Here is a 53,335-nt window from a genome sequence, read left to right as displayed (position 1 = left end):
ATTAATATTTTGCTTATCACATTTATTCCCAGATAATCCCTTTGTGCAAAATTTTAATTCTAAAGTTTGTTGAGGGCTTAATTGTGAACCATATTTTGGTAACTGTTCTAAAATTGGAGTTTCTATGAAATATATAAAAGGCTTAATTATTTGTGGATAGAAGCTTAATTTTGTGGAAAGATGTTTATTTGCTGAAAGAGGCTTACTTGCTGATAAATACACTGGCTATGTATTGTATTGAATACTTCATGAAGAGACGAAAAATAACGGTTGTAATATTTGCTTTGTACATAGTTCATTATTATATATCATGATTGTTTGTATCTCATTAATTCTGTTGTGTGACTGTCCTGATATTTTCTCATAGATTTAAATTTTATACCAACAAAACCTCACATGATTATTTACTGGGCTGCAATTAGCCAACACAGTTCTGGCTTTAAATTTTGTTTCAGGTTATACTAAAATAATTTCAGAATATATGTTTATGAAAATGACAGTGACATGACAGTCTAGATTTGTCAACACCCTTCATTACTTACAGTAGTTCTCATTTTGTAATTACCTGTGACTCCTCCCTTAACAAGTCCCCTTCGTTGTACAGTTATGGGCCCATTTAGTAGCTGTTTACCTGGGTATAAGTATCAGGTTACAGATAGTCACTAAGTGTTGAGAAATACATTACATTAATTTCAACCTCCTTTAACTTTATGCTCCTTGTTATAACTCTCCACCATCCAGTAACTCGGTGCTGCTGTAAATTCCTGCCCTCCTTTATAACTACAGTAGCTCTTCCCTCCTGTAACAAGATGTATTCACCCTCCAGTAACTATGTGCTCCGTAACTTTCTGCCCTCCAGTAACTAACTCCATGTAACTTTGCCCTCCTGTAACAAGATGTATTCACCCTCCAGTAACTATGTGCTCCGTAACTTTCTGCCCTCCAGTAACTAACTCCATGTAACTCTGCCCTCCTGTAACAAGATGTATTCACCATCCAGTAACTATGTGCTCCGTAACTTTCTGCCCTCCAGTAACTAACTCCATGTAACTCTGCCCTCCTGTAACAAGATGTATTCACCCTCCAGTAACTATGTGCTCCGTAACTTTCTGCCTTCCAGTAACTAACTCCATGTAACTCTGTCCTCCTGTAACAAGATGTATTCACCCTCCAGTAACTATGTGCTCCGTAATTTTCTGCCCTCCAGTAACTAACTCCATGTAGCTCTGCCCTCCTGTAACAAGATGTTTTCACCATCCAGTAACTATGTGCTCCGTAACTTTCTGCCCTCCAATAACTAACTCCATGTAACTCTGCCCTCCTGTTACAAGATGTATTCACCCTCCAGTAACTATGTGTTCCGTAACTTTCTGCCCTCCAGTAACTAACTCCATGTAACTCTGTCCTCCTGTAACAAGATGTATTCACCCTCCAGTAACTATGTGCTCCTGTAATTTTCTGCCCTCCAGTAACTACCTCCATGTAACTTTGCCCTTCTATAGCTACATGTATTCACCTTCAAGTAACTGTCCATCTAGTAACTAGCTGTCACTGTCTTTGCTTCAGTAATTTTCTGACCCCTGCAATTACTACTGCCATCAGTAAGTTGTACATTGTATTAAATACTCACTGTCACCCTGTGATAAATCTGTTTAGTCAAATTTCTACAAACAGCATTATGTTGGATTATTGTAGTGATGTTGCTTATTTTACTATCCTTATTCACATTTTCCCTGATAACTGAACTCATAAAGTAACATTTGACTTTACTGGCACTGTTTGGGACTGTCACTGTGTCGATATGACAATGTTTTGGCAATGACAGCGGAGTATGACAATGTTTCGATAAAGTAAATGTAGGCAATGACAGCGGAGTATGACAATGTTTTGGTAAAGTAAATGTTGGCAATGACAGCGGAGTATGACAATGTTTCGGTAAAGTAAATGTTGGCAATGACAGCGGCGTATGTCAGTAATCTGTTGGACAGGGTCGGATCACAGGATTTTGTTAGTCAGTGTTCAGTAAAGTCAGGTTTCACTTTAACTTAAATTATAACTTATCACAGATTATGATTAGTCTGTGCTGTTATCATTTTCACAATCAAAAATGAGGTGATGAACTGCATATATATGTGGCTTGTTGAAATCCCACTAAATGAGGAGAGAGTTATCATTGCCTAGCCAACTAGTTAAATATTACAATTACCATGGGGTTACAAATGAATGAATTGATAAAGGTTGAAGTTTGTTTACCGGGTCTGCTATAAAGAGCAATTATTACTGTTGTGTCCGAAGTAGTAATTTTCCAACCAGGCATTTAAATACTAATTGGTGGTAAATTCTTGAATGTGTGAGCCTTGAAATAATTTGCTGACAAAATTTCCAATTCTTTTAGTTTACAATTATTTCATAAACTATGTTGAATCTCTACAACTTTATTTTTCAGTATTGAAATTAGGTATTATTGCATTTTTCTATAAAGGCATGTGCCTTGTTAATATATGAAGGAGTGAGTTACTCATCTAAAAATTGATTTAATTTAGACTTTTGAAATACTTTATTCATTTTAATGTACATCTGCAACTTATTTAGATGTTAACAATTATGTTAACACAAGGTTGTATTATAATGCATTTATGTAGTGATTATGGCAAAATCTTTTGTTTCCATTGTCTACCAGATGTATAAAATAATCATGTTTTTTTTTCATTTTAACTCCACAAAGGTTCTTTTAAATGAAAAAAAATAGTTTCATGAATCTAATGTGATTTGGAAACATCCTCTATATTTGTATCTGAAAACTTTCTGAACGTTATATACATTTGTAAGAAAACAGTTCTGGTATTATTATCTTTTTTATTGTGGCAGCTTTTTTCTTAATATGTAACCAAACACTGCCCCTTAATTTCATGTGTGGCATGCTATTTATTTAGTATCAAGTTCTATTCCACTACCATAAAAGGTCCTGGCTCCAGTTTCATATTATTACTTAACTTAAAATTTTCCTAAGAAAGCCATTACAAAATTTAATGAAAATCCTTAATGAGATTGTTTCCTTAAATCCAATAATGCTTTCAAATGTTCTTTGAGTTAAGGAATGTTGATGAAGCTGGGGCAAGGTGGATCAAATGAAGTAATGGTGTTAGTAAGACATACATATTACAGCCAGTTCTATTGATGATTGTGTGATTATCTAGTCCATCTATTACCTGATATGAACACTTATTACCATACAATCTTCCTGGATATGCCATCATGTTTTTTCCAGAGGGACTTGTTGAACACTATTGTGACATTTTTGTGACGAACTTATGTTGTACAGTTGATAAGATGGGATGGGAAGCACCGAATTATTCTATAAATTAAATGTTTAAAGATTGATTTGTCTGTTTGTCCTATTTTGGGGTTCTGGACATCTTGAGTACTGTTAAGTCATTTAATCTCGTGCATATACATATGTACTTTATAGATCCAATGCTTCCTTGAAGAAAGCGCTTACTTTGCTTTGCTTAGCTTTTCAGACCCAGAAGTCAAAGGTCAAAGTCGCTGTTGTTATAAATAGAAGATCAGTTTATTCACAATGTCCTGAATTCTGTTGAACAAATTGCACTCTGACTTTTTTCAGTGCTTACTGGAACAAAGTGCCTGTTCAAAAATTACTATCGGGCACAGAGGTCAAAGGTCACGATCACTGTTACTTTAAATAGAAAATCAGTTGGACAATTTACATGTATATGCTCAGTCTTTATTCAGTGACTTCTTAAAGAAAGTGCTTTCATGGGTGTTGTGGAAACTTTGATGGTCAAGGTCAAGGTATTTATCATTAGGAAATCAATGTATGCACAATATCTTTCTTTTGTAGTATTTATTGCTATGTAACACTCAGGTTAAGCTTGGGCTCAGTGGCATACACATTGTAGGGCCTTTTCTGGTGTGTCAGTAATCTTAGTCTTCTCCAGTTCCAGGGGCCTGATAGCTTGCCATTTGCTTCCATATCATACATCCATGTGTTAATGCTATAAGGACGTACTGTAACTAAACTTTTTGATATTTTTGAAATTATGTTCACACAATTTTCAACTAATTTAAACTTAAAAAGCAATGAAATAAGATCATAACTGCTTAGTTACAGTTGTAAATACGATCATATGGCATTCTGATTCAATATATTGACACAAACACAATATACTTCGAGAAAGAGTCATAAAGTCGTAAATGCACTAACTATGTTTGGTTTTTGATAAAAAGTTATTTTTGAACGATGTAAGGTGTCGTGTGATGAGTTTCCCAGAATGAATCTATCAAGCCTACTGTATAGGGAGGCGCATATTAGAGTCGACGTTACCAGGATAATGTCATAGCACAGAAGGTGCACAGTACAGGAACCCTTAAAGCAAGAGTAAAAATGAAGGCCCCTAAAAGTACACTTGTAGATAGAAATCCTCAGGAAAAGGCAACACCAATGTGAAAGAAAATCATAATTAAGGCAAGAAATATAGCTAATAAGGATAGCTAAAATATCGCATTAAATGCAAAAAACAATTCAGAGGAAAATGTAGAGGCGTGATATTCATTGGACACTAGCACTAAGAAGATTGTCCCCGTATAGCACTGCACAATGTACTGTTCCTGACCGCAGCTGTTCAGAAATATTATCTTAGTTTAATCAGAGACCTTTTTAAAGGACATCGTTTTTCAGATGTATTATATATAATGTTAAAAGCAAAGAAATGGTCCGTGTCCGAGAAATTATCAAGAATTTCTTTATTAAAGTGATCAATAAAAACATCATTCAAGTTTATGTATTTTTATTGAAAACCTCAGGTGTAAGAAAAAAAAACGGGAGTACGAGGGATGATTGATATGTTTTGAGCCTCGTGGTGAAGGAGGTAATCAAGAATGTTCTTTTTAAGTCCTATTATTCTCTGACTATATAGGGTCGTGTACCCAATACTGGTCTCATTTGGTTAGTTTATATCGACGAGGTAAACAAGACGAGCGGCTTTTGCAAAATGGACAAAATCGGTACAAAAGAGCAGTGATCCACTATTTGCATAAAAAAGTTTGAACACATAAGGATACCCATAATGATATGGTAGCAACACTAGGGAAAGATGTCCCTTCATATGCTACAGTGAAAAGGTGGGTGGCGGAATTTAAGCGCGACCAACATAGCCTTGAGGATGACACCCATCCTGGAAGGCCTGTCAATGTTAAAACCCCAGAAATGGTCGATAAAGTTCATGATATTGTTATGACTGACAGACGAGTCACAGAAAGATATATAGCCACTAGAGTTGGCATTTCACAGGAAAGCGTACATTCCATTCTGACCGAGGATCTTGCAATGAGAAAGCTTTCGGCCCAATGGGTACCAAGGCTGACAGTTGATCATAAGCACACCAGGGCGCACATTATCGCGTGCAAATCCTAACCTTTTTAGGAAGATACTGCCAACTTTCTTCAGAGATTTGTCACTATAGATGAAACATGGGGCCAAACAACAATCGAAACAATGGAAGCACCATGGCTCTTCCCCGCCAAAGAAGGCAAAGACTGTTCCTTCAGCTGGGAAGGTTATAGCGTCGGTTTTCTGCGATGCAGATGGTATTCTGCAGATAGATTATCTCAAAAAGGGACAAACAATCAATGGCACATACTATGCTTCTCCTCTGAGGCAATTACGGGGAAATAATTAACTTAAGCGCCACGGAAAGCTCGCTAAAGGTGTGTTATTCCATCAGGACAATACTGCTGTTCACAAGTCTGTCATTTTCATGGCTGCCATTCTTGATCGTGGCTTTAAATTGATTAAGCATCCGCCTTATTCACCTGATCTCGCTCCATCTGACTTTCTCTATTTCCAAAACTGAAAACAGCTATTTCAGGCACCCACTTTCAGTCCAATGATGGCATCATACATGCAGTGGATGACTTTCTGAAAAGCCGAGAAAAGAAGTTCTATAAATGTGGCATTGAGGCCTTTAAACACCGCTGGCAAAAGTGTATAGATACTGAAGGGGATCATGTTGAATAATAATACAATATGTCTGGCTAAATTTATATCCTTCATTAAGAGGCTCACAACATATCAATCAGCCCTCGTATGTTGACTTGTTTCAAGTCCTGTCACTCTTGTACTAAAGACACTGAATGATTTCCTAGAATCTGTTTTGAATATTCCAAGGAGAGTCAATAACGTGCACAATGTGCAGCCAAAAAGAATCATAACAGAGAGGTTGAATATCGAAAGAAGGAAAAAAACGGGATAAAACAACTTATTTTCTGGAAAACACAGTTATTACAATTGAGTCTGTAATCCGTTATCTACAAGCACGCTTTCTTGTCTCATTGTATATTTTGAATGAAACTGGAGCTAGTTTACCAAATTAAAATTGCATTGTGCTTGGTTTTGTACATGAAGTCGGTGCCTATAGCAATCAGACCTTTTTCATTTACTCATGTTTTGGACAAAATAAGAATACAAAAAAAGGACCAAAAAAACCCCCAAAAAACATTAGCTTCCGTCAAGCAGTTTCTATGATTGGAAATCTCAAAACAATAATTCAGCAGTGGCCAGGACACACGCCATTGAGACTGCTAAAAAGTTGGCCAAAACCATTGAAATGCAATCACCAGGCTTGCAAGAACGTGAAAGGATACATTAAACTAGGTTTTTTCCCCTATAGGAATTCTAAGAGTACTCGGATATTCATTTAATTTATTTATTTAATTTTACTGTGAAGAACTGGTTAACAATGTCTGCCAGCATCACTCGTCGACAATGACAATAAGAAGGTATGATGAATGAATATGAATTACGTACTAAGTCCTTCAAGCGCTACGATGGCAAAGAAGGATTTCATTGCTTGATGTTTTCAACAAAGCATTACAGAATTTAAAAAACTCAAAAGTTCGGAATGATATCACTGATTAGTTCACCATTTCATCCTCCTTATGGAATATTGTAAAGTCTATTATTCTTGAACTGCTGGCAGATAGAGACGCTTCAGATGAATTTTGGAGATGCAATCCCTATCTAGTTTATCAATTTTGAGAATGTTACACTTCTCGAGCGTATTACACAGGAAACTAGAACAGACGGTTGGCTGCTGATCAGAAGAATCTGGGTCAGGAATTTAGGTGTTCTCAGACTCGTTGGATTATCGATGATCATGGCAAGTTTATCTTGTACTTACTGTCGTTCTTTTTGTTAAGCAGGAGATTCAGCTAGGAAATGTCTTGTTTCTGGATCCACTTGTTACTGATTAAAGCATGCTTGATTTCCTTGGAGAATGTGAACCTCGGTCTGGTATTGTCAGAAACGGGAACAACAAGGCGCTAATACAGGGTATCATATTCTCTAATGGGAGCTGGACTCCATGAAAATGGAGGTATGACCCAAGAGATCAAAGCAGAACTGTGGATGACTTTTGTAGTTACTAGACTTATCTACGGTCAGGAGGCACTGACCCTGTCTACGGCATACAGCAATGCCCTGACAATTTCCAAACGTTAGGCACTAAGAAAGCTTCAACACATCCAAGACAGACCACAGGTACTTGGGGTAAGACATTATATTTATATATATATATACTTTATAGCCTCGTATTACGATAGTATATTATGATACCCTGTATTGGTGCCTTGTTGTTCCCGTTTCTGACAATACCAGACAGAGGTTGTCATCAGCTGTCTCTATGGGATTTTGCTATACAGCTTCAGGATTGTATTGGTAAGGTATGAGGTACATAAATGGTCAAAAGCCTGGAAGCGTTTCATGCTTTCGAAATAAAAGACAAGGAAACGATTGATGGAAAGGCTTGAAAAAATGACACACATAATTGGTTCTGCGAAAGCCAGAAAGACTCTCCGCGTCCCGATTTTGCACATTGAATAAGCCTGTCATCAGTAAATAGTTTGAGGACTTGGATAAAATGGAGCTGAAACTTCAAAATAAATCTCATCTTATATGGAATAAAGATGGAACGGAAAAACAGTTTGAACATTCCTTCTCAGATATGTACCAAGTAAGGTATCAGGTCACTAACGGGAAAAGAAGTACACCGTACTTTATTGTAATTCCCGCGAAGCCATCAGTATATTAGCATGTATAATTGAATCAGGTAAGGCAATGACTCTTTTGGGGGTCGGATAGAGTTGGCCATGCAACCCCGGGTGAAGTTTCGAGGTGCGTGGTTCGAAGCTCCCTGCCCCTGTCGGTTTGTGTTTTTCGGGAAGCTGAGAAACGGGCTGGTCTGTGCTGTCGTGGTAGTGTCCTTGGGCAAGAAGCTTATTCTTAATTGCTCTGGATAGCAAACGACGGGCTCCCCTATATGTTGTTCATTGAGGCTGATCTCGCCTCAAAATGACCCTGGCTGATCACGTGACGAGAAACACAGCGAAATAACAAACTCGCGTGTGTAGCGTAAGATTAAAAAAAGTGTCTACACTCATTCACGGTCATAAATGACTCACATTCGGGTAAAATATATGGACATACCGAAGTAAAGTGAATGTGTGAGGTTTTAGGCAACGAATGGCTCAACAATGTCTTTCTCAAAAATTGTGGCCCAGAAAGACCTCTGCTCCGAATCATAGTCTCTAATGGATCGAATGAAGTTTTATCGCTTCTTAAAAAATATCAAGATGAGAACATTCATATTCAGGGATTGCCACCGCATTGCACCAGTCTACTACAGCCATTCAGTATATAAAACCTACAACAGAGTATGTACTGAATTCCCAGTAACCAAGTTAAGAAAGGCATGTGGCCAACGTTATTCAAGAAGGCTTTGGAAGCAGCCATTACCAAGGATACAGAAAGGATTCAGAACCCGTGAGATTCATACTTTGGATGTAACTCAGATTTCTGAATGTATCTTGCAATCTTCCATGTATATTTGCCTCGAAAAAATCCGGAGCAGGCAGAAGTGGTCACTGAGCGTCCAGTAGGTGATATATTATCGGATTTCGTATTATTTGGGGAATGCTCAGACCTGGATGTTTCACCACTTCCCAGTGCACCAGCAGTGGATGGCCCTTTTCCTGACAAACACATAACCGATGAGGATGAGCCAAGCATCTCTGAGGCAGCTGTAAAATTCTACCGGAGCATATAGAGCCTCTTCTGGTGTAGCTCATAAGTGGCAACGATGGCTACTGGTGAATACCATTGTTCCGAAAACGGATATTGTGATTAGTCGTTTAACGGAAATCAAAATTTGCTTTCGATGTCAGCACCAATGAAGAGACATAGTTAAATAGAAACCTCACAATTCGTCGCCTTCTGAAGATAATGTTATATATGAAGAACAAATATAAACGAGTATTGGGGAGAGCGAGAGAGGAAAGAAGTTTGAGGGGGAACATGAAAGAAAGGTTAGAAGGGAGTTCGAAGTAAAACGTTAAAGAGAGGCGTGAGGAAAAGGGAAAGAGAGAAGACGGTTTAGGAAGAAAAGGGGGGGGGGGGGGGGGGGGGGGGGGGGTTATTGATTGAGACAATAATTATTATGACACCGAGGCAAACATAAACAATCTAGATTGGGAAAGATTCTCGATAGAAATCCCCTTCAAATGTCACTTGCGTGACAGTTGCATTGACCCTTGTGGGTCCGATGTCTTTATACATATGCGTAATTTGCTTTTTTTTTTTATATATATTTTTAGATGTGTCCCGTTACAGCAGAGAAATGGTAGTTCTCTTGTCACAGTGGATGTAATACGTGTACAGGTGTCTGAACATTCTTAGGCTAGCACTGAAAAGTTAACTGTCAAAAGGACAATCTGCCTCATTATGAAGTCTAGGGTAGCATTTGTGAACTTTGCTAACATCTATGCAACATTGAATTACCAAAACTAAAGTATTTGTATTTGAAAGGTTTCGCAGTGTCCATGATACGTAATATATAATTTATTTTTAAGAATAGAAAACTCGGTCGAATTTCCAGGTGGAATTTTCCCGTGATGTGTGATCGAAGATACCATGCAGTATACTTGTAGCAAAATAAATAAAGTTAAAACAAAATGTGGTCTGGACATATAGTCTAGGCCTATGCATCTTTCACATGGTTTTCGTTGTGAAAAAGTATAAAAATCCAAAGATGGTGAATAGTAGTCCAAATGAAAAATTTAATAAGTCAAACGTTCAAAGAGTCGGCAGGCGATTTACGGAATATCCGAAAATCGACCCGTGCAGTCCGAACCCTAGGTTCTAATTAATTTTACAAAACGTTACACATAGTATTTAAGCTAGAGTTAATACAAATGATTGACAGGTGGCATTTTAGTACTCAGATGGCCATATTTCAGACAGGTGAGATAATGACCTTAATTGTCCTTTGTTCGAGGCTAGGTGTCATACCTGGCCGGGCCAGTTAAGTAACTCATTTAACATCAAAAGATAAATGTACATACATATTGCGCGGTTTAATCCGATAACAATGAGAAAAAGGGAATTATACATATTATCACTTTCAAAAGACAGACAGCTTGTTGAGATGTAATTAAATAATTTGTAAATGTAACATTTTTACAAAGAGAAATTAGACGGCGAAGAAATCCAAAATTATGGAAAATGTAAAATGTCCAATAATGTTTATATTACAACAAATTTCATAAAATTCACTATGAAACATCTCCGCTTCTTTGATGCCTTTTTAATGCTCAATTTAAAAAGGTGGTATTTGGGAAAAACTGAAAATATGTGACTATGAAAAAGGTTTTTTTTATCACATCTGTCATCACCAAGCTAAGGCTTCCCGACCAATCAATGCGATTTCTGCAATATCGGCTGATACAGATGCTGGCCATGGATGTCACGCCATATATGAAGTTCTTGTGGCAATGCGTGCTGCCATACACCCTTTAAGTGATTAGGAAATGTGTCTGCTTAAACATTCGAATTAAATTTGAACAATGAAGACAATTGGGGCATAGCGATGTAATGTTTAATTTGTAGGCCTATATAGGTATACATCTATCCTAGATGTGTCGTCTGCTGTTCTGGCGTGACGTCAGGTTCATAGTTCGATTATCCGGGCACCTGTCTCTACAGTATTAGTGGCGAGTACAGTCTGTTGTTAACCTCGTGAGAGTTGTGTTACAGTTGTTGAATTGTTTACTCCATATATCCTGTCCAAAGTGATAAAAAGTGTCCTCCAATGCCATAACTATACCATGAAGGTAAGTGAAGATAGCTATTCTTGACTAGTTTATCTAGGTGCTTATATTCGCGTCAACCTAAGATGAAGTTTGAGTGCTAGTGGTGTAAGTAGCGCGTTGTCCTGTTTACACCCCAAAGGCGATCTGTGAAGTACTAGTCCTGTCCACATCAACTTCAGCGAGATGTATTTATTATCATAGGTATGACAGAGAGGTAAGAGCGAGTTGTAATTTTGTACATCATGTGTTTAAATGTATGTATGATGTCATTTTTGTGTGTTTCGCTATTCCCTTGAACATGCCCTGACACTTTCCCTACTGAAAGTGAGGATATGTAGTGGACGTCACGCCCCCCAGTCGTCACCTCGACTCCAGCCACACTCCCACTTTCTCTTGTTATATCAGTGCCGAGTGTTATACTTATATCATCTAGGACTATTCTTTATCTTTTAATCTTTTTTTTTTACAATCGCGACTTATTTTTTAGCACGTCCCATCTTGACAATTTGACTGTAAAGTGAAACTAAAAAGTGATTGGTGAGAATACTTTGACCTGTACATGTGATCAAGCAAAGTTACTACATATGTAGGCCTACATGTATGTTATATACCAGAAACCTATATATATAATATTATACAGTACATGTATCTGGCTCTAAATCAACTGGTCCAGTTAAAACATTAATTTGCTGTAGAAAACATGTCAATCATTAGTTTCTTTCATAATCAATGGGTGTTTTTTCATTCATTTTAGTTTAACAAAACGTTTTAAAAGAGGTTGTTCAGATGCAATTGTAAATGTACTGTGATTACTATATAAATCAAGATTTGGAAGTTTAAACTTGGAAAGACAGATATGCAGACACAATTTTGATAAAAGTATAGGTCACAAAGTTGTCATAATCATATATAAGATCAACTTTCCTTTTGGTGATATCGATGCTTTTATTTGAAAGGATGACTGCTACTTGCAATATGCATACTATACATAAGGATTATGCATATAAGTTCAAATTTTGTCTATCTGATAATTGTGACATAAACGTCATAAAGTGTATACATTGTAATTATCCTAATACGGTATGGCCCAGTTCTCGTACAAATCTATTTGGGTTCATTATCACTATAGATAATATGTCAACTGAAACCTCAATGTGTAACCTGAATTCTGTGGAAGTAGGTTATAACAACGTATAAGGATATCATGTTATATTTGGGAGAAAATGATATCTATACTCATCAATTCACACAGTCTAATACATTTTCAAATGTGAATTTAGATTCAAAATACATGTATACACTAATGATGCTTGCACTATAGTCATTAGTAATTCTAGTTTTCTTTCATGAAATATAATTAAGATAACACATGAAAAAAAACTTTTTAAAAAGGTAATTAAACAGCTTTGTAGTGAGAAGCCTTCAAAGACATCACTGTTTAAAATAATGATTAAATGTGTGTAAAATAGAGGTAGAAAAGGATTTAAACCTAGTGACAATCACCATGTATTTCAAATTACAAATTTCAGCTACCCATTCAATTTCCCAATTTAGTATCAATTGTAATCATCATAAAAGATAATACATTGTGTTAATTTATCAGCCTTGTAGTTGTAATCATTGTCAAAGTACAAATTTAGGTGGACGATATACAGATAGATAAAAAAAACCAACATGAAACAATAATGTTTATGATTCCAATGACATTACAGGAAATATATACATGCCATGAAAGTGGTAACATAACATACAAAATATTTGTTTTACCAATATTTAAATTAGCAATGAGTTGTAAATGCATGGTGCCTGCTGAAGATCACACAGAAATTACATATATATCACCAGTTACCGGTAAAGACACGATACAGGCATTGAAGTTTTTATTGTAAAAAAAGATTAGGCAATTAAAAATCTTGACAAAGGCTTTACATGCATGGACACAGGGTACATGTATGCTGGAATCTACACTTTCTAATGAGTATATGTACCTGGAAGTTTCCTTGTGTATCGTTACAGGTGTATATATAACATACACCAAATGAAAAGAAAGTTATAATCTACAATAAACTGTATGCATGCCCTAGCATCAATTACCAGTAATTCATATACACTTATCATGGCCGACAATATATACCCTTAAAATGTTTCTTTTCATTAGATTCTATACTAGTGTTTTGCCTATTTTCAAACAAGGTCACAGTAAATGATAGACTCATTGGGCTTGCAAAAAGGAAGTAGTGATGTTAATTAATTGTATTTTATTTTTTGTTTTAGATAATGAGCTCAACTCTGGTATATATATATGGCTCTATAATGTTCAGTTCTTTGTGGCCCTTTTGACAGAGTTGTAGCCCTTGAAATATTCTCCAACGATAGTCATTCTACCTGATATGCTTTCAGGGGTTTTGATCGTGTCAGTAATGTCATAATGAGCAAGTATTTAGTAATATGATTTTGTAATTGTTTCAGATCAAGTTTAAGTATCGGTTTCATTCTATTATTGACCTTATTGACAGAGTCATGATCCTTTCAAATGGCCACTTAAAATGTATTTAGATTGTCTAAGTTTGTTGAAGAGGGTGCCTGTACCATATATATATCTCAAGCAGGAAATGAAAATATTGAATAGTTTCCAACTTTTCGCTAAATGTTAATTTGAAAAATACTGAGTAAGATATAGTTAGATATAGTCCACATTTCAACTGCAGTTGTTCGGCACAAATACAAGGTATTTAATTACTATCCTAGCATTTTTCATCTTTAACTTCAATTTTTTCTTTTCATGCCTATACAACTTGGTCACAGGCATTCTGTTTTACCTTGATTCTGTCTTGTCATTGTGTCATTCTGTTCACCATCCAGTTAAGATTTTTAGCAAGCTTTTTTCGGCATAGCCGTATAATTTTCTTTTGTTCCCGGATATGACTCGACAGGTGGCGTTACTGGTCAAGATGAAGTATGTGATTGGTCAATGTAGCGATAAATGCAAAATGCAGACATGCAGTTAAAGACGAAACAAAATCAAGATTGAATGCAAGCTGAATAAGTGGATGTATCTTTTCAAATGACACATTAACAAAATAATATTACTGATTCAAATGCAGTCTTATTATTACCAAAAATGATTCAAACTGATATAATTTTGTTATCCATGCTGAAACTGTGCATTTATTAAATAGTTCGTTAATTTATTTCACCAACAGTTTTACATTATAATCACCAGCATTAAAACTATGCCGTTCATCTTTTTAAAGATATTTCTTGTTTAGGTCATTTGTGGGGGTCGAAATATTGCAACAACATGTTTTAATTTTTTTTTTTTTTTTAATTTTGTTATGATGAGCTTAACATTTTTGTATCTGGCTTTGTAATAAATATACTGATAAGTCTTTTACTGTATATCGTGTACAATGTCCTAGCGTACAGGGCCAGTAGTCCAGCTAATACATTCCTATCTCTATATGTTTCTTCTCAGAATCAAAGCTTGTTACTGTAAGACCTACATCTGTGTGGATGTAACCAACAGGCATATTGGCTGATCTCTAGGGTACTATTTGGCCTGTTCTAGGTCAACAGGTATATGTTGTGTATGAAATCATTGATGATGATCGTTCAGTGGAAGTGCAAAGTTCCCCAATTTTATCAGTAACACATACAAGTTTGTACAGGGCATGGTACAAGTATTTGTCCTATGTAGCAGTATCTTACAAGCACATCCACTATCCATATACCTGTTAAACAATGCATGTACCATATTCTATTTCAAGTTTTCTGATATCTAGTTAAAATTAAAGATATCTAATTGAACATTCTATGTTATCTTCACTATAATTTCGGATCCTAGAATCCAGTTAAAAGAAAGTGGTACAATAGTTTGTATTTAATGCAGATGATTACAGACATGTTGTCACAAGCAGCCTGTCCCTGTTATCTCTACAGTAATATTGTACAGGACATCGGTATACATGTAAACAGTAGTAAACCTGCTAAATTCAGACAATATCACCGAGTTATTACGATGTGTAGGATACAGGTAATCAGTTTGTATAATACCTATCTTTATGGTGTCGGATATGAATGATCGAATCTTAGCTTTGTGGCGTACAATTCTACCTTTGTGAAAGGTATGTAAATATATCCCAACAATATTAATATTTTAGATGTTTGCTCAATATTGCAGTGCTTTAATGGATTTTTTGTTGTATTTTGCTTGTCATTATAAGTGCATGTTGACTTTGTATAAGCATCCCATTTCTAAATCAAACAATTCAGGGCTTTTTCCGAGGGCTATTTGGGGCCGTTAATGGGCCCCATTCCCAATTGATATTATTTCATATTTAAGTCAAATTCCAAAACTTTGCAGTTATTCCTGAAAAGAAAAAATCTTTCCCAATTCAATTTTCTTTCCAAAAGGAGACAAACAGGCACTATCCCAAACCAGTCCTGTGATTATATAAATCGATAGAAGTCAACAGCACATACTGCATAATTGTTTTCAGTTGATTTTCACCCCTTGGCCATTTTGGCTGACAGGGTATTGTTTATAATTTACAACAATTTTGGAACATTGAATTATGGTGATTCAGATACTTAATTGGCAAATACTGGACTTAAATTTAATGTAAATATGGCAGATTTAGAGCTACAGTATTTGAAAATTTTGAATGAAAATTCAAAGAAATTCATTTTTTGAGTAATTTTGGAAATGTTATTAACGACTAAACATTTAATACAAAACAAATTGCCCTTTACCTATAGACTTTAGTCCAATCCTGCACAACTACATACAAATACTTAATGTAAGTTATGTAAAGCAGTGTTTGTCACTGCATGCCTTTACATTTATTAGCCCACCATCATCAGATGGTGGGCTATTCAAATCGCCCTGCGTCCGTGGTCCGTCGTTCGTCCGTAAACAATTCTTGTTATCGCTAATCCTCAGAAAGTACTGAAGGGATCTTTCTCAAATTTCATATGTAGGTTCCCCTTGGTGCCTAGTTATGCATATTGCATTTTGAGACCAATCGGAAAACAACATGGCCGACAGGCAGCCATCTTGGATTTTCACAATTGAAGTTTGTTATCGCTATTTCTCAGAAAGTACTTAAGGGATCTTTCTCAAATTTCATATGTAGGTTCCTCTTGGTGCCTAGTTATGCATATTGCATTTTGAGACCGATCGGAAAACAACATGGCTGACAGGCAGCCATCTTGGATTTTGACAATTGAAGTTTGTTATCGCTATTTCTCAGAAAGTAATGAAGGGATCTTTCTGAAATTTCATATGCATTTTCCCCTCGGTGCCTAGTTATGCATATTGCATTTTGAGACTAATCAGAAAACAACATGGCCGACAGGCAGCCATCTTGGATTTTGACAATTGAAGTTTGTTATCGCTGTTTCTCAGAAAGTAATGAAGGGATCTTTCTCAAATTTCATATGCAGGTTCCCCCCGGTGCCTAGTTATGCATATTGCATTTTGAGACTAATCAGAAAACAACATGGCCGACAGGCAGCCATCTTGGATTTTGACAATTGAAGTTTGTTATCGCTATTTCTCAGAAAGTAATGAAGGGATCTTTCTCAAATTTCATATGTAGGTTCCCCTTAGTGCCTAGTTTTTCATTTTGGGACCAATCCGAAAACAACATGGCCGACAGACAGCCATTATCGCTAAATCTTAAATTTTATATATAGGTTCCCCTTGTTTGAAAAGTACTAGAGGGCTGTTTCTGAATTTACACAGATTAGTAAGACTTAGAGGAAGGGAAGAGTAGAGAAAAGATCAATCTGACATGGAACCTATAAAGATCATTCAATGGTGGGCGCCAAGATCCCTCTGGGATCTCTTGTTATCATGCATATGTATTTTTGGTACCATTGTTTTGAGGTTTCGTATATGCGTTCCTGTGATGGTTGTAGTGAAAGGACAAATAAAACTTACCAGGTATGAATACAAGTTCTTCTGTTACTTATCTATCATAAAAATATGTCGCTGGAACAAAGACACCCCAAGACGATTAATGAAATACGATTAAATGGCACTACATTTGTATATAGTTATAAAAAATGCATAAATATAGAAAAATGCATTATCAATTGTTAAGAACATAGAATTTGTCTTGAAAGACTGAAGCTAATTAAAACAGTGTGAGTAATAAATTTAAATGGCATCATATATTTATTACTCACATTGGTGATAATTACCTGTTAGCTGAAAATACCTGTTATTTTATAAAACTTGATAAGATTTTATTTTACCTGGGATAATAGGTAAATTTAGTCTTTATTTAATACATCCATTATTGAAAGAGGCGAGTATAAAATGACCATCCTGAAACTTTTATGTAAGTGTATATAACTTGATAGTGAGATTGTGGTGCGGGTCTAGGTCACCCTGTCATTATGTCAACTTCCTTCCCAAGGAGGGAGACATACAGCACGCAGAGATATGTGTGTCAGTAGCTAGAGTGTAAATGAACAATAATTGAAAGTTATACACAGGAAATTTTACTTCAGGGCCAGAGTGCCTATACAGTGTGTGAGGAAACTCTAAGGCATTCAGATGATCAGAAGCTTTAGGATGTTCAAGTTTGAGTGTAAATACAGACAGGTAGCTATAGCTATAAAGGATTAGCAGATATATGACTAACTGTATACAGCTCATTATCTGAGAGTTGTAAAGGAACCACACCTACTTTGTATTTAATATGTGGGTAATGTAGGTACATATAACACATCATTAAAACATTTTTGTCGTCTTGAGGTTTGTGACTTTCTTTACAGTTTAATGAATCTAAGGTTATAGATATGATGTCCAAAGTATAGTGCAGTGCCAGGGTTTTCACTGTCCCAGCAATAATTATACTGTACTTATATATATATTCAACAAAAGCATATCTGTTATAATTCAATGAAATTGCGGTACGGTCCTGCAAGCCAATCCCTTTTTTCAAAGAATACATGTTGGTTCTGGGGTTTATTACAAGAAAAATATTGCAGATAATATTGCTAATTATTATTGCTATTTCTAAAAAAATATAGTGTATAAACACGACTTGGTTTTCGCAGTTGTCCCAGTTAGAAATAATCGGAATTAAATTTTGTGCATCACCACTTTGTAAACTGCAATAAACACAGAGTTGTTGATGTTGAAATCTCATTGGCTGAAAATTACGAGACGTAGTCATAGAAATCCCCTTTTTGCTATAAATATATGCACACAAGTGAAACATGATGTTTTATCAATTTGTAACAGTGCAATATGATGTAACATGGAATGACACATGACCAATTGGTAAACCAATCAGCATCTGATGCAAAAATGAAAACGTAATAAATGATATATTTTATAAAGGTTTGAGGGTATTAGTTTTTTTGCTGGATTTAATTTAATGACTGAATATACAATTTGTATAGCAAAATGAAATCCCCCAATACTACCAACTGTCCAGTGCATACTTGCGTTGATTATAGCAGGGAGTTTATTTCAAAGGTGGTTTTTGTTTCTTTTTAATAGCGAATCAAATTCCATCAGCCTGATTTGAAGACTTAAAAGTCTTAAAGAAGTCATAAACAGAGAAAAGTATTGCCTTGTCCCTTTAAACCATACTGGTAAATATCAGATTCTCATGGTTTATTAGCATAAACGAGTAATTGTGACATTAACTACTTGATATACAATTAATATGGAAGGTATATACACTATATATGATATATATTCGAGGTGTCAACTTGTGTATTTCAGATAACATAGTAAGCAGTAGGAGATTGTCTGATAAAACTCCCAGGGGATTGCTTTATCATCAGGTAAGTTTAAGTATTTTTAATGCAGCAACAAAACACACTTTGAGGATTAAAATTTTAAAATAAAAAATGAGAGGTCATTTATTATGCCCTCTGCTAGCAGTGAGCCTAACTAGCTGGTCTGAAGACACACTGAATGAGTAAGCAGACATTATATATATAGTCTTTTCATATGCATATGCTTTTGTTTTAATTAAGAGACTGTATATAAAAACTTTGATCTATCAATTCCTTAGGAAATACTTAGCATTACATCAGCAAATGACCTTCATTTGTCTTGTGTATCACCACAGGAGCCAGGTGCTTTTATTTACCTGTTAGAGGATGTCGGTATATATATATAAGTTGATGTACATTGTATATTATAGTGTGTATGGCGACTTGTCTTCATGGTTCAGTTCACAGAGGTCACCGATTATATACACTTGTATACAAGAGGACTGTTAGAAAGTCTGGAGCATGTACATTACATTAATGTCACTATGAAATGTTACCTCGACTGCAAGTTTGGTTGGCTAGATATACCTATGGCTAACATTGGGAGCTGGTAATAAATATGTTGTTTGTTTGTTTTCTTTGTTCAAAACCACATCAACAGCCAGTTTCCTTATGTAGCTGGTGACTACCTCACATGACAACATGCAGGAAGCTATCCGGAGCAGTTCACTGTTGGGGTATAGTGTCTTTCCCAAGGACACAACCATATATATATATATATATATGAAACATAAGACAGTTTGTGATCTAGCTAAAGACTTCATGAGAAAAGTAAATTGCCCTGTGTAGGGATTGTACCACATACCTAGGATTTTCAGTTGATGTAGTAGGGATTGTACCACATACCTAGGATTTTCAGTTGATGTAGTATACGTATTAGTCTGACGCTTAACATATATTTACTGATTGAGCTGTTGCTGCCCCCAGGAAAGGGAAAATGCAAGGACCTTTGACCTCTGCACTCTATAGACAAAAATAAATGTCCTTATTCAATTTCTATGCACATATAATAAGCAACTTATGGGAACTTTTAGAGGCAACAGAATAGTTGGTGAAGAGGTTGTCGTGTGTTATTAAGGTTATCTGTAGTTTTCTTGAATTCTAATTTTGGGATGGTATCTTCCATTTTGATACATGTAATGTTTGTCATATTTGATAACATTTACGGCACAGAATGCACAGAATATATATAGGGGATAATTGAATTATGTTTATGAGTTCGTAATTTATTCTAAGCTAGTTAGTGTTAACAACAGTGTATACACTGCTTCACGGGTGGACTGCAATAGCTTAGCTCACATTGGTTAGACCGCTGGCCATGTATTTACCCTAAGGTGTAGTACTGATATGTCTGTAGTTCAAGGCTCAACCCATGTCAGTTTGTGTTTCTCTGGAAGCTAAGAAACGGATCGGTCTGTGCTGTTGTGGTTGTGTCGATGTCCTTGCCATGGGCGAGACATTTACCCTAATAACTCTGGATGGCAAACATGAGTCTCCCCTATGTTGTTCTGTGAGGTAGTCACCAACTACTACAAGGAGACCCTGCCTCAAAATGACTCTGGCTGTTTACAATACGATAAACCCAGTAAACAAAAAAACAACAAAAAAACAATGCTACACAAAAATGCAAAAGGGTACTCACAGTATAGAAATATAATACCTTTAACAAATCATCATCATTGTGATTGCCATACTTTAGGGTATGGTGTTGTAATGGCAGAGATGCGAATTTATACCTATAGCTATCATGTGGGCAAATAGCTCAGACTGTTTTTGTGAAGGTAGACCTGTTTAAAATTGCTTCTGGTTACATGGTTTCAAGGATGAGCTGTATGTATGACGTAAGTATATAATATAGGATTCAGTCGGTGGCTCAGACTGCATTGTAAAACTAAAGTCAGTTATCTCTACCTGGCTATTTTTAACTATCCCATATCTATCTGTAGCTTATATAGTCATAGGCCTGTCACATGTAATACAACTAACTTCTGTGATGTAGACAGATCGATAAATATCAGTTCAAATTTTGCAGGATTCATACAGCTGCAATGTTCCAAATATTGTGTACTTGCAGTACCAATGTTCTGACCATTTCTACATATGTAGGTTAGATTCCTATATACATAAATGTTTATATTAAGAACATCATTGTCTATAACAAATAGGTCAACCCTGACCTACAAGAACAAGGGAAGTAACTCATACAAACAACACTTAAAGGGCAGTCCTAGGGGCCAAACAGGAGAAATATGCATTAAATTGGTTAAAATCCTTTTTCTGAAGGCATGAAAAGATGTGGTCTGAAGCATCCTTGGGTGAAAGGGAACCAATTTTGTATACCTGAGATGTAGGGCCAAACAGGGAAAATCTGAAGCATCCTTGAGTAGAGAGGAACCAATCTTCAAAATCTTTATTCTGTAGAAATCTGGGGTGTTTTCCTCATATTTACTGCAATATCTAGGGGAGCGATACAGGCCCAAGCCTGTTTTTGCAATTTTGAAAGGGTCCGGAAATTTGAAAAAACTAGATAAGTGCAAAAATTAGACAAGATTTGATACAAGATTCTCTTTATCACATAACCAGAATGTTTTGCACACATTCAGAAAAAAATAATTTTGCAGGCAGGTACATATATATATAGATCATAGAATCATACATTGAGTAGTTATATGATATATTGAAATGATCAACATATTCTCCACACATATAAGCATATGTATTCTGATAAATGCATGTAGATTATAGACTTGTCAGACTTATTGCCTAAGTGTAGCGTTCCTTGTCCCTCATCCCTCATCTGGCAGGCGACGGCTGTCAGCATTTCCATTAAATCCCTTCTAGTCCTGAACGCCTGAATGGATTCTGATAAAATTTTGTCTAGAGTATTATTAGGCAAATGAGATCAAATGTTGTACAAACAGGTGTGACTCCCCTGGGCCCGGAGGGGCAGGGCCCAATAGGGGATATTGAGGTTAATCCTTTAAATCCCTACTAGTCCTGAACACTGAATGGATTTTGATGAAATTTGGTGTGGAGCATTATTAGGTAGAAAAGATCTAACATTGTATAAATGGAGGATGTGGCTCCCCTGGGGCTAGAGATCCGGCACCCAATAGGGGAAATTGAGGTAAATCCTACTAAAGTCCTGAATGTCTGAATGGATTTTGATGAAATTTGGTCTGGATCATTATTGGCCAAATGAGATCTAACGTTGTATAAACGGAGGATCTGGCACTCTTGGGGCTGGAGAAAGGGGGCTTAATATGATAAATATTACAAAAACAAAACAAAAAAACTTCAGAAACCTTTTTCTTTTTAAGAATGACAGAAGTTGGTCCACCTGTAGTTTGAACCATTGTTTGGAGAGGCAGTTCATTTAAAAGTAGAAAAATATTTGATGCATGACTCAAATTAAAATATTTTGCCATAATTACTGAAATATCCAGGTGAATAATGCAGGCCCTTGGGGCCTCTTGTTAAGTAAACTTTTTGTAAATCATTGAAAATGGTATAATTAATGTATTGAACTATAGTTATATATACTCTACATGACTTGTATAGCTAATGAGGTTTTATTATGCATGGAATGCATGACTGGGATTTACAGAGATAAATGAGGTCTGTGTGTATTAACCTACATGTACATTACATGTAAATGATAAAAGAACAAATATTACTGATTGTGAATACATTAGATTAAAGCTGATAAAATCCCCGTTCTATATTAACCTTACCATATATAATGGATTTTATAACTTGGATTTAAATTAGTTTTTGAAAAAATTGAGACCACTCCCTGACATGAATACGAAATAGTTCAATTCTGTACAGCTGATACTATAGATTTAACATTAATGACAAAAAACTAATTAGAAATTAAATTGAATAAAATTAACAACGTTCGATTTCAAATTTTTAGTTAAATTTTCTAAATTAGAAAAAAAGAAAATTTAGAACTTAGTTTTTTATATGCCTATTCATTGGCCTTTCACCACTTATATTTAAGGACCAGAGTTCGACTAATTAGAAGGGATAAGTTATCGGGAGTATGTACATCCATATGGAATTTCTAGTGCTCTATATCATTCTAGTTTTCTCTCATAGAATCCTATGCACTTTCATAATTGTCCAACAGGAATATGATTAACTTAAGGTGCAAATAACTTCTTTCACATTTGTTGTAGAAATTGTACTCCTAATTATCTCATAATAGTGATTAGTCTAACCTTCCTGTAAATAAAAATCAAAGAACCATAGTCACACATACAACAATGTCCAAGTTAAAACGAAAATACTGCTGAGTTATATCATCTCCCCTAAACGAAAATACCACTGAGTTATATTATCTCCCCGGAACGAAAATACCACTGAGTTATATTATCTCCCCTGAATGAAAATACCACGGAGCACCGAGTTATATTATCTCCCCTGAACGAAAATACTGCTGAGTTATATTATCTCCCCTGAACGAAAATACCACAGAGTTATATTATCTCCCCTGAATGAAAATACCACCGAGTTATATTATCTCCCCTGAATGAAATTACCACTTGAGTTATATTATCTCCCCTGAATGAAAATACCACAGAGTTATATTATCTCCCCTGAACGAAAATACCACTGAGTTATATTATCTCCCCTGAACGAAAATACCACTGAGTTATATTATCTCCCCTGAATGAAAATACCACTGAGTTATATTATCTCCCCTGAACGAAAATACCACTGAGTTATATATTATCTCCCCTGAACGAAAATACCACCGAGTTATATTATCTCCCCTGAACGAAAATACCACTGAGTTATATATTATCTCCCCTGAACGAAAATACCACCGAGTTATATATTATCTCCCCTGGATCGTCATCAGACTGAGCTGGTTTCTTTGTTTTGACATGAATGTATGTTAAAAAGTTGATCTTGCTAACAGACATATTCCCGGTCATCTATGAGTAAATTCTAGGTTATAACCATAGATTTGTTGAATAATTATAAACAAGCCTTTCAGATAGTCCTTGAATGGCCGACAAATATGAAGAGAGACAGTTAAGTGGTAAGAGAAAGGCACCACTAATGTAACAATTTATTGTGTTTCCTTTCAGGATAAGCTTTGTGCATTGTAGATATATCATGAATGAAAAAAACTTAAGAGGCCAGTTTAAAGGAAACACATTTATTGGCAATGAGGAAGTGACAACATTCTGTGTAACATAAGTACACAAAGCAATGAAAGGCATATAAATCTGATGACTTGTGTGCTTTAAACTATTCCAGATGATAGTTTTGTTTTGATGATTAGTATTCTTTCATTGACTGAAATTGTCAGTTTTCACCATGCAGTAATGATATTTGACACCAACTGGAAATAATCTTTAAACAACAACAACAACAAAAAAATAATAAATAAAAGTAAATAAATGAAAAAATCAAGATAAGATTTAACGGTAAATTTAGTTCTATAGCATCAACTGGTACACCAATAAAAGATAGATATATGTTGTTCACCATGTTTATGTATTTATTTTTTTAACGGGTTTTACGTCCGCTATTACGGCCTTGCGGCTTTTCAGCTGACGAGCGGCTCACCATGAGATACATGTATCTTTTATAGGTAGAGATTGGAGAAAAATCTTCTACCTCCAAAGCTAAAATGTCTTCCTTTCGTTTCAGTATACCCACTCAAATCTTCAAGTCAACACAGCTGCAATAGTAAACAGACCAGATTAGAGATGTCGGGTACAACGGAGCCTGTAGCTGAGGCCCAGCCCGCTTCTGAGGTGGGAAGTGAACCATCTTCTCCCTCCAGCACTGCCACTAGTACCACATCCTCCACTCCATCTACAGCCCCAAAACAACAACTACAGCCTGTCAGGAGACAGGTGAAAAAGAAAGGTAAACTTCCTATCCACACCCCCAAAACAACTACAGCCTGTCAGGAGACAGGTGAAAAAGAAAGGTAAACTTCCTATCCACACCCCCAAAACAACTACAGCCTGTCAGGAGACAGGTGAAAAAGAAAGGTAAACTTCCTATCCACACCCCCAAAACAACTACTACAGCCTGTCAGGAGACAGGTGAAAAAGAAAGGTAAACTTCCTATCCACACCCCCAAACAACAACTACAGCCTGTCAGGAGACAGGTGAAAAAGAAAGGTAAACTTCCTATCCACACCCCCAAAACAACTACAGCCTGTCAGGAGACAGGTGAAAAAGAAAGGTAAACTTCCTATCCACACCCCCAAAACAACTACAGCCTGTCAGGAGACAGGTGAAAAAGAAAGGTAAACTTCCTATCCACACCCCCAAAACAACTACAGCCTGTCAGGAGACAGGTGAAAAAGAAAGGTAAACTTCCTATCCACACCCCCAAAACAACAACTACAGCCTGTCAGGAGACAGGTGAAAAAGAAAGGTAAACTTCCTATCCACACCCCCAAAACAACTACAGCCTGTCAGGAGACAGGTGAAAAAGAAAGGTAAACTTCCTATCCACACCCCCAAAACAACTACTACAGCCTGTCAGGAGACAGGTGAAAAAGAAAGGTAAACTTCCTATCCACACCCCCAAAACAACTACAGCCTGTCAGGAGACAGGTGAAAAAGAAAGGTAAACTTCCTATCCACACCCCCAAAACAACTTCAGGCTGTCAGGAGACAGGTGAAAAAGAAAGGTAAACTTCTCATCCACACCCCCAAAACAACTACAGCCTGTCAGGAGACAGGTGAAAAAGAAAGGTAAACTTCCTATCCACACCCCCAAAACAACTACTACAGCCTGTCAGGAGACAGGTGAAAAAGAAAGGTAAACTTCCTATCCACACCCCCAAAACAACTTCAGGCTGTCAGGAGACAGGTGAAAAAGAAAGGTAAACTTCCTATCCACACCTACAAAACAACTACAGCCTGTCAGGAGACAGGTGAAAAAGAAAGGTAAACTTCCTATCCACACCCCCAAAACAACAACTACAGCCTGTCAGGAGACAGGTGAAAAAGAAAGGTAAACTTCCTATCCACACCCCCAAAACAACTACAGCCTGTCAGGAGACAGGTGAAAAAGAAATGGTAAACTTCCTATCCACACCCCCAAAACAACTACTACAGCCTGTCAGGAGACAGGTGAAAAAGAAAGGTAAACTTCCTATCCACACCCCCAAAACAACTACAGCCTGTCAGGAGACAGGTGTGAAAAGAAAGGTAAACTTCCTATCCACACCCCCCAAAACAACTACAGCCTGTCAGGAGACAGGTGAAAAAGAAAGGTAACTTCCTATCCACACCCCCAAAACACTACTACAGCCTGTCAGGAGACAGGTGAAAAGAAAGGTAAACTTCCTATCCACACCCCCAAAACAACTACAGCCTGTCAGGAGACAGGTGAAAAAAGAAAGGTAAACTTCCTATCCACACCCCCAAAACAACTACAGCCTGTCAGGAGACAGGTGAAAAGAAAGGAAACTTCCTATCCACACCCCCCAAAAAACAACTACAGGCCTGTCAGGAGACAGGTTTGAAAAAGAAAGGTAAACTTCCTATCCACACCCCCAAAACAAACTTACAGCCTGTCAGGAGACAGGTGAAAAAGAAAGGTAAACTTCCTATTCCACACCCCAAAACAACTACAGCCTGTCAGGAGACAGGTGAAAAAGAAAGGTAAACTTCCTATCCACACCCCCAAAACAACAACTACAGCCTGTCAGGAGACAGGTGAAAAAGAAAGGTAAACTTCCTATCTATCCACACCCCCAAAACAACAACTACAGCCTGTCAGGAGACAGGTAAAAAAGAAAGGTAAACTTCCTATCCACACCCCCAAAACAACTACTACAGCCTGTCAGGAGACAGGTGAAAAAGAAAGGTAAACTTCTTATCCACACCCCCAAAACAACTACAGCCTGTCAGGAGACAGGTGAAAAAGAAAGGTAAACTTCCTATCCACACCCCCAAAATAACTACTACAGCCTGTCAGGAGACAGGTGAAAAAGAAAGGTAAACTTCCTATCCACACCCCCAAAACAACTACAGCCTGTCAGGAGACAGGTGAAAAAGAAAGGTAAACTTCCTATCCACACCCCCAAAACAACTACTACAGGCTGTCAGGAGACAGGTGAAAAAGAAAGGTAAACTTCCTATCCATACCCCAAAACAACTACAGCCTATCAGGAGACAGGTGAAAAAGAAAGGTAAACTTCCTATCCACACCCCAAAACAACTACTACAGCCTGTCAGGAGACAGGTGAAAAAGAAAGGTAAAATTCCTATCCACACCCCCAAAACAACTACAGCCTGTCAGGAAACAGGTGAAAAAGAAAGGTAAACTTCCTATCCACACCCCCAAAACAACTACTACAGCCTGTCAGGAGACAGGTGAAAAAGAAAGGTAAACTTCCTATCCACACCCCCAAAACAACTACAGCCTGTCAGGAGACAGGTGAAAAAGAAAGGTAAACTTCCTATCCACACCCCCAAAACAACTACTACAGCCTGTCAGGAGACAGGTGAAAAAGAAAGGTAAACTTCCTATCCACACCCCCAAAACAACTACAGCCTGTCAGGAGACAGGTGAAAAAGAAAGGTAAACTTCCTATCTATCCACACCCCCAAAACAACAACTACAGCCTGTCAGGAGACAGGTGAAAAAGAAAGGTAAACTTCCTATCTATCCACACCCCCAAAACAACAACTACAGCCTGTCAGGAGACAGGTGAAAAAGAAAGGTAAACTTCCTATCCATGCCCCCAAAACAACTACAGCCTGTCAGGAGACAGGTGAAAAAGAAAGGTAAACTTCCTATCCACACCCCCAAAACAACAACTACAGCCTGTCAGGAGACAGGTGAAAAAGAAAGGTAAACTTCCTATCTATCCACACCCCCAAAACAACAACTACAGCCTGTCAGGAGACAGGTGAAAAAGAAAGGTAAACTTCCTATCCACACCCCCAAAACAACTACTACAGCCTGTCAGGAGACAGGTGAAAAAGAAAGGTAAACTTCTTATCCACACCCCCAAAACAACTACAGCCTGTCAGGAGACAGGTGAAAAAGAAAGGTAAACTTCCTATCCACACCCCCAAAATAACTACTACAGCCTGTCAGGAGACAGGTGAAAAAGAAAGGTAAACTTCCTATCCACACCCCCAAAACAACTACAGCCTGTCAGGAGACAGGTGAAAAAGAAAGGTAAACTTCCTATCCACACCCCCAAAACAACTACTACAGGCTGTCAGGAGACAGGTGAAAAAGAAAGGTAAACTTCCTATCCATACCCCAAAACAACTACAGCCTGTCAGGAGACAGGTGAAAAAGAAAGGTAAACTTCCTATCCACACCCCAAAACAACTACTACAGCCTGTCAGGAGACAGGTGAAAAAGAAAGATAAAATTCCTATCCACACCCCCAAAACAACTACAGCCTGTCAGGAGACAGGTGAAAAAGAAAGGTAAACTTCCTATCCACACCCCCAAAACAACTACTACAGCCTGTCAGGAGACAGGTGAAAAAGAAAGGTAATCATCCTATCCACACCTACAAAACAATTACAGCCTGTCGGGAGACAGGTGAAAAAGAAAGGTAATCATCCTATCCACACCCCTAAAACAACAGCCTAAGTCAAGATTGAGGCATGTGAAAAAGAAAGGTTATAATCTTTTCACACAACCAAAAACAACAGCATGTCAAGAGGCACATGAAAAAGAAAGGTTAATCTATTCTCCACACCCCCAAAACAACAACAGGGATAGAACTCCCTTACACCTGCCAGAAGTAATAACACAGATAAAAAAAAACATATTGGTAAACCTTCCTTTAAGAGCCCAAAACTTTGGCTTTTATGGATAAAAAAGGAAGAGTCTGTTTTCCCCATGTAACATCAATGTATCAAAGAAAATCTTATAAGAAAACAGAAGTGAAGCATCCACAATCTCTTTTTAACTTAGAAATGTCTGTCCTGCAAAAATACAGAAAGGAAAATAGTGATACCTTTTCCTGTTTCAGTATCTAATGTGATTGATTTATTTGTGTGTTTTTGTATAGACAAGAATGATCCAACAAGATTCCAAGGTGAAGGTGTGAACTTCAATGCCAAGTTGATAGGTGTGGATGATGTACCTGATGCCAGGGGTGACAGGATGTGTCAGGAGACAATCTACAGACTCAAACTCTCCGTGAAGGCGTCTGGGCAACACAAACAAAGAATCATCGTCAATGTGTCTGAGGAGGGCATCAAACTCATTGACCTCAAGACTGATGTATGTACATGTCCACGAGTTTAGGCCCCTTACATCAAACTCATGATCATTGACCTCAAGACTGATATATGTACATGTCCACGAGTTTAGGCCCCTTACATCAAACTCATGATCATTGACCTCAAGACTGATGTATGTACATGTCCACGAGTTTAGGACCCTTACATCAAACTCATGATCATTGACCTCAAGACTGATGTATGTACATGTCCACTAGCCATATTTAGGCCCCTTACATCAAACTCATGATCATTGACCTCAAGACTGATGTATGTACATGTCCACTAGCCATGTTTAGGCCCCTTACATCAAACTCATGATCATTGACCTCAAGACTGATATATGTACATGTCCACGAGTTTAGGCCCCTTACATCAAACTCATGATCATTGACCTCAAGACTGATGTATGTACATGTCCACGAGCCATGTTTAGGCCCCTTACCTGTATTAATTGGAAATCATATAATCCCATACATCTGTTACAATCTGTAGGTTGATCTGTCAGTCAGTTTGGTTTGGTTTGGTTTATTTTGTTTAACGTCCTGTCAGTCAGTCCCTGCATCGCTTTGTTTAGAGAATTCATATATTTGTCACATTTCATTTCCAAATTGTTTGCTTGGGTAGAACTTCTTGGGGTGATGCAAATTGTGTTTGGCTCTAACGAGCTACTCTAATATAGACACTTCGTTGGTCTTTGATACTGATGATTGTATTTAGGAAAAGCACTGCATGTGCTTGCATTAATATTGTTATCATTAAACTGTACAGAACAGACAGCTGTATGTATATTACTGAAGTTTGGTAGATACAGGGGAAATAACTAACTATTAGACTGTATTAATGAGCAGAGTCCTGTATCATTCTGGAAGTTTTAACATTGGGAATTAGTGTATACATGTATAGTGTTGTATCATGAGGAATCTGGAGGAGATTGACCGCAGATTGACTTCATTTTAACAGAAAGAAAAGCTGTGTATATGAAATGATATTTTTAATGGAATTGTTAAAGTAGTTTACTATCTTTCTATTGTTTTTTAAGGTAAAATGAAATTAGCAAGTATGTTGATCATGTACATTTATCGGTGTTGCCTTTACAGGTGGTGAACTACACACATGCTGTCCACAAGATTTCCTTTATATCCAGGGATGTCACAGATAGTCGTGCCTTTGGTTACATCTTCGGGGTAGGAGATGGAACACATAAATTCTTCGGGATCAAGACAGAGAAAGCAGTATGTTTAAATTATTGAATAAAATTAATCTTGTCATATTAACTTCCATCGATTATTAAACATAAATCTGTATTGTTTAGCAAATGTCCTGTTGATAGATATGTCTCTCGCTATTAACATTTCTGTATTAGATTGGGCACCATTTAATGTAGCAGTTTTTTATGTGGATAGAATAATATCAGAAACAATAAATAAGTTGAAAGTGCAAACAATACAGAAAATGGACAATTTCGTTAAAAAACGCATCCGTTTTACTTCTAACTTTAGCAAAATATTTGCAGTATTGTAGTAACTTGGCAGAGGTTCTGAAAGTAAGTGATATGTATTGTTTTTAAGCAGAGTCACTGATATTGTAGATTCAACAGGAAAGCCTAATGCCATAATTATGTAACTTAATGTTGCTGTTGTAGATAGAGATCTTAGCTGACATAATACTTTTTAAATGTATAGATAAACAGAATACCTATTGCTGTAACTAAACTGTTGTGGGTCAGATATCCTAGCTGTCACTATAAGTAAGATTTTGTTACTAGGCCGAGGCTCTGGTGCTGACTCTGAGGGACTTGTTCCAAGTTGTCTATGAAAAGAAGAAAAAGGAAATGGAAGAGGCCAAACAGAAGGCTGAAGATGAGGTACAGACTCAGATTGACACTAAACCAGCTGCGAACCCAAACGGTATGTACTGAAATCGTAAATTATAATGATAATAAACTCAATAAATAATAATTTTCCTCAATATTACTACATTGTAAAAACATTTATGTAAAGATAGTATTGGTAGTGTAAACACCTTCTAATATTAATTCAAATTGATTAACCTTGTTTGATTGGCTCAAAAGAAATGTTCCATGTATCTAAATGGAAACATAAGTACATAAAAACTAGTGTGATCTCCCCTTAAACACATTATAAGGATAATGTAACCAATGTTATTATACTGCCAGCACCTAATTCTCTGGGTGTGATTGGGATACTTATTTTTTTTTTTTTTTTTTTTATATTAGAATGTCACGTATTGATACATAAAATATACATAAAATACAAGCATCATTTCATTAAAAACGTTAAAATGCATCAACACCCAGCCATATTTGGCTTATGAGACACTACTACAGTAAAATCTTAAGAGTCAATTAATATTAAGACTTAAATTATTGATAAAAAGTTTTGTCTTCTTTGGTACATATCAAACAATAACCTGGCGACATCTTTTTGCAAATTATCTTCTTTCATAAGAAATATTAATTTATCTTTGCTGTTTAAAGCATTAAAATTCTGTAAATTACCTTCTGCTTTATTAAAAACTAAAAGTCTCAAGTCAGAGTAAAAATCGCAATCAATAAAAAATGAGTTTCATCCTCAACATGATTTGATGTGCAATATATACATTTCCTTTCTTGAAAAGGAATTATTGGCCTGGCGTATCTACCCGTTTCTATAGCTAATGGCAGAGAGCCACTTCTAAAATTAGATACTGTAATCAGGTTGTATGTTCATCCAGAACTAGATTTTGTATAGTACTCCCTACATTTACAACAAAGTTTGATGAAACTTTGTTCACATGATCAGTACCTAACTTGTACCAATTTTGATTTACGTCTAGTTTTAATGACTTTCCTATGAGTAATGTCCTTTTCTTTTATAAGAATTACTCCATGCTCTCACAGTGCAGTCTTATGAAATCTGCTTGGTAACAGGGGACCTGTACAATTGTTATTATGCCATATACATTCTTAAGACAGTTAACTTATTTAGCTGTCACTTATTTTTGGACAGTTATCACACTTGGAGGAGAGCTAGCCACAGAATCTTCGACGGACGATGAACCAGTATACCAGGTAGGGTGGTGTGTTATTTGATGTCTGGTCCCCTCACAAGCAACATTAAACATCAGACATCTGCCTAGTATCTCAAATTACTAACCTGGCGCTTAAAGGGACCAGAAGAAGAATATTTTGCCTTCATTTCTAAAATTGACACGCAACATTGTTATAGCTGAACAGATGATACAGTCACCAGACCTCTTTCACAGATTGTGGGAGTCCCATAAGTTCAGGCCAAAATGAGAAAAAAAGTACTAATTCCAGTTTTCTCTGTGTGACAGTTAAATTGCTGCTCATGCAAGGGTGTAGAATTCACTAAATCTTACAACAGGGTCTAGTAGATGTTACCCCAGGGCTATTGGAGAATGATGGTTCAGGCTATGGTTGGCTATTGAAATTTAAAAAAAAAAAAGATTTTAGGTAAAAGTGTAACTTGCAATTGGTAAGTAGAAGTTTTCACGCAAGTTCTTGAAAATATATAAATTACATGCTCCTTTGTAGTCTAATTAAGTACATAAACTTTAATATTGTATGCAATTTTCACCAAACACAAATACTTGATCGTTTCCATTCGGATTTTAAAATGATAATAACTTACTAATGATAAGAGCGTTCCTGCCAAGACTAGACAGATACATCAAGTTACCTTAGCTAGAGAGAAGTAACACCCTGCATGTATTCAGAATGTGTTCAAGTCACAATATAATAACTTGAGGTCCTTACTTTGATGTTGAGCTCCAATTGATTGTGGTGTAGAAATATTAACTTAATAAAATCAACCAATGTTATGCATGCGACCAGGTGCCAACCAACGGAGCACCCATAGAGGATAGCCCTGAACACATTTACGCCGTAAGTTCTCACCACTGACTTTGCTCTTGGTGTGTGTATTTCTTATGCTTACAAGTATTATTGCCAACTAATGCTTTTTGATTGTTGTGAATTTGCATTTAAAACAAGTCTATTTCATATCTTTGTGATAATGTATTTTTTGTGTGTGACATCTTGGCACATCATACCAGCTTTCCCTCTTCCCTCCCTTTAGGAGGAGTATACTGGAGTCTGGGTGTCCAACCGTCTATCGGTAGCAGACAGAAACTTGTCCAAATAGTTTTAGCTCACCTGTTCAAAGAAATGGGATGCTTAGGTTTTCATATCCGCATCTGCGTTGAAATTTTGGTGGAAGTTTTAAATTACGTCAATATTATGTGTATAAGATGGCAATATTTGGTAAAATGGTTCCTGTGGGGAACAAAAGTGATGTGGTGAAGTTAAAACAAACAATTTTGGGGAAATAATTGCAGATTGTTGGCTTTGACTAACTACCCGTATGCAAAAATATTTAAGTTGAATTTTTGGTGCAAGTGATAATTGCTTCAGTCTATCATGGGAATTCTAAACGTTTTACAAGGTCATCAATGGCTATTTAGGTGAGTGTCTGAGGAATATATCATTGATTTATCACTCTAGTCGAATTAAAGTCATCCTCAAAATTATTTTCCTGTGAGTTGTGGCCCTTGATCAACAATCTTTATTATAAAGCTGCCCATAATGCTGAAGACTTGTTACTGGTCAGCTGGAAGGCCGCAAGGCCGTAATAGCGGACATAAAACCCCTTAAATGAATAAATAAATAAAAGAGTATACCTACTCTTTCAACCAATTCTTTACTCAATGATTGGTATGTAAAACGTTTGTGCATATTTGTAATTTTTATTTTTCATTTTGATGATTTTTATTCCCCATTAATCATTTCAATAAGTGATTTCTTATGTGATAGCAGGACGTATTACGTTAGCTTTAGCATACAATTCTAATTTTATGTTAAATTATAATATAGATTTGAAAAATATGAAAAATTAAATGAAATATATTCATTTCAAAGTGTTTCACACAACCAGTTTTCATAGGTAAATTGTAAATTGTTCAGAATTTTACATTAAAAGACAGTTTTTGGCTTTGAGTGTTTCTTTAAAGATGACAATAAGTTTGTATTTGGTAGAAACTTCTGTGAACATGGAAATTAAAGGACACATAGCATAGAATTTCTTTTATGGAAAAAAATGGTTTCAATAAATGTATGCTATCAACAACTCATTTGACAGTTATAAAGAAGGATGGTAAGGTTAGTGATGCTTATCACTGATTTTACCATTGACATTATGGTTAGACACTTAGTAAGAATCCATTGTAATGGTGGACCATTGACATTATGTTCTGACACTTAGTAAGAATCCATTGTAATGGTGGACCATTGACATTATGGTTAGACACTTAGTAAGAATCCATTGTAATGGTGGACCATTGACATTATGGTTAGACACTAAGTAAGAATCCATTGTAATGGTGGACCATTGACATTATGGTTAGACACTTAGTAAGAATCCATTGTAATGGTGGACCATTGACATTATGGTTAGACACTAAGTAAGAATCCATTGTAATGGTGGACCATTGACATTATGTTCTGACACTTAGTAAGAATCCATTGTAATGGTGGACCATTGACATTATGGTTAGACACTTAGTAAGAATCCATTGTAATGGTGGACCATTGACATTATGGTTAGACACTAAGTAAGAATCCATTGTAATGGTGGACCATTGACATTATGGTTAGACACTTAGTAAGAATCCATTGTAATGGTGGACCATTGACATTATGGTTAGACACTAAGTAAGAATCCATTGTAATGGTGGACCATTGACATTATGTTCTGACACTAAGTAAGAATCCATTGTAATGGTGGACCATTAACATTATGGTTAGACACTAAGTAAGAATCCATTGTAATGGTGGACCATTGACATTATGGTTAGACACTTAGTAAGAATCCATTGTAATGGTGGACCATTGACATTATGGTTAGACACTAAGTAAGAATCCATTGTAATGGTGGACCATTGACATTATGTTCTGACACTTAGTAAGAATCCATTGTAATGGTGGACCATTGACATTATGGTTAGACACTTAGTAAGAATCCATTGTAATGGTGGACCATTGACATTATGGTTAGACATTTAGTAAGAATCCATTGTAATGGTGGACCATTGACATTATGGTTAGACACTTAGTAAGAATCCATTGTAATGGTGGACCATTGACATTATGGTTAGACACTAAGTAAGAATCCATTGTAATGGTGGACCATTGACATTATGTTCTGACACTTAGTAAGAATCCATTGTAATGGTGGACCATTGACATTATGGTTAGACACTAAGTAAGAATCCATTGTAATGGTGGACCATTGACATTATGGTTAGACACTAAGTAAGAATCCATTGTAATGGTGGACCATTGACATTATGGTTAGACACTTAGTAAGAATCCATTGTAATGGTGGACCATTGACATTATGGTTAGACACTTAGTAAGAATCCATTGTAATGGTGGACCATTGACATTATGTTCTGACACTTAGTAAGAATCCATTGTAATGGTGGACCATTGACATTATGGTTAGACACTTAGTAAGAATCCATTGTAATGGTGGACCATTGACATTATGGTTAGACACTAAGTAAGAATCCATTGTAATGGTGGACCATTGACATTATGGTTAGACACTTAGTAAGAATCCATTGTAATGGTGGACCATTGACATTATGGTTAGACACTTAGTAAGAATCCATTGTAATGGTGGACCATTGACATTATGGTTAGACACTAAGTAAGAATCCATTGTAATGGTGGACCATTGACATTACATTTTGACACTTAGTAAGAATCCATTGTAATGGTGGACCATTGACATTATGTTCTGACACTTAGTAAGAATCCATTGTAATGGTGGACCATTGACATTATGGTTAGACACTAAGTAAGAATCCATTGTAATGGTGGACCATTGACATTATGGTTAGACACTTAGTAAGAATCCATTGTAATGGTGGACCATTGACATTACATTTTGACACTTAGTAAGAATCCATTGTAATGGTGGACCATTGACATTATGGTTAGACACTAAGTAAGAATCCATTGTAATGGTGGACCATTGACATTATGTTCTGACACTTAGTAAGAATCCATTGTAATGGTGGACCATTGACATTATGTTCTGACACTTAGTAAGAATCCATTGTAATGGTGGACCATTGACATTATGGTTAGACACTTAGTAAGAATCCATTGTAATGGTGGACCATTGACATTATGTTCTGACACTTAGTAAGAATCCATTGTAATGGTGGACCATTGACATTATGGTTAGACACTTAGTAAGAATCCATTGTAATGGAGGACCATTGACATTACATTTTGACACTTAGTAAGAATCCATTGTAATGGTGGACCATTGACATTATGGTTAGACACTAAGTAAGAATCCATTGTAATGGTGGACCATTGACATTATGTTCTGACACTTAGTAAGAATCCATTGTAATGGTGGACCATTGACATTACATTTTGACACTAAGTAAGAATCCATTGTAATGGTGGACCATTGACATTATGGTTAGACACTTAGTAAGAATCCATTGTAATGGTGGACCATTGACATTATGGTTAGAGATTTAGTAAAAATCCATTGTAATGGTGGACCATTGACATTATAGTAAGAATCCGTTGTAATGGTGGACCATTGACATTATGGTTAGACACTTAGTAAGAATCCATTGTAATGGTGGACCATTGACATTATGTTCTGACACTTAGTAAGAATCCATTGTAATGGTGGACCATTGACATTATGGTTAGACACTAAGTAAGAATCCATTGTAATGGTGGACCATTGACATTATGGTTAGACACTTAGTAAGAATCCATTGTAATGGTGGACCATTGACATTATGGTTAGACACTTTGTAAGAATCCATTGTAATGGTGGACCATTGACATTATGTTTAGACACTAAGTAAGAATCCATTGTAATGGTGGACCATTGACATTATGGTTAGAGATTTAGTAATAATACATTGTAATTGCAGACCATTTACATTATGTTTTGACACTTAGTAAGAATCCATTGTAATTGTTGACCCATACAGAATGAGGTATTATTGGTCTGCTGCACTGCTTCAGTGACAACTTGTATCATTTGCAGTGAGCTGCATGTACTCTGCTTCAGTATTAGCTTAAACATTAATATTCTATTTACTAACCTTTTAACATGTACACTTTTGTTTTGATATCTTACTTAAAGAAATATTGATTACTCTCAAGTTTTACTCAGATTATCTGACAAGTGTGTACCCGAACTGAGGAACTGAGAAAAACTGAGAAACAACGATACTAGCTCGGAGACGAAACATATTACTAAGGAAATGAAATCGGTTCTGAAACTTATACTCCTGGTATACCATTCTAGATAGAGTACTAGTATATACATTTATTGCATTTTGCCAGTGAAATATAGAAAATTATCAAACTAATAAAACTTATATTTTCACTGCAGCGATGAGCAGTGAAAATATAAGATTTATCAGTGAAAATATAAGATTTTTTTGCAGTGAAAATATAAGATTTTGCAGTGAAAATATAAGATTTTGCAGTGAAAATATAAGTTTTCCGTTTTTAACAAATCAGAGCGGACCTTTGTATTCACCTCGTTGAAACTTGCCGATTTTTCCAATCGAAGCGGAGATAGATAAATTGGTTATTTTGATGTATTTCTGAAATTTTCAGACTAGTTTTTGACAAAATACTCACTAGACGCTAGCTATTTGTGCACAGATTCTCCGATAACAGCAGAAAATGCTTAAATTGCGTTGATCAGTCCTTTCAAGATGGAGCCGTCAAGCTAACGTTGAGTAACGTCACAAAGAGATGACATCATTACTGATTCCCGCACTTTTTGACACCGTTAATATTTACAATGTTTTTGATTTTGTCTTTAAGTTTATGAAATGCAATAAAAAGAAAATTGAATGGTATCCCGTTAAATATAACATATATTTCACTCGTATGACAGAATATTTCGATATTTTTCACTCGTGCTTCGCACTCGTGAAAATATCGATATTCTAGTCATACTCGTGAAATATATGTTATATTAAACGGAAAACCATTCAATATCCTCTATGTATAGGTACTAGAAAATATAAGTTGTATAGCATATTTGCCAGGGTATATATCAATACCATGTGCCTAATAATGATGAGCCCTCCCATTTCTATTGCAGTTAACATGCTAACATACATCAATGTATCTGTTTCATTGTCTAGCAATTTGCCTTCAATCTTCTTTGTGTCAAATTGATGTGTAATGGCCCACTGAGAATATTACAAGATAATGCATTAGTTCAAACAGGTGTGGTATGAAAACTATACTTCGACAGGTTAAGATTTGTGTTATTCTTATCCAGTGGTACTAGAGAAGGAGTGTTATCCTAGAACTAGATGTGTACCGCTAAGTTTTGGGTACCTTTAATGATGTCTTATTATTACAGGTGCCATCCAACAATGGTGAGGTCAAGGTTGAGAAGGCTGGAAACAACCTAGTGGATCTTGAGAATGAGTTGGAAACAATTGAGCAGGTTAGTGACTATTAATGAGCTGGAGACAGTTGAACAGGTTAGTGACTATTAATGAGCTGGAGACGATTTAACAGGTAAGTGATTATTAATTAGCTAGAGACAATTGAACAGGTTAGTGACTATAAACGAGCTGGAGACAATTGAACAGGTTAGTGACTATAAACGAGCTGGAGACAATTGAACAGGTTAGTGACTATTAATGAGCAGGAGACAGTTGAACAGGTTAGTGATTATGTAATGGATTAGGTAGTGAGTTAATATGTATTCTTATATCTGTTGGAGGCGTCAGTGTCAGAACAATTTTTGTATTTACAGGGTATAGAGCAGATGAACAAATTTGAGACAGACTTTGATGCCCTGGCAGCAGGAACTCCCTCAGCTGTCTCGCCAGCAGTGAGCACAGGCAGTGATCCCTGGGGGGCTGGTTCTGCCCCTCAAGCTGATCAAAAGTCTGCTGATAATTCCTTGTTTGAGAGTGACTTTGGATCGACCACGAACGGGGCAGCCCAGAGTGGTCAGTCAGATCTTCAGGACATTGACCTGTTTGGAACACAGCCAGTCATTAAAGGCAAGGATGACATTATGAACCTTTTTGGACCTTCAAACCCACAGATGGCTGGAGGGTTTCCTCCCACAAACCCACAAATGGCTGGAGGATTTCCTGTCCAGAACCTATCGATGCCTGGAGGATTTGGACCTTCAGTGTCACCAGCACCATCAGTATCACCAGTCCCACCAGCGTTTGGGGCTCCCGCAGGTTTCCAACCTGCGCCATTTCCTGCAGCACCTATGGCTGCAGGTGTGCCTCAACCAGGCATGCCAAACCCATTCGGAGCTCCAGCTACATTCGGAGCGCCTCAGGTAATTATCATACTATACTCCACCAGTAATAAGCCCCTGCTTCTCAATAAGCCCCCTCCCTTTCAAAACAACGTAATCTGTTAACAATGTGATTATAATAAATGTCTTGTTTAAATATTGTATTTGAATGTTGAAGACAAACATAGAAGTTCACTTTTACTGACAATGATTAGCACTTAAGAGCTTACTCCCTGTGAACACTATCTTGTAGCCTGTTTACTGTGTGGTATCTGTATCAAGCACGTAGCTCCCTGAGAACTCTACCCTTTTCATTACTCTTCTGTAGTCTTGTACTCTTTCATTGTAGTTCTCAGCTCCACCCCCAGTTCCTCAGAGACCATCTGCTGCCCCTGCTCCTGCCATGAACCCATTCGGAGAGGACCCGTTTGCGCCGGCAGCACCTACAGGAGGGTTTGCCAACTTCCCTAATGGAAACTCTGGAGGTGGGGCTTTGTTTGATGAGCCCCTGCTTGCCCCTGTCAAGTTAACCGTGGAGGAGGCACCTCCAGTGGAGACCAAATCTGGTACAGGCGATGCCTTCAGTGACCTCTGTGAATTAGGGACCAAAGATAAAACTGCTGTCAGTCCGAAAGGATTGTTTGCCGAGTTGAATACACAGTCAAAGAAATCTATCAACCAGATAAGAACTGAACAAGTGCCAAAAGGGCCGCAGGCAAGTGACAGTGACCCATTCGGGTCTGTAGACAATGCATCTCTCCCTGCAGTGGTAAACTTTTCCTCCCCATTTCAAACAAACACTTCTGATCCTTTTGATACATCACATATCCAGCCTGCTATTTCCAGTCAAAACATGCCAGAATCCTTACATAATGTGCCATGTTCTTCTACAAAGTCAAAATTAAATAAATTGACTTTTTCAGAAAATGATGACTTTGATCTTCCTTCACCAGAAGGACCACCACCCCCTTTACCTACAATGGCAGCACCTAGTGACATGCCTCAAATGATCCCCCCTGCTCCCCCACCCCGTCCAAATGGCAGCCCAGCTGCACCCTCCACCCACTCCAAGCATCCACTGCCTGACTCTCCACCCAGATTACCTCCCCGTAATTCTGTGTCAAACCTACAACATACTCCAGTGCCACGACCTCGGCCAAGGCCAAAGGTCAACAGCGTGAGTAACTCCCCACCACTGCCACCACGAAATGAAATCAATGCCAAAACAGATTCAAATAGACAACAATCTCAAATTGCCCAAAACAATGTGGATAAAGAATCTCATGGGAATGGACCAAAGACCTCAGACAGTGTGATAGAACGTGTTCCTGTGGTAGACAAATTTGTGATTGAGGATCCCTTCCTCAATTCGGACCCTTTTGCAGAAACGGACGTGTTTTCCTCTTCATCGTTTGATGGATTTCCAAGTTCTCTCAGTGTAGACGATTTTAATTCCAATGATCCTTTTATGTCTAGTCAACCAAATATAAATAACAATAGTGACAAAAAAACAGATTCAAAAGACGATCCTTTTGCTGTGTTCGATAATTGCTTGAATGACTCGTTCAATTTTAAGAGTGGAAATTCTAGGAAAAATTCCAAGAAAAAGCGGAATAGTACTGGAGTGAGTATGACAATAAATGAAAATAGCTGTTGTTGGTTGTCTTGGCTGTTACTAACTGCATCCTAACAAGAAATCACGACAGAGCATGATGGTCTTAACTCAGCAGTATTGTGTGGGTGTGTATTGACGTCGCTTCTAGACACTGTACATACATAGACATGTAGCTTACTAACTGCTTTACTCGTCGTTCTATATTTATCTCGGCATACATTATTTTATCTACCTATATGTACCTTTTTGTCTATAAAACACAATATTTAATCACGTCTTTTCCTGATTACACACATCAGATTCTGACATTTCCAGTGGACTTTGTGAATCCTTTCTTTGTTACTTTAGTAACACATTTTGATATACAGCTCATCATTAAACCAGAAATTTTCGAAATATTTTTCCTCCTTACTGTCTTCAGTAACAAAATGTACGAACAATCATCCATACACATCAATTTAAGGGGACATATTTTTCAGTGTTTTGTGTGATTGTTCCAAGAAAATTTGAAATAATGGAGCATCCTGATGAGTAGACAGTATTTTTAATAAGAAAGTATAATTCCAATTTTCTCTCCCAAGAGATACACACAAATTCTGCTGTGTTGATGTCAGAATCTGGTAACTTGCTTGTACACTGATCACTAATTTGCTTTCCTAATTTTTGCCTGCTGTATTTGTATTTGAGTTTTGTAGGACACTCATGATGATGAGTCGGCTGTGGGTAAGTCCAATAAAAGTACCACTCGGTCACGACTGACGTACATAAGTATCTGTACGTGTATATCTAAGAGGTTTATTTATTTTTACAAGTACTTTCTTCTATACTGATGACTAATCAAAGGCCTCTTGCTAGCAGCTCCTACTTCATCATGTTTAGCAGTATATGGAATTTTATTTGATTTAATTATGTTAGGGTCGGTAAAAGTTGGTGAATATGTTTTCTACCACAATACGCTGTGTTATTCAACTCTCAGACCATCAGTTAATCATCACAGCTGTTGATTAACAATCTGTTTATACCACACGTGGTATAAACTCTGCATGCATTTCGATTGGCTAACACGGTGAACTTTGACCCAAGCTGCAATTGTTATTGACGTCATCAATAATCTAATGACGTCACATCACCGGGTCCCGGACGTCACCGGTACACTTTATTTGCATACGCGAAATTATACTTGGCCACATTTCCCTTTGATTCAAGCCGATATTATTGTGGTAGAAACAGGTCACATGACTCGAAATTGTTGGATATGGAATTTATTTCACACTCGTAAGTTATTTTTTAAAAGTTGCAAAAAACACTCGCTAAAGCTTGTGTCTTTTGTAACTTTTAAAAAATAACTTACTCGTGTGAAATAAATTCCATATCCAACAACCACTCGTTGTGTAACCTCTATTTATATAATACCTTCATATTCAGTTAAACAGAGGTGTTAATTTTCATTGGCATTATTGGTAGAGATTGTTGGTGTTATTGTTAGGGACACAGAAACACCAGGACAGATAAATTTATAACTTCCATCTTTTACTTTAGTTCCTTACCATTAAAATATGTTCTGAATCTCTTAATTAGCTCACACTTACACAAGAGCTTAATTCAGTTTGCCATGTTTTTTACTTGACAAGCTAGCATGTAGTGAGCCATAATGTCACCTGTCTGATGACTTATCAGTGTATAACTCATCATCACTTGACCAATACAATCAGTCACTCCTGTTTTATTTTACTCTTATCTTTACAAACTCATTGATTTATACTATGGATCATTGCCTGTCTTATAATTTGGCTGTACCTGTATGATTTCAATTTTGGTTTTTCCTGTATGATTTCAATTTTGGTTTTTCCTGTATGATTTCAATTTCAGTTTTACCTGTATGATATCAATTTTGGTTGTTCCTGTATGATTTCAATTTTGGTTTAACAAGTATGATTTCAATTTTGGTTTTACCTGTATGATTTCAATTTTGGCTTTACCTGTATGATTTCAATTTTGGCTTTACCTGAATGGTGTTACTTTTGCTCCATTCACCTGTATAGTGTAAATATAAGTGTATATGTACTGGTATGGTCCAACTACGGCTTCAGCTTATGTTGTATCTACATCTACTGGTATGGCACCACTATATGGCTTGAGCTTATGTTGTAACTAGCATTAAAAGAAATATTCAGTTGTCCACAAATTAATACCAATTTCCCAATAACTTAAGATTGCAGCCAAGATTAGTGCTTTTTAGCTTATACCTAATCCTTAATAATTCATCCTTTATTAATGAACTTACATAACTAACATTATTGTTTAGATTTAAATTCATTGCCTTTAGTTTTTTGCTATTTTTATTTCAGTTTGAAGATACAAATCTGTTTGATGACTTCTTTGATAATCAACAGTGTAGTGAAGTAGGTTGAGTGGTTTGTACAGTAATACGCTAGCTGGTGCAGCATATGCCTTTAACTTGTGTATGTGTATAGTGGTGTCTCCTTTCTCTTTCGTTATTGTCCGGTTATTTTTTGGGGGAAACATTTCTCAGTGATTCAATTGGGTTTATTTATGTTCCTGGTAATAAATTAGTTCAAAGCTGATGATCATGGCCTGTTTTTGACAAGCTTTAATGACTACTTGTGTATGTGTATAGTGGTGTCTCCTTTCTCTTTCTTTGTTGTCTGGTTATTTTTGGGGGAAGCATTTCTCAGCAAATCAATTGGGTACATACATATGTATATGTTCCTGGTAATGAATTAGTTCAAAGCTGATGATCAAGGCCTGTTTTTGACAAAAAAGGATGACATAAATTAAGAAAATTTCCTGGGTTATTGTTGTAGTGCTGCACAACGTATATGCATCAAGCACTATTTTACATGTAATTCTAGATCTGAACAGTTTATGTTGGCCGAACAATAAAACTGTGTTATAAACTGAATATCAATGGATGGCACATGCAGTTAAACTAAGGATATAAAGACTATTTATACAGAAGTTATCAGCAGGGTGACATCTATTAACAGACTGTATATTATGAGAGTGATATCTGAATTTAAAGTCTGTATATTGTGAGGGTGATATCTGAATTTACAGACTGTATATTGTGAGGGTGATATCTAAATTTAAAGACTATATTGTGAGGGTGATATCTGAATTTACAGACTGTATATTGTGAGGGTGATATCTGAATTTACAGACTATATTGTGAGGGTCACGTGATATCTGAATTTACAGACTGTATATTGTGAGGGTGATATCTGAATTTACAGACTGTATAATGTGAGGGTGATATCTGAATTTACAGACTGTATATTGTGAGGGTGATATCTGAATTTACAGACTATATTGTAAGGGTGATATCTGAATTTACAGACTGTATATTGTGAGGGTGATATCTATTTACAGACTGTATATTGTGAGGGTGATATCTATTTACAGACTGGATATTGTGAGGGTGATATCTGAATTTACAGACTGTATATTGTGAGGGTGATATCTATTTACAGACTGTATATTGTGAGGGTGATATCTATTTACAGACTGGATATTGTGAGGGTGATATCTGAATTTACAGACTGTATATTGTGAGGGTGACATCTGAATTTACAGACTGGATATTGTGAGGGTGATATCTCAATTTACAGACTGGATATTGTGAGGGTGATATCTGAATTTACAGACTGGATATTGTGAGGGTGATATCTGAATTTACAGACTGTATATTGTGAGGGTGATATCTATTAACAGACTGTATATTGTGAGGGTGATATCTGAATTTACAGACTGGATATTGTGAGGGTGATATCTATTTACAGACTGGATATTGTGAGGGTGATATCTGAATTTACAGACTGTATATTGTGAGGGTGACATCTGAATTTACAGACTGGATATTGTGAGGGTGATATCTCAATTTACAGACTGGATATTGTGAGGGTGATATCTATTTACAGACTGGATATTGTGAGGGCGATATCTGAATTTACAGACTGTATATTGTGAGAGTGATATCTATTAACAGACTGTATATTGTGAGGGTGATATCTGAATTTACAGACTGGATATTGTGAGGGTGATATCTCTTTTGGGGGATTATTTTGGGGGAAGCATTTCATTGAGAATCAATGGTACAAATATTATATAGATTTTCGCTGGTTAAGAATGTTACAAAGTGATGATAGAGAGATGTTTTTGAGTCAGGAAAGGGAGAATGTTAAATTAGGAAGTTCACTGGGTATAAATGGTTTTGTAGTGCTGGACAAGAGGGTAATATGCATCAGCAGACATTTGAAGTATTAGTAGTCAGATCTGAAAGGGTTTATATTGTGTCGTGAAAATAAAATGGTTAATTAAACTGGAAGTAGAATGGAATTGGCACATGGAGTTGTTAAACTAGGGTAATAGTAAGATATATGTATACTTAGAAGGTTTATCAGCAGTGGTGTGACATGTATTAACAGCTGTGATAGTATGGAGTGATTTGAATTATAGTAGATGGTGAATTAAATTTACAGACTATATTGTGAGTGGTGATATATCTGAAGTATTGAAGATGTAAGTAGTGTTGTAGTAGAGAATGAATGATGTTAGGTAGTCAGCTGGATAGTAGAGAATGGTTAATATTAGGTAGTCAGCTGGATAGTAGAGAATGAATGATGTAATATTAGGTAGTCAGCTTGATAGTAGAGAATTGATAATATTAGGTAGTCAGCTTGATAGTAGAGAATGGTTAATATTAGGTAGTCAGCTGGATAGTAGAGAATGAATGATGTTAGGTAGTCAGCTTGATAGTAGAGAATGGTTAATATTAGGTAGTCAGCTGAATAGTAGAGAATGGTTAATATTAGGTAGTCAGCTGGATAGTAGAGAATGGTTAATATTAGGTAGTCAGCTGGATAGTAGAGAATGGTTAATATTAGGTAGTCAGCTGGATAGTAGAGAATGGTTAATATTAGGTAGTCAGCTGGATAGTAGAGAATGGTTAATATTAGGTAGTCAGCTGGTTGGATAGTAGAGAATGGTTAATATTAGGTAGTCAGCTGGATAGTAGAGAATGGTTAATATTAGGTAGTCAGCTGGATAGTAGAGAATGGTTAATATTAGGTAGTCAGCTGGATAGTAGAGAATGGTTAATATTAGGTAGTCAGTTAGTTGGATAGTAGAGAATGGTTAATATTAGGTAGTCAGCTGGATAGTAGAGAATGGTTGATATTGAGTAGTCGGTTGGATAGTAGAGAATTGAGAATATTAGGTAGTCAGCTGGTTAGTAGAGAATGGTTAATATTAAGTAGTCAGCTGGATAGTAGAGAATGGTTAATATTAGGTAGTCAGCTGGATAGTAGAGAATGGTTAATATTAGGTAGTCAGCTGGATAGTAGAGAATGGTTAATATTAGGTAGTCAGCTGGTTAGTAGAGAATGGTTAATATTAGGTAGTCAGCTGGATAGTAGAGAATGGTTAATATTAGGTAGTCAGCTGGTTAGTAGAGAATGGTTAATATTATATTTGTGGAGGGTCGTTATCTTATTATATATCACTCATATATAATTACCCAACATTATATATATTCACCCTGGCGATTGGGAAGCCTGGTAAATAAATAGTTTTATATATTCACCCTGGCGATTGGGAAGCCTGGTTATTACATAGTTTATTGGCTGTGATTGTAAGGGAGGAAGCATATTTACTGTGTAAATAATTTGTACAACAGGACCTGTATTTTATACACCTTGTAGATTTGTTTGTATAGTGACCTGCGCATGCATGTTACATGGAAATATTGTTGATGGTGATGTCCTTGTTTAATGTGATCTTATCTGTTCTAACAGTTATGTATTAACAGGTATTGAGATTATCCACAACTAGTATCTACTAAGGGTGTTGTACTTTCAGATTAGCTTTGTCCGTAGATAATATAATCAAATATTCGTTAAGTAGTACACTTGGATTAGCATTGATATCATCTGTTAATACTACACTTGATTATCTATTAATCATTCACTCAGATTATCATTAAGATCATCAATTAATAAAGTAATCAATTATCTGTTAAATAGTACACTCAGATTAGCATCAAGATTACCTGTTAATAGTACACTCAGATTAGCATTGACATTATCCATTAATCATACACTCAAATTATCATTAAGATCATCAATTAATAAAGTAATCAATTATCTGTTAAATAGTACACTCAGATTAGCATCAAGATTACCTGTTAATAGTACACTCAGATTAGCATTGACATTATCCATTAATCATACACTCAAATTATCATTAAGATCATCAATTAATAAAGTAATCAATTATCTGTTAAATAGTACACTCAGATTAGCATCAAGATTACCTGTTAATAGTACACTCAGATTAGCATTGACATTATCCATTAATCATACACTCAAATTATCATTAAGATCATCAATTAATAAAGTAATCAATTATCTGTTAAATAGTACACTCAGATTAGCATCAAGATTACCTGTTAATAGTACACTCAGATTAGCATTGACATTATCCATTAATCATACACTCAAATTATCATTAAGATCATCAATTAATAAAGTAATCAATTATCTGTTAAATAGTACACTCAGATTAGCATTAAGATTACCTTTTAATAGTACACTCAGATTAGCATCAAGATTACCTGTTAATAGTACACTCAGATTTGCATTAAGATTACCTGTTAATAGAATACTCAGATTAACATTGAGATTATTCATTAATGGTACACTCAGATTAGCATTGACATTGTCCATTTATAGTACACTCAGATTAGCATTGACATTATCCATTTATAGTACACTCAGATTAGCATTGATATTATCCATTAATAGTACACTCAGATTAGCATTAAGATTACCTGTTAATAGTACACTCAGATTAACATTGAGATTATCCATTAATAGTAAGCTTATTTTAGCATTATGATAATCTATTAATAGTATGCTTAGATTGTCATGGATATTATTCATTAATAGTCACTCAGTTAAGCACAGAGTTTATTAATAAGAGTACAATCAGATTAGCATTGAGATTATCTATGATCTAGAACAGTTTATTTTAAAACTGAGCTTTGAGATAAGTCACTAAATGTATCAAATCAAGCCTAATAAAGATTTATATATCCACATGTACATTTACAATGTACATTAAATACGTATAAATACTCAGAATTTTATCAATTGTGTGTTTTAAACCCTCATATTTGTATGTACATTTATTTAAACAGAGCTTAATTGATATATTAATCGCTTGCTTTATGTATCCTGGTGTTTCTGATTAATTATGTAGGAAAACATATGAATGTTCACAGTGAAATACCTTGAATATTCATGATACTGATTAAATCCTTAACATAAAGGAACCCAAAAGTAATTTAGAGTGTCAAAATATAGTACTCATTGGGCGACTCCTGATCCATTGCTTTTGGTGATAGCAACATATGTTTTACTGCATGTAATCAGAACTACTAATTTGTGCGAATGCTATTTATAGAGCCAACTATTTTAATGCTGAATCTCCCATTTCAGAATTAAGGCAGTCATATATGACGTGACATGACTTATATTGAGGTGAGACTAATGCTGGCTCTCTGTTCTCTCTGATTCACACTTCAGCATCCTAATATTGTTCGATTATTGCATGGACATTTATATGTTTAGCTATCAATTCTTAAAAAAACGCTTCGCTTAATTTTACTAACCAAGAACAATGCATTGCTTGCTGGATATCACATATTCTGCTTTGATTAACCACTTAATCATGGGCTTCAATACGCCACAAGAATTTTATTCAAGCCAAATTGGATGATCGAATGTTAGTCATGCCCTAAATCCTCTGGTGATGTGTAATGATAAGTTAGTATGTAGCTATTGTATTATAATACATATGTTACTAGACCTGCTGTCTTAATGATGCCTCTTCATTTTCTCCCCAGGAGCCAATCTATGCAGTAGTGAACAAGCCGAGGTCCTGAGGAGGGATGGACATGTAACCTGTTGGACTAGGGGGCTAACCAGTTGGACAGATGTTGTCTCCCTTCATCACAAACATATTTTACAATGACTGATGGACATTGTCCTTCAATGTATATCTTCCCCATATTGTGATACATTGTACCTTCATCATTTTCTATTTTAAAATTTCATGATAAAATTCACAGAATTGCTGTGAATCAAACTGAAAATCAAAAAAAGGATGATTAATATCAGGCTGGACTAATGCTATCAGTATCAACGCCATGTTTTAAAATTTAGATTTCCTACATCATATCATTAATAAAAATGCATGTAAGAGTTTTATTTTACTTTTTAAAACTATCTAAATGGAGTGTGTTAAGCTGTAGATCAGAAGTGACATACAAGTGATTCAGGTGCGAGATGATGCAGAACTATTTTGTTCAAGTTTGTTGAGATATGAGAAAATACTAGTTTGTACCAGGGTGTGAAGGTGCAACATTATATAGAATTATTTTGTACCTGGCTGCTGAAAGGTAAGATGATACAAAAACTGTTTTGTGTCAGGTTGTTGAAAGGTGAGATGATATAAATCATAAAACTGTTTTGTACCAGGTTGTTGAAAGGTGAGATGATATAAAACTATTTTGTACCTGGTTGTTGAAGGTGAGATGATACAAAAATTGTTTTGTACCAGAATGTTGAAGGTGAGATGATACAAAACTATTTTGTATCTTGTTGTTGAAAGGTGAGGTGATACAAAACTATTTTGTACCTGGTTGTTGAAAGGTGAGGTGATACAAAACTATTTTGAGATGATACAATATTTGTATCGAGTAACTGAACAGCGAAACGGTAGAGAACTTTTTTGTAAGAGACAGTTGAGGTGTCGGATGATAGAGGAATGAGATTTTAGAAAATTACATCTGTATTTTCTATCAGGTTGTTTCGGGTGACTATAAGAAGATACAAAACTACATTGTATCAGATTATCATTGTTTTGTGATACCATTTTGTCTAGGAGCAAATTTAATTTACAACATTCAACATGATTACTACACTGAGCTGTTTGCTATTTGCTTATTTTCCAACGTTTTATTACTGCCAATTTACACTTCACAGAAATTTCAGAGAGTTTTTTTGAAAAAAAATATGTTGTATGCATAATTTTTTATTAGAAATGACAGTTGTTTTCACACTGGCTAGAATCCGTATGTGCCTATTAATGTTAGTTAAAATGTGATATTGTCCTACTAACCTTGTTGTATGTGGAAAAAGTAAGAGGTGTTCTTCATGGCCAGTGAATAAACAGGTAGAAAAGAAACCTTGTGATGAAAATTTATAGAGTGGCATTATGATGGAATGTTAACAGAACAGGTTGTATGGCTACCACAGTATTGTAAAATGTATCGAGGGGAGGGGGGCAAATTGTGTTGTTTTTATATGACGAGATGAAGCCATCAGGGTTGGGATTGCAGAAGACGGTTAGGAATTTGTATACATTTTGATGCCTGTGATGTTGTCAATTGGTGCTACAAGATATTTCATTTCTGATATTGTTATAGATGAGACAGGAAATCGGGCATATTTTGATATGTAATACAATTTGTAATGGTCACACATACACATGTATTATGATTGGTAAGATACAATGTGATAGGTAAGACACTTTGGGATGGGTAGAAGACAAATTGAGATGGGGTAAAGACACTTTGTGATGGGTAGAAGACAAATTGAGATGGGGTAGATACTTTTATATCACATTAGGATGGGTAAGACTCAAATTATGTTAGGTAAGACATATTGTGATAGGTAAGACACTTTTGTAACGAGTAAGACACATTTGTTGGGTAAGACACTAATGGTTAAGACACATTATCATGGTAGCATGTTTTGTCAAATCACGATGATTCACCATTTGTTATGTTTGTTCTGCGTGTTCTGTACATTATGGTAGGTAAGACACTTTGTAATTGGGTAAGATACATGAACTAAGACACATCATGACTAAGACACATAGACATAGGTAAGATATAATGGTTAAGACACCATGTGATGGGTACGAGATTAAAATAGCTAAGACACTTTGTGGCCGTTGTATAATATTACACCAATGCTGTTTTTAATTTGGACCATACGCGTTATGATACGTACTCATCACCTTGTACACCATACACGTTATGATACGTTACTCATCGCCTTGTAGACCCTGCCTTGGTATATATACATAAAGTATCATTCTGATTCAAACCGAACCCTTCTCTTCATTCCTGTGTAACTCCCTAATGTATATCTGGTGCCCTGGTGTAAATACTGGGGTACTGATATACACTTGTTTGCCATTGATTTTGTTGGCATCACACTGGCACTGATTGGCTTGTGTTAATTCTATCCAAACTCTAAATCTTATATTACTACATAATGTATTAATATATTACTAAACCTGAAAATGAGAAGAAATGATTTATCAGGAGCTGCTGGTTGGTGACTCTCTTTTCTATCAGATGTTGTTAAGAATTCTATAGATGCCTAACTATTTTACCTAATAAATGTCATAATTGATCATAAAATTGTCTTCCAGGTTTATTCCAATGTTTACTTGAGGTTTAATAATGAAATGTAGCTTGTTTTAAAATAAGTAAACAGGCTGCGGATACAATAACATATATCTGTTGTTGACCCTTCATAGACTGTTACAGTACATTGATGGTCAGAGTCTACATTATTGTGTAATGTAGAAAAATGAAATTAAAAGATTTGATTTTAACCAGAATATGTTATAAGCTGCCCTCACAGGACAGTACTGATACAGAGGCTGAAACTTTATGACTCTTAACTACTCCTGCCCCAACAGTTAGAAACTATTTGGATTTTTTTTTTTTTTTTTTTCAAGAGTCTGTTAAATATACTTCGGTTGTCTGGACCTGTAGATGAAGGCGTGAGTGTGTGCTTGGTCCCATGCCCGTCAAATATCAAGGGGAGGTAATTCTGATTGATTGAAATATGTCTGTTGAAAGAGGTCTAAGGAAATGTGCCGAACAGTCGTATAGTGCATCATTAAAGTACATTAGCCTTTTCTCTGCTTGTTTTAGGATGAACTTGCTACAATTGAATATCTTACTACAATAACATTTTCATTATAGCCAGTCTTTTTATAGAAAAAAACAACTGTTCATCACTGAATGCTCACAAGAAAATGTTGCCTTCACTTTTACTTAAATACTTTTTACTATCACAATGCTGTATAGTTCCTTTATATTCTGTCCTTGATGATAAATTAGCGCAGTGTTTAATCTATGCATTCTGTGTGGTATATTTATGTCAGTCTTCTATATGCTTAACCTTCCTGTTAGGATCACCCTTGTGCTTACAATTTTATCATTGTTAAATGTTATTTTTATTGAATGAAAATTGTTTTGTATAATTATTTTTATTAGTTAATTACTTTTAATTATATTAATTCATATGCACATCTTATATACAAATTATATATATATATATATATTATAATTCAAAGATGATCCCTTTCACATGCATTTTGTAAGCAACTCTTTAAATTATATTATTTATCTCTATATTCATGTGGTATTATCCTTCAGTTATAATCTACATTCATTACAAGCAAATGCAGCCTCGATTGTTGTCAGATTTTGTTGGAGAGTCTTACAAAAATATTCCCAAGGAATTGATTTAATATTGTAAATATCATACTTATATTGTGCATAGCATCTGCTTGATTTCTTTTTTTATTCCCTCATCATACGAAACCAGGGGAGATAACTCGGTCCTGAAGTAGATATTACTGGTGCCACATGAAACCACTATGAAAAACACCTGGTGTCAACAGTAATCTGAACAGTATTGTCGGTATTACAACACATACTTGTTTTTACCAAAAGACATATAATTTCAAAAAGTGCAATAAAATCACAAAATAAAATATAACATTATGAAACGTATTCTTGTTTTTTGTACAAAATGAAAGAACGTGGATGTTTTGTGAGATTCAGTCGCAATTGTACCTTTTTATTTCCACTGAGCAATTTAAAAAGTATTTATAATACTATTACATTGATAAAGATGCAGATACATATAGTTAATGTAACATGAATACTGAATATAAATGTGAATACTCTTAGAAAAATGTACCGGCTAAATACAGTTTGGTTTATTATTGTGGGGCGACCTCCCATACGTGCGATATG

General features: G+C 36.0%; 1 protein-coding gene across 10 annotated transcripts; it reads left to right on the top strand.

Annotated features, from left to right (window-relative positions):
• Positions 1 to 11,059: 11,059 nt before the first annotated feature.
• Positions 11,060 to 53,085, top strand: LOC117326017 (disabled homolog 1-like). Of its 10 annotated transcripts, none has more exons than XM_033882579.1 (14): positions 11,060 to 11,184; positions 18,683 to 18,777; positions 18,911 to 18,972; positions 24,637 to 24,858; positions 28,998 to 29,212; positions 30,312 to 30,446; positions 30,980 to 31,121; positions 32,223 to 32,284; positions 33,071 to 33,121; positions 38,667 to 38,753; positions 39,069 to 39,614; positions 39,922 to 40,287; positions 43,536 to 43,589; positions 49,112 to 53,085. In XM_033882579.1, the coding sequence occupies exons 4-14, from the start codon at positions 24,696 to 24,698 to the stop codon at positions 49,148 to 49,150; spliced, it is 1,860 nt and encodes a 619-aa protein (XP_033738470.1). In that variant the 5' UTR covers positions 11,060 to 11,184; positions 18,683 to 18,777; positions 18,911 to 18,972; positions 24,637 to 24,695; the 3' UTR covers positions 49,151 to 53,085. The 10 variants fall into 10 exon arrangements, with proteins under 10 accessions (XP_033738470.1, XP_033738475.1, XP_033738478.1 ...); XM_033882584.1 differs by lacking the exon at positions 18,683 to 18,777 and adding an exon at positions 48,705 to 48,746 and having other exon boundaries at positions 49,112 to 49,229; XM_033882587.1 differs by lacking the exons at positions 18,683 to 18,777; positions 43,536 to 43,589 and adding an exon at positions 48,705 to 48,746.
• Positions 53,086 to 53,335: the final 250 nt, after the last annotated feature.

The sequence above is a fragment of the Pecten maximus genome, chromosome 4 (assembly GCF_902652985.1).
Source record: "Pecten maximus chromosome 4, xPecMax1.1, whole genome shotgun sequence".
NCBI classification, from domain to species: Eukaryota; Metazoa; Mollusca; class Bivalvia; order Pectinida; family Pectinidae; genus Pecten; species Pecten maximus.
Note: the sequence above shows the minus strand (reverse complement) of the source record. Positions and strands in the feature narration are given on the sequence as shown.

What these genes read in the sequence shown, in the direction of transcription:
- LOC117326017 (XM_033882577.1), top strand. Translation starts at nt 24,696, where the DNA reads ATGTCGGGTACAACGGAGCCTGTAGCTGAGGCCCAGCCCGCTTCTGAG. An exon ending in GAGACAGGTGAAAAAGAAAG is followed by an intron (nt 24,859 to 28,997) that starts GTAAACTTCCTA and finishes GTTTTTGTATAG; the next exon opens with ACAAGAATGATCCAACAAGA. An exon ending in CTACATTCGGAGCGCCTCAG is followed by an intron (nt 39,615 to 39,921) that starts GTAATTATCATA and finishes CTTTCATTGTAG; the next exon opens with TTCTCAGCTCCACCCCCAGT.